The following is a 61,432-nucleotide window of genomic DNA, read 5'->3' on the forward strand; positions in this document are numbered from 1 at the left end:
GCCACCCCTGGGTCACAGTTTGCAAGTTCTCCCAGTTCTGCCAATCTGCAGTCTGGACCCCTTGCTCTACGTGTGTACTCCTCCAGGTCCCGAATCACGCAGGCTCCAGCAACTTGCTTCATTCCACTAAGAAAGACACAGGCAAGGTGACCAATCGGCAAGTCCACCATGACCCACGAATGGATTAATGGGTGCCACACTTTTCCACAAACATCTGGGCACCCATGTTCTCCATGAACAGAGCTGTAAACTGGGTGACTGAGAGGAGAATGAGAATCAGGCCCAATTCTATTGAAAGTAGAGGAAGCTCTGTGGGCACTAAGGGTGCTGTCAGAGCTGGGTGGCATCTGCAGAGGGCGGGAAGTGGAGGTAAGAGGCAGTCTAGCCATGCTCTCATGCAGGTCCGTACCCCAGAGACGTCTGGGGAAGGAATCTAAGAGCCGAGGCTTAGTAAACATTAGTGCGGTGCAGAGCCTCCGAGCAGCTGGATGTGGAGATGGACACGGCGCCTGGATACTTGGTCCTGCCAAAGTCAGCCTGCCCGCACGCTCCCGGCTCTAGGGCACATTCACAGGGAAGGGACAACACTGGCCTTGCCCTTCCGGCCTGGCCCAGCTGGTGACAGGGCTGCTGTCTACAATGGCAGGCCCCCAGTCCCACCTGGCTGCTGGGCGAGCCGGATGGAGTGCATTGTCTGGCCTGCAGAGAACCTGACACACTGCCCTCCACACCCCCAGCTACGTGTAACCAAAACCCTCAGAAGTTATTCAGAAAGACACTGGGCAGTGGCGTGCTTCCTGCACATGGGCGTGAAGACCTTGCCTACCAGACATTAGGTACACACAGGAGCCACAGTAAAAATGAAGGAGACACTGAGGAACCCTTCGTGCAAGGGTGGACAACCTCACTTCAGTGGAGAGGTCAGCTTCCAGATTCATGTCTCCTAACTGAGCACCTGCAACACTGAAACGCCTTCGGGGTAAAAGCACCCTCGCCCACTGTGTCTGCATCACAGCACATCCGGCGGGGTGGTAGTCAGCCGGCCACGTTGTCTTCTGGGGCCGGTCCAGTCTCAAGTCACGCGTGCTGTGTCACTGGGACGGCGGTACGCTGCCTTCAGGGTAAGCCTCGGGTGAGCATGTGTTTACCATAGCCTTGGAAATCATGTTTAAAATTCATAAAAGTGTTGGATTTGAGGGACCAAACTCACCACTCCACAGAGGAGGAAGCTGCAGGGCTGGGCACCCCAGCCCTGACCTGCGACACGCAGGGACCCGGCCCGCCTTCTGGCCCCATCTGCCTGTGCGCACGACACATAGCTGGGCCTGCAGAGTTTCTGTTTGGTGCAGAGACCCTGCCTCAGTCACCCATCAGCAAAACCACACCCTTTCCCGGCCTCACATCACCAAGTTCCAGACAAGCCCGCCTGCTTCCAGGATGCCCACCGGAAATTTCTGTACAGTAGAACCAGGAAAGCAAGCCGGCTGGCTGGCGCACACCTGCCCAGCTGCCTTTGGGTTCAGGATCTGTGCGCTGCCCGTGGCTGGAGTGGCCCTCATCCCCATGAGGACAGGGTGCACCCACACAGCCCCAAGCCGCCCTGTGGCATGGCACCCTTCTCCCTGCTTGACACCATTGCCCAGACCCACCCACATGGCCCCTCCTCTCTGCGTGACCAGGGGTCTCATCGGGAGACCGAGGTGGAGTGAGGGGGTCGCGTCCAGGCCAGAGGCAGCAAAGTCTAAAGGCAACATCTCAAAACCAGGTGGGGAGAGGGGAGTCATGAGGTTTCCAGGGGACAGCCAGGTCAGCAGCAGGTCTGCTCAGAGGGAGGAAGCCTTTGCCCCTCCTGCCCCCTGGCCTGACCCCTCCTGGGCTCAGCCTGGTGTTTGCTCCTGGGTCAGGGCCAAGGCTCACTTTGAAGCTCTGAGGATTGTGTGGAGAAGAAAAGGCAGGAATGTGCACCCCCCACCCCCCGCCCACCACTGATTCCTGCAAAGGGAGCCCAGCAGCCTCCCAACACTGAGCTTGAGCATCAGCACATAGTAGGGACTTTCCTGCATTTATATGAACAGCTAGCCAATTCCTAAAGTCCACACCATGGCTGGCAAGACCCCTGCATTCCAGGCCCAAGATACGAGGTGCCACGCCGGCCTCTGGGAGCCTCAGCCCCTCCAAGGCCTGCCACAAGCCCCTGCTGGGACATGGAATATTCAAACACCCACCCCACCCTCTGGAATCAGGGGCCACGCCACCTCTTATCACTACAGAGCCTCCTTCGCAGCCCCTGCTGCGTGGCACTGTTCCCCGGGGCAGCCCCGCATGGCCCCTCGTGGCAAGCAGGTCCCCCTCCGGCTGTCCTGCATGTGATGACCATCTGCCCTCCATCTTATCCGCCAGGCACTGGGTCCCTCATACCACTTAGGACAGGGTCAGAGCTCCCAGACCCCCCGGAGGGCCCCGGGACACGCATTCCTCTCGGGCATTGAGCACCCGGGACCCTTATCCCTTCCTTCCAGGAAAACGTCTGAACTGCTCAGGTTTCAAAGCCAAAAACAGAAAGAAAAATGAGTTCAGAACTGAATATAACAATCCCACAAAGCCTGCACTGGTGGCTGGTCCCTCCCAGAGCTGCTCCCGGCTCTGAGCCGCGGGGCCCTCTCACTGGCAGTAGCCGGGCGCCACTGCCCACAGCGTCGTGCACTTTAGGAAGCGAGCAAGGCGGCACAGAGTCTTGAAGTTGCCAAAGAAATTCATGCAACGAGGTTTCCTGTGGGTTCAGCCACTGAACCTGAATCGGGGCACCCTCTGCTCCTTCCCCCAACAGGATGACTGGATCGGGGAGCTCTGTGATGCTGTCACCTGTGCCCGGGGCTGGATCGGGACCCTTTCTGTTCAAAGCCTGCATGAATGAACAGAGGCTTCTTGTGGCTGAGGTTTCCAGGGCTGAGCTGGCCCCGTGCTGACTGACGTCGCCCTGCAGACTGGGGACGCCTGGCCAGCATCCAGCAGGACACAGAGGGATCTGTGTGTAGTGCTGGGTCAGCAGCAGGGCTCGGCCACAGCGGGAAAGTGGGGCCGCTCACAAAACTCCGACCTGCAGGAATGAGTTTCCAAAGCAGCCAGAATCTCCATGTGGAAAGCTCGCTGCCTGCTGGAGTCACCGCATTTAGATCTAAAATAAAAACTTTGCAGAACAAGAGGCTAGGGTAAATCCTCTTCCCTCTAACTCCCCTTCCGCAAAGCTGAATGGAATAACTGAGACCAAATCCTCCCCTTGAAAACGCATCTGGCTGAGAACGGTCTGTGCCAAGTGCTAGCCTGAATAATCCCTTTGCTGATGTTATAAGCCCATGAATGTCCATGAACCACGGCGGCGCAGCCGGGCCAGTGAGAAGCGAAGCCGCTGTGAGTTTATTCAGAAAGCCGTGGGTTTGTCCCCATCCCTGCTGGTCCAAATCCCCCACCTCCTAGGAGCCTGAGCCTGTGCACAGGACGCCCAGCACCCTCTGGCCCTCTGTGCCTCTGCTCTGCTCTTACATCACAATTATTTCAGTGCTGAGCAAGTCCCCATCCCGCCGTGGCTCTCAGGCTATGCCTGCATCCTGGAAGCATCAGTCCTGGGGTTAGTCTGACCCTGCTCAGCAGTCCAGGCCCAACACTGCAGGCTCCACTCATCACTTCCCTCTATGGTGGACATGTTCAGGTTCTCAGAACTCCAAAATAAAAATTATTTCCACATGTGAGATTTCTCAGGGAGATAGTCCTTCAGGTGTAGTTTCTGGATCACAGGTCGTGAACATCTTCACTTGCCAGATATTTGCTCTTATCCGGGGACCCAGGGCCACCTCCAGGCATCCACACTCAGCCTCGTCGGACGCCCTCTCCTGCAGGCCGAGAATAGGCACGTGTCCTGGGGCGCTGTCTTCCTTGCCTGCATTCCAGCCAGGTGAGTGCCTTGTCCTGTCCCCTGCATGTGGGGGTCCCCTCCTAGGACCTGCTGTCTCCGCTTTGCCCCTGTCTTCATCAGAGATGTTCTCTCTGTTGTATGGATGGTGGTCATTTTCCAGTGATCGTCTTTGTTCACTCCTCTCTGCTCAGTTTTTGGCTTGTATGTTTGGTTGGTTTACAGCGAGACATCACGATGCTGTGGTCCTTAAGTGTATCAGCAGTTCTCTCTATGGTGTGTGACTTTGCTGGGCTTATTAAGAAATCCTTCTCAATCCCAAAGTTATTAAGATAATCTACTTTTTAACTTTAAAGCTCCACTTTCCACATCCAATCTGTTTTTCATTTGTAGGTTTTTTAATTGTGGAAAAATACATAGAATATAAAATTTGCCATTGTAACCATCTTTACCTGTATATCCCAGGGGTAACAAGCACATTCTTAAGGCTGGGCAGCTGCCCGCAAATCTTCTCTAGCTTCCAGGACAGACTCACTACTTTGTCAATTCACTTATTCAACAGATCCTACCAGCACCTCCTAAGTGCAGTTTGAGGTATGGAGCATGTCAGTGACCAGACTAAATACGTGTCACTCTCCTCAGGGGCTGACCCTCAAGTCGGAAAGGCTGACAGGTACACAGTCACAAACCATGGCGGGAAAACACAGACCCGGGCAAGGAGACCCTTTCAGAGGGACCACGGCCTCTCCCGCCAGTCACAGCCCACCACCTGCCTTCCCGCTGGGTGTGTCAGCCCTCACCCTAACAGCATGCCACCTTGTCCCCAAGGAGTTTCCTTGAGAAAAAGTTGATTAGAGCCCTTGGTGTTAAAACAAACCTGGAGCTGCAGGCTGGGAGGCACTCTGTTTACAGACACTAAGGCTGACTTCTGTGGAGATTTCGTTTTCCTGGGTGCAGATGAGAATCACAGCTTGAGCAGGCGAGGAAGGGCCCCAGGCAGGTGCACAGGCAGCTGTGCAAGCTGTTAAAGAACTCACTGACCCCTGAAGTGACTGAATGCTGGGCTTGTCCCAGGGGTGGGGAGACACAGCTCAGTCCAAGCCCCTGGACAAACAAGCAGGACAGCCAGTGTCAGGGCCACAATCCACAGCACTTGGTGGGACAACACGGCCGACTCATGGTGCCAGAGAAGAGCCTGCTGGCCTGGCCAGCCATGGGCAGCATGGCCCCGCCCCAGCCCACTCTGGTGGGGGCGAGACAGGACAGCCCCCCCCTCCACCGGGTGGCTGCTCTCCTGCTGCCCGGTGGCTATGCCCGGCCTGTCCTCACTCGCGTCACTCCAGGCCACTTCCTGTCACCATTTTTAGTGTGTCCTCCCCCCAGTGGTGAGCTATTTGGAATCATGCTGATGAAGCCATCAGGCAGCTGGCCCCAGGGCAGGCGACTGAGGCAGGTAGGTTCCTGCAGGGCCTTGCACAGCCGGTCCCACAGGAGAAGCCATCCGGGGGCTCCCTGGTTCCCTGCACTCGCTCTGGTGTCTACTCGTTCAGAAGAAGGCACTCACTTAAAGCCAGAGACCCCAGGAGATGGTGGGTGTTCCACAACTCATGGGGCCTGGAGCTTGTAAATGGCAGGTGCTTTCTTTAAGAAAAATAATATAAAATCATAATAATAGATTAGGCGTGAAGTCGCAGAGGAATGGCAACGCACTCCAAGTGCTTCAGAGCTGCAGAAGGACGCACAGAATGCCAGGCACAGAGGCCCTGGGCCCCTGCTCACCCAGGACGGAAGACAGGGCTCCTGCATGGCTCAGCCCGGCTTCTGGGCATTGGGCAATGTTTACCGGCAGTTTAGGGAAGTTCCTGCTTTGCAGCTAGTTCACCTGGGGTGGGGTTCGGGAGGAGGCACCCTAGAAGTCCTGCCCTTTGACCTCACTAGGAAGGTTCCTCTTTCCCCGCCCCCGCCTCTGAGCCCCTCAGCCAGGTCCTGGGTGCCCCAGGTGGGCAGCAGACAGTACCATGCATGGCTCTTTCTGCTTGGGGTCCCAGAGGTCCATGTGGACAGTGAGCCCTGGGGTCTGGGGGGTACGGAGGCTTGGGCAACCCACAGCTCCTGCCTGCAGCCCAGGACCTCACCCAAGAAGGATCCCCCAAGGCCTCCTATACCAGGATAGGGCTGCCACCTTTGCCCCAAATCCCTGAGAACTTCCAGGAAGGGCCAGGGAAGTGGGGGGCCCCAGCACTCAAGGGTGACAGTGCCTTGGGACTCTGGGTGAGGATGGGGTGTCGCTGCTCCCTGGGTCCATCTATGGTGATGACAGGAGGGCTTCCAGAATGAGGCTGTCAGCAGCCCCGCCCTGTGGACACTGCAACTGCAGGCCGGGCCTGGGAAAGTGGTGGGCGCGGGTCACGGCCTCCCCAAGGATGGCCTGCAGGCTGAGACGGAGGACAGGATGCTGTTCTCTCTGCATAAATTTTAACACAGTTGGGTGGGCCTCAGGTGTCTGGCCTGGTGACAGCCCTCTGACCCTGAGACATCCCTGCTAAGATGGTGCCGGGGCCCCTGACCAGGTCCTCACCGTGATCTGGGCTCAGTCCCCTGTGCCCACCCGACCACGAGCAGAGGCTCGTCTTTCCTCTCCCCGCATCCCCCTTGAACTCAGCTCCCCAGGAGAATGACACCGTGGTCCTGCGTCTGCAGCCTGTTGTGGGCGACCCCGCTTGTCCCTGAGGGTCTGGTGCCTCTCCTGCTTTCTCTCGTGAGCTGCCCCCTGGATGGGCATTCCTGGGCAATGTCCCCACGTGCCTGGTGGATGGAGAATGAGTTAGCTGTTAGCTGTGAGGATCTGGAAGGAGCCTCCACAGAAGTGAATCCTAGTGTCCCCTCAGTACCAGCCCAGACGCGACCAAGACCCCAACACATGCGGACATCGTGGGTCCCAGAGATGCTCTGGGCAGTTCAGAGGTCGGTCAGGCAGGAACGTGCGATGCCAGCGATGGCACGCCCAGAGCCTGCCTCTTACTGGGTCTCCTGTGCGCAGAGACTTCCTTACAGCTGAACATAAACAAGTTGAAGGGATCAGATAAAAGTATTTAATTTGGAGCATAAAAAGCTTCTTACATACGGCTGGAGACTGACCACACTTACAGCCACACTCATGCAAGTCCCCGCTGCCCACAGACCCCACGGGGAGCTTCATATAATTCTGAGGCAGAATTCACTCTAAGGAAGACACTCGTTTGTGGGCGTGCCTCCGGGAGTGTTGGGCCACCCGCCTCTCTGGCACGGTGTATCCTTGTATTTGACTGTAGGTGATGCAGGTGATAGAGAAGATCCCGTGCAGCCCTAAGGATCCCACGAAGGCCACCTGATCGGGTGATCCACCTGCCACCAGGCCCTGCAGTGCCCCATCCTCTCCAAGACTTAACCCTGCAGGCAAACCCGTCCTCTCCAAGCCCCAGCAGCCAAACCCAACAGCAGGACAGGCGTGGAGCTGCTTTCCATCCCTGGCATGTAAACTCACTTGACACCCTTTTGGGAGTCCATCCAGTTTCCTTGCATGGTCCCTCCACCAGGAGCCCCATATTCACGTTTTGCGCCTGTTAAGTACAGCCTGGGCTGTCGGGGTAACGGGGCTGGTGCTGGAGGCACACGGTGCTCGTGGCGCAGCCACACCTGCTTTAGGGAATCTGGCATCTTGTCACCCCCTCCCCACCCGCTGGGAACTGGCATGGGTTTTTTGTGAAAGGTGATGCAAGGGGTGTCTGAGATGCCCCCCCAACCCCAAAGACCCCCCTGGATGCCTGCAATGAGGAAATGCTCCTAACACCATTTTATGGGATGAACTTCATTAGCCATAGTAACAGTATTGAACAAAAATGTTAAGTACTTTCTGTATTCCCCTCAAATTACATTGTTTTTTGCTATATCCAGCAGTTCCACAGGTTTCTCCTTAAAAAATGAGAAAACAGATTGCCTTAGATTCATCAGCTACTGAAGTCAGATTTGCTGTGGGCTGGCCTGGGCACTCTGGCCTTTTTTGGAGGCTCACAGCCCCCATGGCCAGGCTGCCTGCCCCTGCTACAGGCCAAGCCAGCGTTTGGACCATTTGCTCAGTGACTGTCCCCGCAGACCCCTTTTGACAATGACCACAGAAGACCGAGCTCTGCAGGCAGTGCCTCCCACAGGCCTCCAGTGGGAGGGACAGAACCAGAATTCAGAATGAGAACTGAGTCCCGTGTCAGCGCCTGATGGACCATCTTTCCAGGGAAGCATAGCATCAGGGTGGCAGCTGACATTTGCTAGTGAGGGTGAGCAAGCATCGCCTTTGGAGACATGGGGCCAGACACGGACATCTTCTCTAACTTAGAACCATAGTAACATGAAAAGAACCAGAACACCAGCCCAGTCAGTCCCAAGAGGCACACTGCGTGGGCCACACTGAGCAGACGCCCCGGGCAAGGAAAGGCCAGCATTTTGCCCTTCATGGGGAAGAAGCAGAAGAAGGACCATCGGGTGGCAGGCACCATGAGTGGGCCACACCAGCATTTTATGTTTAGGTGACAGGCAGTGGCTCAGGGTTTTCCTGCCAACACTAACAGCTGTGGTTTGTCAAGACCTTCCAGCAAGCCCAGCCTTGTGCTTGTCCTCAACATGAAGACAGTGTTTGCAGTAACCCGGAGAAGGGTCACCTCATCAGCCCCTTTCTCCAGGTGAGGAAACTGAGGCTCAGAGTGGGAGTGACTCGCCCCATGCTCCCCTGTGGCAGATGAGGGCCCCAAGTCCCAGCACCAGGCAGCCGCCCAGAGGGCCGAGGGCAAAGCCCGGGTCTAGTGCTTCTGTCCACACACTCACTCATTTACGCTGTGTGACTGTGCGCAAATCCTAGGGGTGTCTATTCAGAGAAATCGTGGTGTTTCAAGTAGAAACAGTGTCAAAATGAAGAACAGAGGACAAGTGATCGTGGTTGGCCCCACGTGGCCATCGGTGAGCATGGAAGGGATCATGGTGTGAGGAGGAGGTACTGGATACCTGGAACAGCAGCGTTCAAGCCAGGGGTTCTGCTGAAAGGTGCCAGGCTGGCAGTGCTTTTCCTCAGCAGCCTAGTTGGTGGCAGAAATCACATCCAGTTCTTCACAAAACCCCATTTGCAACTGGGGTCCCACTCAAAGCAGTGTGCCTGATTCCCCAGCCTTCATGAAGGAGTCCATGCATCATGTTTGTTCAGCCACCCCCCATCGAGCACCAGGAATTTGGAGATGTGCTCTTGCCCACCCCAAAGCCCTTGCTGTTGGTGAAACAGCTGCCGATTCAGGAAGATGCAGGCCCAGACCTTGGTGGGTGAGCCAGCGCCCCGTGAGCCCTGCTGGGGCCAGACTCTGCTCTGGGCACCTGGCTGCACCCACCCTCTGCGCTTTACAAGCCCCTCAAGATGAACTCAGCCTTATCCCTGTTTTACAGATGAGACAGCAAAGGAGGCAGAGAGAAACTGAGCCACCCCCTGGGTCACAGCGGGACAAACACTCGGAACGCCCACCCTATTGCCTTTTCCCATCGAGGAGGTAACTCTCATAATAAAAAACAGACTTTTGCTCACTTGTCCCATTGGCAGGGTTGCTGTTGGTTACAGATGGATTTCTAGAATATTCCTTAATTCTGAGCATGGAGGAAAGAGAATTGCCAAAAACACTGTCAGAAAACGAGGCTGCCTACACACAGTTTCGTGTGAAAGAAAAACTTGGCCATAGCGAAGTCAGACGTGTGTGCGTCAGAGCGGATCGGCATGCTGAACAGGACAATGAAAGACCCCCTTTTCAGCCTGAAGGGCACCCCTGAAGGAGCAATGCAGCCCATTTGGGGTCATCAATGCCTGTTCTGAACGGGTACCATTCTACAAACATACAGTGGAGTGAAGCGTATGCCGTTTCGGTTCTGATTACACAGACTTCCTAGAGCTGAGGACATACATCCAGCCGTGCTCACCAAGTCCTTCCTCAAACACAAATGCTGATTTCCCGAAACTTGTTTTAAGAGACACGAAACCCACTGCGTCTGTAAAATCAAGTGGCTTATAAAAGGCTCTGATCCAATAAGATGCCCTGGCCGCATCCACTCAAGGGCTGAAAATATGTACAAGGATCCTCTTAGGACCAATATCCCAAAGCTGAGGAGCCAGACGAGAGGGTTCTCAGTGCCTGCTCTCAGAGACCAAGTGGCCCCACTCAGGATGACGTCCCTGTTTGCAGGAACTGCTTGTCCAGAGCACACAACCCGGGCCACAGCAGCCTGGCCATCGGCGCACACAAGGGCCGAGTGAAGAGCGCTGGCATGGGCTCAGGTGTGCACACAGGTATGCAGGGGACACAGTGTCCCCAGGGGAGATGTGAGGGCGGGGAGCTCTGGGATTTTGCAAGACACACCCTATTGGCCCCTGCTGGGCCCCCCTGAGGCAAGGAGGGCATTGTTCCCCACTGAGGGCAGAACCCACCTGTCCACCCTGATGTGCCCCCTCCCAGCCAGAGCTTAGGACATGCTCAGGGTTAGGTAGACCACAAATATGAGGATATATGCCACATACATACGTGAGTATGTTTTGAGTCCCCAAATGAGTCTATTCTCTTTCCTTATTCAGACGTGAATACCATCACCCAAAATATCTCAGGGGCTTGGAGCCACAGGTGGTGAGAAAATGTCCCCACTGTGTCCTAGAGCTCTGCTGGGCTCCCGAACCACCGAGGAGATGACTATGAGCTTCTGGGGGTGTCAGACCGCTGAGGGAGCAGGGGGCCTCCCGGAGGGAGAGCAGGGTGTACTTCGGGGGGTGAGGTGGTGTGGGAAGGGCGGAGAGGCCAGGCCAAAGACCCTACAGGCACTGGGGCTGAGGGGGAGGCAGCACACAGGCCTGTCCACAGGGCTTTCCAATCCTATGTCACGTGCAAGGGTCAGCACTGAATCTGCACCTGTGCAAAGAGCTATCCCAGACCTGCACTTGTGTGTACAAGGTGTGCAAAGCCACACATTGCCACTGGTCCAGGGCTGGGGCTCAGGCTCCTTCTCCCTGATCCTCTGCTACCACAGCTTCCATCCCCAAAGCTGTTTCAGGGCCAGTGTGGATGCTCTGGCTCCAACCATTGTATTCATCTTCCAGCCAGCAGGAAGGCACCCACCCCCAAGAGCCCACAAACCTGTGTTTGTGCCCATTAGTTGCCAGAGCACAGGCACATGACCACAGCTGCCGGGCAGGCTGGGGAAGCCAGCCTTTACCCTACCTGACCCACTGAACGAGCAGCCCTGTCATGAAGGGCAGATGTGGGCAGAGCCAGCAGGCTCACCACGGCCCGGCCACTGCCCCTCCTTGTGGTGAGTCTCTTCGTTCATGAACTTGCCCTTCTCCCAACTAAACAAGATCTCTGTCTTCGCACATTTGTAAAAATAATTTGACACAGCATTTTTCACAGCCAGCTGGAAAGAATTACCATAATTGATATTTTCAGAAAAGATTGCTCCTTTGAGAACAATTGCTTACACATTTGTGCTTTATTTCTTTGACATTTTAGAAAGCAAAATACGTGCAAACATTTGTTCTGCAAACCCAAAGTGTGAAGAAAGATGTGCTCTAATACTAAAAAATGCTTCTGTGCCTCTGAATTTCAAAAACATTTTAGTTTGATAACGACTTATAGAGAAGACTATCAGCTCATATTTTATACTAAGCATCATTTTTTTAATGTCAGGGAAAAATGAAAGGTGGTACAGCTTAGGGGACACTGTGTTAGTCATGAGTTTTTAATCCCAAAGGGCCCTCTGAACCTGATTTCCGTGGAATTAGCTTCAGGTGGCTGGCTTTGCTGTCAACATTGCCACCCTGCCTGTTTTCAGTGCTTAAATAAATATTAAATGAGAGTCAAATTTTGCAAATAAAGTATAAAGTAATGTCAAGTGCCTAGAGCCTTGTTTGATGTCAAATGTCTATGTATTTGAAGAAAATGGTTTTATCTGGAATCCAAGTGTTGTAAAAACAGGACCTCTATCTGAAGGCCACCTGCAGAAGTGGATGACCCTGGGGCCATGTCCTTCAGGGAGTCCTGACACATGGGCAGAAAGGCCGACCCCTGGAGATGAGGCCACAGCCTTTGCGGGTCCTATGATCTCAGTCGCCGTCTCTCCTGCCTTAACTTTCCTACCTGTAAAACGGCCCCACTTCTCCCACACACGCTGTTTGGAAACTCTTTCATCGCAATCCACTCTAAGCTCACATGAAACGCATGTAGAATACATGGGTACAAGAGGGTCATGGGCACCAGAGCTGAGGGCTGCAGGGCCCAGGCCTCCCCAGCCTGACTTCTGGGTCAAGGCCTAAAGGAAGTGAGGAGGCAGAAATGCAGGTGGCCAGGCAGAGGGAAGGGCAGCACCCTGAGGCCACCTGCCCGGGGGCTAGGGGAGCTTTCGCAGGGCCTGGTCTCCCACTGAGGGGCGGACGTCACCCCTGAAGGAGAAGCCAGTCTGTCCCACCAGCGCTGCCGCATTTCCCCAGCTCCCTCTGCCCCGCCCAGCCCTGGTGCCCCCTGTGTCCCCCAACCCCTGCAGCATGCCATGGCCCCTGTTTCTAGGAAGCTGTGAATAAATCTTACAGCCATGCCATGTCGGCGTGTCTTGCCAAACTCGACTAAAACAATCCCTGGTACCCTTCACCACATTCTTACTGAAGTCACCTACACACTGAATGCGATTTGGAACAAAACTTCCAGCGGGAATTTTTACAACCAGACCAACTCATTCTCTAATTTGGACGGAAAAATAAAGTTCTATGAGTCACTGAGACTCCTGAAATGAAGTACCGACAGGAATTCCTTCTGGTACCCGAAACATTATTCCATATGTAAAGGGGTTAGGACAGTGCGGCACCCGCCCAGGAACAGGCCGATGGAGTAAAATGGAGCATCCCACACAACTTTATAGAACCTTCTGTTTCTGCTGATGTAGTGGGGAGGGAGATGGATAAATGGTACTAAGCATACTGGGTCACCACATAGAGAAGAAAATGTCTTCAGATTGAAAACAACTGTGAAGGCAGAACTAGAAACTAGTATCAGAAGAAACCGAGGGAGAATGTCTCCTCCTGCCTATAAACTACTCTAAAATTCAGCAAACAAACCAACAGAAATACCCAGCTGCACAGGAGCAGGCGGGCACCCTGCCTTATAAGCCCACTGGGAGCAGGAAACACTTCCTCTAACTCTGCCTTCCTAAACAGACGCAGAGTAAGAGCAGGTGGGCAGGGACCCACCGGGGCTCCCCAGGGCCTGGCCGCAGCTCTGTGCTCCAGCTGCCTTCCTGAACCTTCCTCAGAACCTGGGACTTGCATGGGTACTTAAAGGGCCCATCTGGCAGTTTCCCAAAACCAAGAACCTAAGTCCCAAAGATGAATTGAAATCTTTCCCTGCTACTAAAAAAACTGCTTAGAAACCCTTGCCCAAGGCCAGCTTCTCAGAGTCAAGCCTCCAGAACTCTCTGGAACTTCTAGAACATTCTAGCCCAATATTAAAATTGAAGCCTAAGTGTGAACGAGCAGCTTGAGCCAATGAACTCCCCAGCCTGTCTTCTGAGCCTGCACCACTCTCCCCACAACCCCCACCCACACACCCCAAGACTGACCCCTTGCACACAGAGGACCCCAGCGGGGCAGCCTGCTGACCAGCCCTCCTTCCCTGGGGAGGGGAAGGGTGCCCGTCTCAGGCCAGCCCATCCCCCCCTGAGCTCTGGTCCTTCCAGGGGTGATGGGGCTCCAGGGGCTCTCACCTAGCCTTCACCTAAGGACAGGCCCATCCCTGGACTAGAGTGGCCGTGCTGGACCCTAACTCCCCTCTGTTCCCTCCCATGTTCCTTCTCCCTTTCTGGAAAGAGCCTCTTGTATCTCTCACTGCCTGTCCACTCTAGGCCCACTGCAGGGTGGTCTCCACTGCTGGCTACTGCCACTGGACTGCCTTCCAGGTCTTTCCTCCCCAGGATTCATCTCTATGGACGCCCCCACTCTGGGCATCCCACTCTGCTGAGGAATGGGACACCCACCCTTCCCACTCCTTCTGGACCCCTTCACCCCACACAGACCTTCCAGCTGTCCCAGCCAGCTGTGTGTCCACCATCAGAGCAACTGGCAGTTGAATGCCCAGGAGATGTGGGGTAACCAGGGTTCCAAGTCATGGTCCAGGTCAGTGTGAGGCTGGAAGCATTTGGGGCCATCCCTACCCTTTCTATTTCTTGCAGCACCACAGACTGCAGCAGAGCCACTGGCCTCTCCATCAAACACCAGGAGGCCCTCAGCATGGATGCCTCCCTGCGTCGGTCAGCTGGTAGACAGAGGGCGGACCACTCCCTGACCCCAACCCAGGCAGGGATGAAGCAGAGAGCCTCACACAACACAGATGTCCCCAGGAGCCCAGGTCTTTGGAAGGTGGGCCAGCAGCCCCTGGCGGGGGCTGGCCCTCACCACGTCCCAGAGCAATGCAGGACACGCTCCGGCGCCTTCCTGGTGATTTCAGATGATCGTGTGTGAACCAGCGGTGGCAGTCAGTGTCCGCCGTCCTGCCTCTCCACTGGCTGCTGCCTGCTCCTGCCTGGGGAGGGCCACAGGGAGACAGTAACGAAGGGTTTGTGGTGAATTTCTGACGTTTATATACATTTTGATGTGGGAGTATTTTCCTTTTGCCTGAGTTAATACCGCGCCACAAATTAGGGACCCCTTCATCTAGAGCAATTAGGGGATGGGAGTCATTTAATCCACATCAGCCCTCCTCAAACTACGGGGTCCCAGTCAGCAGATGCCTCAGGGGGTGCCTCCCACCTGGACCCACCATGTGGGCGGCCCCGTGGCCTGAGTGGACCCCATGCTCGGGGAGGAGGCCGGCTCTCAGGGGCCCATGGGCAGCGCACAGCCAGGACTGGCGCGGACCGCCCGCCTCGCCAGCAGGGCAGGTCCGAGCAGGGCAGGTGGGGGAAGACGCGCAGCGAGCGCTGGGTCTGGGGCGGCTCCTGGCGGAACCCCGCGCGCGCGCTGCCTGGCCAAGCCCCGCTCCTCGAGTCCCCTGGGGCCCGGGCTCCCCACGCACAGCCCCTTCCCCTGTCCCCGCGTGGGGCGGCGCTGGCCACTCCCGAAGGAAGGCGGCGGCGAGGCGCGCCCCCCCACCCCTCGGGCGTTAACGCGAGCTCCCCTTAGGGCAACCGGCGCGGCCTGAGACGCTGAGGCCCGGCCACCGCGGGAGGCGCTGCGCCGAGACCCCGCGCCCGACAGCCGCCCCCGAGCTCAGCCGCGCGGGCAGAAGGGAGCTGCGCGGACTCCCGGCCCCGCCCACGGGCCCGCCCCTCCCTCTGCGTCACACGCACCGCCCGCGCCTGCGCGCCCGCCGCCCGCCCTCCGAGCCGCCGCGCATCCTCGGCCCGCGCCCAGCCCGGCGCCCCGCTCCGCGCCCGTTTGCGCCCCGCTCCCGCGGTGGGCGGCGCGGCCATGAGGCTGCGGGCGCGCGGCCCCCGGGACGCCCCCGCCTCCGGTTTCGCCTCCAGCGCGGCGGCAGGCGATGCGCGGCGGCTGGCGCCCCCGGGGAGGAACCCGTTCGTGCACGAGCTGCGCCTCGGCGTCCTGCGGAAGGCCCAGGTGGGTGCCTGGCGGCGGCCGCGGACCAAATCCCCGCGCCTCACCATCCCCGGCCCTTGCCCCGCTCCCCGCGCGCGGCGCTCCACCCCGGGCCCGCGCCGTCGGTCCCCCGGCCCTGCGTCCGCTCCGGCCGTGCGCAGGCCCCGCCTGGTTCCGGAGCGGCCCCCGGGATGTGACTTGGTCACTGATGGCCTCGCGTGTGGGGACCTCGTCGGTCACTGGAGTGCGTGCCGGGGACGGTGGGGTGCTGGCCGTGGGGTTCCCTGGAGAGGAGCGGCGGGAGGATTTCCGCATCTCGGTTTGCAAGCTGTTTTCTGGGAAGCTCGCGGGGGAAGCCCCTTGGGGCTGATCCGAAACCAGAATCAATCTTAGAGACAACCCGGTTCCAAATGGGGGTGGGGCGTGCAGTGTGCGGTCCCCTGACAGCGCGTTCAGTGTGTGCGGTCCTCCGGACTTGCCGAGGGGCCTTCACTCTTGCCGCCTTTCTTCCCGAGGCTTCTGGCCCAGGGGCTGAGTCCTGGGCTCCGGCACAGGTCCCCGGCTGTTCTGTCCGGCCGGTTGGCCCCCGACTCCCCCACTATGTGGTGTTTGCATTTCTGTGAGATTGCTCACAAGGATGGGCCTTTCTTTTGGCCCCAAAACTACACAGAAGCAGGCACAGTTTGGGGCTGAAGCGGTTACTCAGTTGCTGAGATAAATATTTCCAACTGTGAGAAAACTTTTTGGGGGGGAGGCTGAGTGTTTTTAATGTGTAAAGTAATTCATCCAAAATGACATTTTAGTGAAAAGTTCTTGAGGTCTAGCTAAAGGGTATCATGTTCCCAGCCACTTGCTTCTCAGAGCGCTTTTTGGGTGGGTTTGCTTATCAGCAATGGAAGGAGCTGTGGACAGATCATTGGGTGGAGAGTGGCGAGGGTGACACCCCTTCTGCTGACAGGAAGAGGCAGGGCTGCCCGCAGGTGGCTTCTGGGCCTTGTCCCCTGTCTCTGCAGGTCTGAACCAGACCCCAGCGTGTCCTCCTGTGTGGCCTGTGTGCCTCCCTCCTTCACACACACCCACCACCCGCCAAGTGCTAAGACCGGGTTGTGAGGGCGTTGGGATACACGGCCGTTTCTCCTGGGCTCCTAAGTGGGCCCCAGCGACCCGCCACCCCATCACCCCTGTGGCCCACATCTCTGCTGCTCAGAGCCCACCCAGGGTAACTCCTGCAGGTGGTTTCTGAGGCCCCTCCAGGCCCTACCCCTCTCCAGGCTTGTCACCTTGGCGCACAGCTGCTGCCTGGCTGTCTCTTCCTGCCCTGGCCCACTCTGCAGGCCTCTGTTCCTTCCTCAGGTCTTGGGTAAAATATCATTTCCAGGAAGAAGCCCCCTCCTCCCTGGAGGTCCCTGGAGGACCACTCTGCACCCGTGTCACATTTACAGCGCCCCCTCCCCCACCCCACTTCTGTTACTGTGGATGCAGGGGCCGGGGGCAGGTCTGTCCCACTTCAAACTGGATGGGATCACTGCAGGAGCTCTGCTAGTTGATCAAGTCAGAAACCCCAGTTCCCGCAGGCCCCAGTCACAAGACTGTAAATTGGGGGTTTGGAGCAGTTCCTGTGGGCTGCTGTTCAGGGAAGCCTCTGCTAGGTGAGGTGGAGATCCTGATTTCAGATGTCGGCCCCCAATATCTGGATGACATTAGAGCAGGTCGGTGGGGTGCTAAGCCTTCCAGAAAGGGAGGGATGCTTTGCACACTCCTTGTTGCCATGCTCCAGGGACCCAGGTCAGAACAGTCACGCGGGTTTGTGTATCGAACCCTGCCCGGATGTCTGCAGTGTGTGGCAGAGGCAGGTAGCTTGTAAATACTCACCAGGTTCCAAGTCCTGCTCTGCAAAACCATTTGGCTCTTTATCAAGTGATGCTCTGCAAAGCTTTTTACCTCCATGTACTGTATTGGGATAAAGTTTCCAGAGCGACTAGCCGGTCCAAGCAAGGAAAGTCTGCCTCCCCTGGTCAGTATATAAGCGGATCAAGCAGCGACTGAGATGCCCAAGGGCTTCCCAGAAACTCACCTGATTGCAGGTGAAGATAAACCCGTAAGGGAGCTCATGGTCAGTGTCAGCACACACTGCCAGGGAAGGGCTGCCATGTGGCTCAGATTAATGACCAGTCCATCTGCCATTTAACTGCAGACTTAGAAGGAGCTTAAGCATCTCTTCCAACAGAAAGTAACTGTAACACTGGATAGTCACATTTTAATTTGTTGCTTTTGAAGTATGCATGGCTCATACCCAGGGTTGGTGCTCCACTTGGAAGCCACAGCTGTGAGCACATGCCGCCTCAGATGTTTCCCGTTGCTGAACGCTCTGTAACCTGCACCAGAGAAAACGTACTTCCTGAAAGTGGACTGGCTTCCCATACACCCTGGGACTGTCCTTGGTCAGGCAGGCTGCTGAGCACCACCTCCCCGGTCACCCAGGAGGGGATTGCCATGAGGGCAGAGTCCAGGCACAGACTCGTCCACCCAACTTCTGTGGCAGTCTGTGCAGAGTTTAATTATCCCAAAGTGGCTGTCTTTTTCTCCAGGCTCTTACCCATATGCCTGAGCTTTGATTAAAAAGCAGCAGCAGGTGCCCCTAGTCTCAGCCTGGAACCCACAGAGGGTCTGGCCATTCTGGAGCAGGGAATCCATGCCCTGTGCACTGCCAGGCCACTCTTGGGGAAGCCGCTGTTTGCATCGAGGTGTGGGCACTGCCCACTGGCCCCAGTGCCACCTCCCCACCCCATGCACGCAGACCAGGCCCAGTAGTGTCCCTCCTGCTCCTCTGACCTGTCAGGCTCCAGCCCCTGCTCCAGCCCCAGCCACCCTGCCCACTCCAGTTGCCCCTTGTATCTGGTGCTCCATGCATGAGACTTCATGATGAGCACATCTCTGTAGCCCCTCCAGCAGCTCTGCCAGGGGTGTGGAGGGGTGGGTAAACGGGGAGGTGGCCTGGCCCAGAGCTGGAGTTCTTGCGAGGCTGGTGGTAATAGGAGCCCAGGGAACATAGGGATGGAAGAATTCCCGAGAGCGTGTTTACCAGGGAGGACAGAGAAGGTTGGCTGCGGCATAAGCACCCCCTGGATGCCTGGGAGGCTGAGACCCCAGAGCAGATGCCAGTCCCCTGGTCCCCGCCACCTGCTGATGACCTGGGAGCCTGACAGTGCCCCCTGTTGTGCGTTTGTAGCCTTGTGAGGTCCAGGGCTGGTTTCCAGTGCCCTTGCTGATGGTCACTCTCAGCGCAGGCCTTGGGGGCAGGTGGGCAGAGACGTAGGTGCTGTGTTCCCGGTCACAAGTGAAGAGACTGAGCCCTCGTCCTGTGCTGTCCCCGGACTGCGGGACATTGTGGGCTGGCTCAGTGGGGACGACTGACCCGGCCTCCCAGGAGCCCTGCCCTCAGGGAGCAGGCACTGTGTCCTAGGCTGTGACCCCTGGCCTTGTCTCTGGGAGGGCGCTCACATCCAACTTCCTGGGGCTAATGCTGAGATGATGAGCGGTGGGAAGGGTGCAAAGTCAAAGACTTGACTTTCTGTTTTCTGTGCTCTTGAAACATGAATTTTCCGTGTGTGTGTATACACACACATCAATACACACATGAATGTGCACACATAAACATGTACACACACAGGTGTATACACACACTCATGGGTTTGTTCCATAACCTCTTTAATTTCTCAGTACTGAGCAAAGCATTGTCAGTTTCCTCAAAATCAGGATTTGTCCCTGCAAGCAGCCACTCCAGAGCCCCACTGCCAGAGCTGGTGCCCCGCCCATCAGGACGCCCCGACAGCAACCTTCAGCGCAGATGACCAGGGCTTCTCTGCTCGGGCGGCTCTGAGCAAGGCCTCCACTGGGCCGTGTCCGCCACCTGCGTCCTGCCTGCTGCTGCACCGCTTCATCTTCCTGATCCTGGGGTTTGCCTGACACGACCAGGACAAAGTGGCACTGTGCCCACGGAGGCCAAAGGCCAAGCGGGTGCTCACTGAGTTCTTGGGTTTTGCTGCGGTGCGCTGGGGCGAATTTGCCTTTCCTGGGCTCGTGTTTCTGACATTTCTAGCGTCCTGTAAAGTGTGAGTCTAGTTGTGAATTATTTTCAAAATGAGCCAAGAGGGAAGTGTGTGTTTGGAAATAACACATTTAAACGTGACCCCCCCCCTTGCCCTCCCCCATGTAGCCCTCAGTGGCCCTAGACGGTTGCCATTTCCTTGGGGTTCACCCCTGTTCCTGCCTGGTGAGCTAAGGTGTCCTAAACGTGCAGCTGGCTTCCCTGGCCCCATCAGCCAGTTTCCTGGGCTCTGCTGCATCTGGCAGCCTCCCTGTGCTGGTGCAGGGCTGTGCCACGGGTGCCTGGAGACTGCAGCTTGCTTACTCTTACTTCTGTCTTAGGGCCAGAGGAGTGATTTATTTTCCCTGAAATGTTACTCACCACATAAAAGCTTTTTGAAAAGCATCTTTCACCACTGTAGTATTTCAGATCTCTGAGCTGGGGACAGTGGGGCTGGACCCCCTGCTCCGTGTCCCGCATGGCCCCTGAGGTCCAGGCAGTGAGGAACAGAGTTGGCCGCCCAGTGGAGCCCAGCTGCACGCCAGCCATGAGCTCGATGTGGCTGGAATGCCCATGGACTGAGGGCCCAGCTCAGAGCAGGTACTGCTCAGAGACCCCAGGGTGGGGGTCTTTTATATCCAGTGTCCCTTTACTTGCCCATGCCCAGCTCCCCCTGAGGCAGAGGTGACTGTCCATGTTCAGAGTAAACACTTAGAACCCCCTTTCTGTGGTGTATGTTTTCCCCAATAGGAACTGGCTGTGGCCACTTCTGTGCTGGGTGACTCATTACTCTACCTTACAGGGTCCCTCAACTCAGCCCATCCCAGGCCAGACTCCTAGGCCCCACCCCCTGCATCTGGCTCCCTTCATTCTGATGATCAGCGGCCCACGACCACCCTCACCCTAGAACAGTCAAGGCCACTTCTGCTGCCCGCCCCACCTCCCCGAGGTACAGTGGTTGCAAACTGACCTCCTGTCCCAGGGGCAGCTGGGGGGCAGAGCAGGATCAGGATATTCTGGGGAGCTCCCTGCGGTGGGGGGGACAGAGCAGGGTGTTCTGGGGTCCCTGCAGCAGTGGGGGAATACAGAATGGGATGTTCTGGGGAGGTCCCTTTAGGTGGGGGCACAGAATGTGTCTTTGGGTCTCCTTGCAGCTGGAGAGGGTCTCCCACAGCTGCTGTTAGAGTCAGGGTATGTTTTGGGGTCTCTTACCACTGGAGGCGGGGGCTAGGACATTCCCTTGGGGCTCCCAACAGATGTGGGGCTGAAACTAGAATTTCAGTGAGGGGCATTCAGAATTTGGGGGTGAAGTTTCAGCCAGGATGTTCTGGGGTGTTCTGTATATCTGAGGGTGGGATGGGATAGGAGGTGTTCAGGTCGGGGACTGCCTGCAGCTGAAGGGGTTCTCCCCACCACTGGGGAGCAGGACTGCTGTGGTGAGGGCTGCCACAGCAGGGAGCTCGGGATGTACTCCCCCTGGGCCCCTGCTGGCTCTCTGCAGATGTTTGCCAAACCAGTGGAAATAGCTGGAAATGCTACAGCTCCTGAATTTCAAGATTCTTCTGTTCAGACCATGTGGTCAGGCCCCTGGAGATAAGGGATCTCCTCTGCCACAAAGCCAGGGTGGGTATGTCTCCTGGGCACATGCTGAGCTGAACTGGGCTTGGGGTGGAAAGGGTCCCACTGCAGCCAGGAAGGCAGGGCCCTCGGCCTGTCTGTGCAGGTGGGCTTTTACTGTCAGGGTCTCGGTCTCCTTCATCCGCACCTCAGGCGTCCACACCCCGCCCACAGCTCCTGACCACCATCAGCAGAGGCTCACCAGGGGCGGCCCTCTCGGCTTGGCCCCTCAGCAGGCTGCTTGTGCTATGGGCTTTGCACCCCTCGGCTGCCCAGTCCACCGTGCTTGGAGCTGAGCCACTCCGCCGTGTGGGGGGCCTTGGCCACCGGCGTCCATTCCTGCAGGCAGGAGCTCGGGGCCGTAGAGCCTCCCTCCCACCACCCTGTAATTACAGTGCACCTGGCCCCACAGGTGACATGCCTGTGGAAGTAGGTCAGGTGTTGTTGAGCTCCCACAGCCTCCAAATGGGGATTGAGAGTCCACCCTGCTTCAGGAGGAGCCTCGTCCCCAGAGTGGAAGGTCCAGCCCTGACAGCTTACGCCCTCCAGTGTATCTCTGCTCCGCATGCCCTTCCTTCTCCTGAACACCTGCCATGCCAGGCTGTGCCGGGCAGAGCTCTCCAGGTGACTGGGCAGCCGTGGTGGAAGGGGCTTGGCCTGCAGTTTGGTTGATTGTGGAATTTCATGTACAGACACTGCAGGAGGAGCAGGTGGGGATCATGGGGAACAAAGCTCTGGTCTCCAGCCGAGGGTCAGAGGAGATCAGGTTATAGGAAGCTGAGCAAGTAGGAGGAGGTGTTGGGGGCGAGCAGCACAGGAGCAGAGGTGGGCGTCGGCTGCAGGTACCACTCGTGGCCTCCCTGCTTGCTCCTTGGCGTGGGCCTTTGCACGTGGAAGTGCTCCCTGCACCCCTTTGCTTCAATCACACCAGGTATTAGAGACTTTCCTTCCTGAAGGGAAGGTGTCCCCCCCTGGGCCTGCACCCCCAGGCAAGCTATCCTCAGCTGGACACCAGTTGTCTGCTCATTCGCATACCCGCCTCCCCCATCCTCAGGGTCTGATCTGCACCCTGCATCGGGCTGTCCATGGTCCCAGCACCGGGGGCCACCACATGCTGGCCTAGAGACCACCAGTGCCAAGTGGGATGGGCCACCGAGAAGGCTCCGACCCTCCCGGCAGAGCCCTCAGACGCAGCTAGAAGGCAGGCAGGTGTTGGGGTGTTGCTTGTGTGGTTCCCCTGGCTAAAGGGTGTGTGTTTCGGGTCCCCTTAGACTGGAGTGGTTCTGATCCTGTAAGGAACTAACCGTGTGGAGCCCACTCTGTCGGCTGAGGTGCGCTGAAAATGGCAGCCGTGGTTGTCTAGGAAAACCGCTCTACCGCTGGGCTGCGGGGTGGATTTGTAAATTCCGAGTAAATTATTGAAAGACACCCTCATCTTGCAGAAGCTCCCAATTGGGTGATACCCACTGCGGCTTGAGTTGAAAGCTCTTGAATAGAGATGACAGGGACTGGGGAGGTTTGGGCTGTCTGAGGGTTTGAGAGGAAAGAATAGCTGTTTTAGGAAAGCTGTATTTAATTTTAGATGTGAGTGGGAGAGCCAAGAGGAAATAGCTCACACATAGTGGTGAGCATGGCCGCAGAAGGTGAGTCTTCCTAACAGAGCACAGGACAGCCTCCAGATCACCCAGGTGGGCACAGAGCCTCAGGGGGGATACAGTGGGCAGGTGGAAGACAGTCACACGTTAGTAAGAAAGAGACACAAGTCCAGTGTGAATTCAGGCGCAGGACTTGCACGGGTGAGGAAATCACACCAAAGAAGCCCAGATGCCCGGGTGACGTGAAGCTGCCCCTTGGGTGTGACCCGCCCTCCCAGCAGCCACTGTACCCACCTCGTTGGCCACACCCTGGATTTCTAGCCACACTTTGCATCTTGTCTTTTCCTAAAACCAGCTGTGTGCATGACAAAAAGCTAATAGTGACAGTTTAGATGTCAGCTTTTTCTGTTTCACTTTTGTTTCCAAGTATTTTGACTGTTTGAATTAGTTGTGGAAAGGACTGTCCATATGTGAGTGCCGTGTGTGCTTGGGACCACGAGGTGGTTTACATTTAGTACAGGTGTTTGCTGCCTGGGGAAGCAGAGAGGTCAGTCTGCTGGGTTTCTGTGAAGCATGCGGTCCAGAGCTGAAGCGTTAGGAAGCCCTGTCCAGCTATCCACTCAGAGGTTTTGGGGCTGCATGGAGTTTTCTAGTGAAGGTCCTTGATTACACCAGCTGGTGGGACTCCTGCAAGAAATACTGTTTCTACGTCGTTCTTTCTTTAAAATGAAGAAAAAACAGCATCAGCTGTGTCTGGTTTCTCTTGCTGCACAAGGAGAAAGTGGCCCATTGACCAGAATCATTTCCTGGGGCCCCATGGAGCCCCTTCCAGCCTGTACCAGGCTAAGGTCTGGTCTGGCCAGAGTGTCCATGTGTGTCCATGGAGATGCGTACCCCTCCCCAGCCCAGAACCCTCTTGTCCTGGCTGCCCCTAAACCTCAGCTTTTCCTCTGAGCAGCCAGCTGACCTTGGGAAGGCACCTGCCTCCTCTCTGACTCTCCACTGCCCCCTTCCCAAGCCCGTCCACTATGGGTGTTCCCCTACGGCATGGACTGCACCCTGCATGCCCTGGCGGGATGTCTTTGCACTGGTGTCTGCGTGCTGGCTGGCAGCCGAGCCTTCTGTCTGCACATTGCTCAAGCCGGCTCCGGCACGCTGTGCACATGCCCTCTTGGGGGTTAATTGGGACAGTTGAGACATGAGCTGTGTTCTTCCTGGAACCGTGTCCCTGGGCTTTCCAGGGCTCTCACTCCAAGAGGTGTCCCTTGAGCTGGTGAGCAGTTCCTGTGGGCTCCCTCTGCCCACCCTGCCTTGAGTTTCTGGGCTGGGTGCTGTGTGGAGCCCCCTAGCCTCTGACACATCCCCTCCCTCCGGGCAGGTTGGCAGCGCCTCTGTGCCCTGGTTCCCTTCCTCATGGGTATTGGGAGGCCCACAGGTGAGAATAAGGTTTGTCCTTCACACTTGGTGTCAGAGCACCCTTGATAGGGCCCCCAGAGGCCCCTGTGCTGGCAGCACCCTTATTAGGCCAGGCTCCGCCGCACCCCAGCCCTACCCCCATTAGTGGTTTGTCCCCCTCATGGGCTCACCCAGGTCTGCCACCCTTGAACCCCCTCCACTCAGATGTCGTAGAGCAAAATGGCAAGGGTGTGAGTCCCTTACCCTTTATGCCCCTTGTCAGCTCAGGACCTGCCCCCAGTCCCCAGGGAACACGTGGCTCCTCCCTCTGGCTGGCCCCTGATGTCTGCCATGCAGGTGACCTTCAGCTCCCCTGTGCCCTCGTGGCACCCCTGGGTGGCATCCAGCTCTGCTGCCACCAGCAGGGCTGTGATGGGCAGTCTCCCCGAGCACCGCGCACTCTGGGTCCCCGGCTGCTGCCACCTCCTCCTGTGGCCCCCACCAGTCGTCACCTGGGAGCAAGGCCCGTGTTTTCTCGTGCTGATCTGGGTCTGCAGACCGCACTGCGCCTGCCCCATTGTTGCGCCCTCTCCAGGCCTGCCCTCCCCATCCGCACCCCATCTGGCTCTTTCAGGCCCACCTGCTGCCCACACAAGTATCCTCTGCCCGGTGTGCCCCGCTTCTTGGGGAGAATGGCTGCTCTGAGAGGGGCTGCAGTGGAACCAGGCCCCGAACACCCCTCCCCTGCCACGTCCCCGAGCTGGGCTGAGTCAGTGTCCACACAGAGCTGGGCCTTCTCTGGGGTGTGGGGGCTGGAGACCCGCCCTCTCCCAGGGCCCCTCTGCCTCCCGTCGTGCTCTCAAAAGAGGGTGAAATACTTGGACTCCATAAATCTGCAGGTTAACCCTCTGGGCCCGCACAGGAAAGCAGCAGCACGCAGAGGTGCCTGCAGCTGCTTATGGGAAGGAGCCGCCGTGTGCAGCCTGCTCACCCATGACAGTGCGTCCCTGTGTCCCGCCAGAACTGCCTGGAAGTGGCACGACGAGCTCCCTTCCTGTTAGATGCCCTTTGTTCTGTCTGTGCTCTGGTCTGGCCAGGATTTTCTAAGTAGGTGCTTTGCTGTGGCACCTGTCTCTTCCCAGCCCCACTGGAGTTGAGAATGTCCACCGTGGCTGGCATGCCTGGCATGGCTGGTGTGGCCACTCCAGCCATCTTGCCCATGCTGGGAAGCCCCGCATCGGCTCTGACAGGTTGAGGCACTTGGGTTTGCACCAGGATGTGGGTGGATGGTGAGGGTGCAAGAGGCTGGTGGCTGGGCCAGGGATAGACTGAGGTGGTAGAGCCTGTGGGGAGGACAGACTAGAAGGGGCAGGAAGTCAGGAGGGTCCCACCAGGGGCATGAGAGCTCAGGACAAGTGGCCAGAGCCCACAGAAGGTTCTGGAAGGAGCCACAGAGGCTTTCCAATTTCTACTCCTCCTGAGATGGTTTCTGCCTCCGCGGGGGCAGGGCTGAGCCCGGCAGACAGCACACAGGCCCAGTGGCTGAGCACGGTGATGACAGTGCTGTGGGGACTCCGGGAGCAGCCATGAAAGCACGTGGGCTCTTAGCCCTGGAGCCAGGCCCCTGCCACACGACCCCCGAAGGTGCCTGGCCGCCCAGGCAGGCTGCACAGCACCCCATGGACCATGCCAGCAGAACCGCTCTCTCCCCACCTGCAGGTGGAGCCGGGCAGCCCCGGGTGGGTGATGCTCACTCTCAGGCTGCATTTCTTCTGCACCCACCCCTCATCTCTTAGGAGGCTTGTCTGTGTGCTGAGGGGTGAAGCCTGTTGTGGTCACTCAACAGGGTGTGGAGGTGAGCGTACCTGCAGGTGGGAAGGACTTGGGGTGCAAAGGCTGGCATGCCTGCAGGTGGGAAGTTCTTGGGGTACAAAAGTGACCATACCTGTGGGCAGGAAGGACTTGGGGTGCAGAGGCTGGTGCACCTGCAGGCAGGAAGGGCTTGGGGTACAGAAGTGAGCACGCCTGCGGGTGGGAAGGACTTGGGGTGCAGAGTGGGTGCACCTGTGGGTAGCAAGGAGGCTTCCTCCACAAACTGCATCCTCTTTTCCCTCCCAAAAATATTATAACGTAACAAAGGCAGGAAAAGGACAGAATCTTTAACCTAAATTTAAAAAAACAAAGGATAAGGCTACATTTCAAACCTGTGGAGTTAAATCAGAGTGGTATTTAGAGAAAGCTGTGTGCTCACACGGATACTGGGAAGTAAGGCTTCCTGGAGGTGATGCCCCAGGCCTTTCCCTCTAGATGTTAAGGGGAACGTGGGAGTGACACCAGGAAAGAGACTCATGTAAGAGCCGAAAGCTCGGATCGAACAGCTCGAGGCTGCCGACAAGTACATCCAAAGCCGGGCCTGTAGCAGATGAATAGGTCAGAAGAGTGTCTGTTCGCACAGGCTGAGAAGCTTTAGAAGCCCAATATTAGCAGTGAATCATGACCCCAGGCCGGGCGAGTCAGGAGAATCTGCAGTGGGCAGCTTGGGTGGGGAGGAAGCTCTGCCGGGGACCCAGGGAGGGAACCTTCCTCACTGACAGGAGCACCGAGGCGGACTCAAGAGAAAGCGAAATTTAGGTAAATGATAAGGAAACATTGAAACAGCAGCCAGAAATCTCCTCATAAACACCTGCAGTGAGGCGGCTCGCAGGCGGGGTCTGCGGGAGGAAGCGAGTTGGGGGCTGTGGGGCAGGCTGCGTGAGCTGGCCGTGACCCAGCCCCAGACCCGTGAGCAGACGGACCCGAAGGACCGCAGCAAGGTGTCCACGTCGGAAAAGCCGTGAAGGCCTCCCATTAACAGGTGGATGTGTACAGACTCATCGTTTCCCCACTAGACACGGCAGGACCTTTGATAAAATTCACACTCACCCAAAGCACAGCTCAGAAAGCCGGGCAGGAAGGCTCGCTTATCCCATAAGGACACTGGCACCTGGGCGGGCACCTGTTGAATAGGAATTGTCACCAGTCCAACCACACACAGCCTCATCGCTGCTGTGCCTGGCCTCATGGAAGTGGGCAGTCCGGTGGGCAGTACCCACCCCAGAAAGAGGGAGGGAGGGAGGGGCCACTATGAGTTAACATCATTTGCAAACGTTATCCAGATCCGCGTCCACACTGCCCAACAGGCAACTGCAGGCTGCATGGACCACTGGCCACGTGGAGGGCACGTGAACTTCCAAGACCACCTGGGAAAGTGGGACATGGCTCACTCATAACTTTTGTATTGAGCACATGCCAAATGATAATGTTTCAGGTACATATGTATATAAACTATAATATTAAATCAACTTCATCACCTTTGTATTTTTTTAATGTGGCCATACATCATATTCCCATTCCCGGGGGTGCTGGTCTTGCTGGAGGGGCCAGCACAGTCTACAGAGGAGCTGTGGAAGTCAGCATGCACCCCGCTGCAGGCTACAGAGCGAGTGTGGTGGGGCCCTTCCTGCTCGGTCGGCAGGGAGCTCAAGATGTCCCCATGGGTCTGCTGTCTGCTGTCTCCTGTGCACCAGACTCTGTATTTGAAGCATGTCATGCAGACAGTCAAAATCTGCATCAGTTGATCATAAAGCTTTTGTAAGTTTGTTCTAGATCAGAAGGCACTGCTTCTGAGCACCTGCTCCCGGTGGAGAACAGAACATCACTGGTGCATGAAAGTGCTTGTATTTTAGTCCCAGTTGTCTGTCCACCCTGATGCAGCCTGGCTCAGCTGCTCTGGTGAAGCCCACATGTCTGTCCTCTCCCTCACCCTGTGTTTGCAGCTGGGCCCTCACCTGCAGGGCCTGCCCCTCCCCAGGAGCCCCAGCCTGCCTCCCACGGCGCTCTCCCAGCCAGACAGTGGTGGCATTCAACGCCCCACCCTGGTGCCATTCCTGTTAAGCTGGGCTGAGCTGCAGTCCCTGTTCCCTGCTGGGCTCCCACCCTGTGACTGCCTTGAGCTGGAAAGTCCCCTGAACTCCCTGGTCCTCCACAGTCCAAGCTTGCCAGCCCCGTACCTGCGGCCCCACCCCTGGCAGCTGTGCACCACAAAAGCGTCTTCCTGTGGCAGACGGATGGCAGGGGCTAATTGCTGCAAGTTGGGCCCGGAAAGGGCTTGGGCAAGGGGCTGCCTGGCAGGAGCCGGCTAGGTGTCGGGGAGAGCTCTAGAGCCCCATTCCACAGCCATGCCCTCAGGGGCCATGGACTTGGGGACAGAGCGGGAAGGTAGGAGCAGTGTGGCCAGTGGCCTGCGTGGGACGTCCCGACGGCTCACCTGCCCAGCTGTGGGGGGACTGCGATGGGGCACGCCGGAGCCAGCATTTGCAGGAGAGGCTCCCCTGCCAGGTGCTTCCAGAATGACCTTGCCTCTGCCCTCCCAGGTTGCAGTCCTGACAGTGACGCTGTTCCCCATCCGGCTGCTGTTTGCTGCCTTTATGATGCTGCTCGCCTGGCCCCTGGCATTCCTCGCTTCACTGGGATCCGATGAGCGGGAACCCGAGCAGCCCCTGGCCTTGTGGCGGAAGTAAGTTGCTCCTTGTCCGCAGGAGCTCTGACATGGGGGGTCACGGGGCTTCTCCTGTCCTCCCAGCGTTAACCTGGCCATCTCCCCCTTCCCAGCACAGACACTCCTGGCCTTCTGCTGCCTCCTTTGGGGATGTCTGGTTCCACCCCTGCCATGGTCGTGCTCGGAGGCTTCCTCCAAGGCTCTGTGAGCCACGTGACCACTGTTTCCATGTCCACAGCACGGAGATGCCCATGTTTCCATGTCCCCAGCCCTGACGCTGTGTGTCAGCCAACATCTGTCCCCCGGGCTGGTCTCCGCAGGGTTGGCCTCCCTCCTTGCTGACAGACCTAAATGCTCCCCTGCTGTACTCATTGAGCTATCTGTGGGAGGATGTGTTGCGAATGCATCCTAACTAAACACCCAACATGGACCACAGAAACTTAAAGCGCATTTTCTGGCTTATTCCAGTCCCTAAAGCTGTTCTTCGCCCCTAAGTGTATGCCTGTAGGGGGTGAAGATGTCCAGGTACCGGAAGGACTCGGACAAATGCCTGCAGAGTCTCGGAAGTCACATTCCTGCCATGAAGCCAAAGTGCGGCAGCCCTTCTGTGCTCCGGCGCCTCTGACCAGCCATAAGGGGCCCTCGAATGTTTATTAAGAAATAGAAACATTCGTGTAGTGCAGGCATTGGCAAAGGGCCCACAGGCCAAACGTGGCTTCCGCCTGCTTTTGTAAATAACGTTTTATTGGCACAGCCACACCCACTCCATGCCATCAGCACCACTTCCGGGCAGAGTGGGGTAGCTACAGAGGCTACAGGGCCACAAAGCCAAAGATATCTGCTCCCTGGCCCTTTACAGGTTTAGTGGATTGGCTCTGGAAAGTGTCTGAGCTGCAGGGCACTGATGCCCATGGGAGGCACGTGAGAACTGGGTCTGTCCCCGGCGGTGCCAGCAGGCGGTGGTCACGTACAACAATCACGTGCAGGGCAGAGATGGCCAGTTACAGTCAGGGTGCCGTGCTGCTGGCATGTGGGGTGCTGTGACTGGGGGTACCACTCATGTGGGGTCTGCATACACCCTTCTGCATGGCATCTTATGTGCTTAGACTGTGCTCATTTTCAAATGAAGTCTGCGCTCCTCCCTAGAAGACCCAGATAGCTGTCGCCGTCCTCCCACTGTCCCCACACAGCGCCTGGCCTAGGGGTGCTGGGAGGTGAGCGAGGGAGTGTGCGAGGGAGGGAGGGCGGGCGCCCTAGCAGCCATGCCTGCTCAGGCCTGCTGCCCTGAGCCTAGGTGCTGGGTCCACCATGTGGCCGTCCTGATTCCCTGTGAAGAGGTGCTCTAGCTTGAGGTGGGTTTTTGTAATGTTTTAACCGTAAAGTATGAATTTAGTATCCCAGGCATCATCGAACTAAGTCTAGACCAAATAGGAATTGGATTTTCAGTTTTGCTGGGGAGTCCATAGCTAAAAGGCCGAGATTTTGTAGTTTTTGACATATTAGAAGTGATTTGAGTCCACGTGTGGGATGTCAGTGATGACAGGCTGGTGACCCGCAGCCCCTCTGCCTTGATCCCCTTTCTTCCTGCTCCTGGCCCAGCTCCACTCCATCCTCGGTTCTCCCACCAGGGCAGATGTTGTCTTCAAAGCAGACAGGCTGCTTCTGCCCCACTCCGCGCGGGCTCCTTGGGCGTCTCCTCCTGTGAACAGCTGACCGGCCTCATGGTGATCAGTGGGCCCCAGCAAACTCCAGCTCCAGCCTCCCGTGCTCGTGTCGGGCCTGGAGTGCCACCCAGCAGGAGGACTCGCAGACATCCAAAGTTTCAGGGCGGCTCTGGGTGTCTTGGTCCCCGAGACTGCATGTCATCCATGCATGTGTGTGCACATGAGAGAGCGTGTGTGTTTACATGTGTGGCGTGTGTATACATGGGTGGGTGTGCATGGCATGGGGTGTGCATGTGTGAGCATATGTATATACATGTGCATGCCCATGTGTGTGCACATGTGTGCTGAGCTGGCTGCACTCGCACACAGCCCTTGGGCCCCATGCAGCAGTGTTTACAGAGAGCTCTGTGCAGGGCCTTGGCTGGGCCTGCTGCTCAGGGGGAGACAGAGCAGTCGTGCTGGAGGCTGGGGGCACGGAGGTGGGAGGGAGCAGGATCAGGAGCGGCAGGATCCAGCATGTGCACCTTTGCCGCAGAATTGTCGTGTAGTGGCAGGTGGGCTGTTCTGCACTCTGCTCAGCTAAGTGGTGTCTCAGCTAAGATCTAAGATTGGTGTTAGATCTGCAAGGATTTTTGACCAGTAGAAGTTGGTCATTTGAACCTTCCGAAAGTAAGAATTTCAGGTTTTCAATGAAGGGAAATGACACAACTTCACAAGACACTTAGTGTGAGTGACTTTCAAAACACAGTCTTGTAAAAGCCACAGCATCTTCTTGCGAAACCCAGCCAGCAGGCCGACACCTGAGCCAGACCGGGGCAGGCGGTAATGGTGGGATGGCCCATCACCCTTCAGCCATCTTACATGGTGCAGAAGAGGCTGTGTTAGCCTGTCCTGCTGCCATAACCAGGGCCGCAGGCTGGGAGCCAGAACCACAGAGAGTCATGCTTCATGGTTGGTCCCGGAGGCTCCAGGTCAGAGAAGGGGAGCCGCAGACCTGGTTCCCGTGAGGCCCTCCTCCCGGCTTGCCGAGGCACCTCGCTGTGCCCTCTGGTGACTGCTCCCCTTTGGGTAGGGACACCAGTCTACTCAGACCAGAGCCCCGCCCTCCTGACCTCGTTTGACCTCATGTCCAAATACAGGGGGACTCACACGCCTGCTGCTCAGGAGCCACCCCCCGGGTTCTGTGCCTGGACGCCCTCCGCTTAGCTTCCAGGCCGCCCCCATGCCAGTGGCCCCCGACCTCCTCCTCTGCCGCACTGTGTCTCCCCCAACCCCATGTGTCTTGTGCTTCTCCTGTGAGCTCTAGTTGTGGGAGGCAAGCTGACAGCTCCCAGACCTCTCCTCCAGCCAAACCCCAGAACTTAACCTGTCCGTAGGTGGTCTCAAACTCCCCCTGCCCAAATAGACAGCTGGCTCCCATCACCCCACCTGCTCTAGCCACAGCCCCGCCCCGGCCGATGGCGACTCCATCAGGTGTCACTAGGACCCTGTCTCTCGTGCCTCCCCTCCAGGCCAGCAGACGCGGTGGCTGCACCTGCAGCACGCAGAACCCCTCCGCCCAGCCCCCTTCCCTGTTCCCAGCTGCCACCACAGCCCTGGCTCCTGGAGTGGCCTGTCCCCAGTTCTGCTTCTCTCCCTCCTCACAGCGGTCAAGGGGTCCTGCACAAGTGGGGGTCAGAGCACAGCTCTCTGCTCTCAGCCCTGTGGGAGCCCCCAGGTCCGTGTCCCCAGAGTCAAAGCCTTGTCCCTTCAGCACCCACATGCCCTCACCATCTGCGCCCACACCTGGGCTCCTGCCTCAGGGCCTGGCACCTTCTCAGGGGCTGCCCCCCCCACCCCAGTTCTTGCTTTCCTCCTCCATTTTTATTATTTTCAGTCATAATACTTTTTCCTACTTACACCCGTAGTTGACTGTTTTTTTTTAATTCTTATTTGTACCACTAGAGGGCGACTCCAGGCAGGCAGGATTTCTGCCTGGGCTGCCAGATGCCCCCGGTGCTCATGGCCGGGCAGAGTGAGTGTTCAGTACGCCCTGGGTGCACATGTGCATTTCCCTTTAGTTTCTTGTTTTTGTCAGAGGAATATTATGTGCATCAAGATTAAGCACAAGTTTACTTGCTGCCCCACCTCCATGTCCTGCCCTGCTCCTCCCACCCTGCCTTTGGCTTTAGGTTCTCCGCAGTTGCCTCCATGGGCCTCCCTAATGAGGGGGCAGCTCTCTGGGTCCGCTATGGACCGACCCTGACCGGGTGGGTGATTGGCACACGTGCACCCGGCAGGGCCGCCCAGCGCAGGAGCGTGCGCTCATGTCATGGCATGGGTGTCTTTCCTCACGCCCAGGAGTGCTCCGAGTTCTGTGTCTGTCAGCCTGTTTTGTGTTTGAACATCACCTTGTATTTTTCTCTTTTCTACAGAATTCCAAGATTTCATTTTTCCTGTTACAGATAGAAGAGTAACTGAGTGTAGTCTCAAAATTCTCCACCCCGTGGTCTTACTGCCGCTGCCCCGGTTGCGCTCTCTTCCCAGAGGGTCCCGAGCCCCCACACTGGTGCCCCGCCTTCACATGGTGTGGGGCTCTGCTGCACGCAGCGCCTTTCTGCCGCTCCCTTGGGCACGTCTTATTTCCTGGGGCTGGTTTTGCTTGTTTTTGTCTTTCCTTTATTCTGTCCTAGACTTTGGAGTATCAGAAAGAGCACCTGCAAGAAGAACTCGGACACATTTCATATCCGTCCCTCGGTGTGGGTGGATAGTTTGGCAGGGTATAGAACTGCAGGTTCCAAGTCACTGTCCTCAGAGCTTTGAAGATGTGACTCCCTGTAACATCTATGGAGTTGGTTCTGGAGGGGCCTGTCTATTCTTCTCTGCGAGGTTTTGGAATCTTCTCTTTGTCCTTGGAAATTTGAAAAAGCACAGAGGAAATTGTGTAGGTCTCTTGTTTTTCAATCATTTTGCTCTGCACCTTGACATGGTGCAAAGATCTATCTTTCTTCAATTCTAAATAACCGTTTTCTTTGTACCTTGTAGTTCTGTCTTCCTCTCATTCTTCCTGTGTGTTCTGGGAAATTTCCTTCCCACCACTTTCCAGCCTTTCCTATAAATTGGTTATTTCTGCAGAGGGAATTTTATTTCCAAGAGTGTGTTGTTTTTCTTGTGCTCTATACCTTTCAGAACCCCATTCTTCCGAGCAAACGGGGGGGTGTAGACTTTAGCCACCTCTCTGATGTTAAGGACACCTATACCTGGTGTCTCCTCGGGTCATAGTTTGTTCTCTGTCATATGGCAGGTCCTGCTTGCGTGTCTCAGGTGCTAAGGTGTCTACCTGCATGGCAGTCACAGGGTGGGGTGATGAATGGGTCCCTGCCCTGTGTCTGTACAGCTGGCCCCTAAGTCAGTTTCCCTGGGGAAGCCATAGCACCTGGCTTGGCGCTGGCCTCCTTTGCCGTGGCGAGTGGTGTTGGCCCAACATTGCACAGTGAGCAGGCCTTTGCTGGAGGCCAGCGTCCACACTGCAGGCCGGCCCTTCCCACTAGGTAGCTGGACCAGGGAGAGAATTCCTCCCAGGGCTGGAGAGAATTGTCAGGTATGGCGTTTCCTTCCAGTACACTTGCCTTCTGACCTCGGGGTGGGGGACATGTCTCCAAAAGAAAGATGGGGATTCATCCCCTCTTTCCCCCAGCCCTCCTCTCCCTCCTGCCTCTGAACCTGCCTTCCCCAAACTGGTTCCTTTTCCATGGCAGCCTCCACTGCAGCCTCATTTCTCCCACCCCACCAGAGCCTTATTTCTTCCTCCTTATTCATTAGTGGCATTATTGGCCTTAATTTTTGTACATGTTTTTATTGTGAAAAATAACATGTATGCAGAAAAGTGCATATAAAAATGTGCCGTTGAACAAGTAACAGAAGTGCAGGCCTGCATGGTCACACCCAGCACTAGAAAGAGCAGCAGACTTAGTCCCAGGTCTCAACATGGTGCCTCTCAGTGGTTCTCCTCCCAACAAACAAAGGTCTTTTCAAGGTGGCTCCTCAGGGGCTTTGTGCTCTGTGCTCTCCTCCCAACTGGCTGCTGCTCGGATCTGCCGGGACTCATCTTCTGGAATTCCCTTGAGAGGGTTTTTAAGCCCTTTGGGAAATCAGTCCAGTAAGTCCAGTAAGGTTTAACCTCTCGGGTTCATGCGGCAGCTTCACCCAATTTGATCTCTGACGTCACCCGGTAGCTGAGGGAGATGTGGCCCCTTGTAAAGGTCTCTTCTCCCTGTGGACTAAGGTGTGTGCAGCCCATGGTTCACCTGCTGGGCCGTTCACCGCACCCTCCACCCCCTCCGTGGGTTTCAGTGATGTGTTGAGTAATGGTCCATTTTGTAGCTTGTCATAGATTACTATGAATGAGAGTGTGTAGATTTAAATACCTAAATTGTCATATATATATTTTTTAAATAGGAAGCAAATGCAGTTGACCTAGGCTGATGTTTACTTCATCTCCCCAGTTTTTGTCCATCTCTTCTCTCCTCCTCGTCTCATTAACACTCTTGCAGCAGGGATTGGCCTGTACTGTGCCCAGCGTCCTGGCAGAGGTCAGCACTGGCTCTCTAGTGTCCGTCCCCATGACCCTGGCGCTGCACTAAGGAGGTACAGGCGGACACGGGGTCTCGGTCTGACCGCAGCACCTTCTTCTGCAGGGTGGTGGACTTCCTGCTCAAGGCCATCATGCGCATCATGTGGTTCGCCGGTGGCTTCCACTGGGTGGCTGTGAAGGGCCGGCAGGCCCTGCCCACCGAGGCCACCATCCTCACCCTGGCACCACACTCCTCCTACTTTGATGCCATCCCCGTCACCATGACGATGTCGTCCATCGTGATGAAGGCAGAGAGCAGAGACATCCCGATATGGGGAAGTGAGTGAGCCCCTGCTCTCCCCCGCACTGGAGTGGGCTGCCCGGCGAGCCCCTGCCCACTGCTTGGTGCAGCTATACCCACATGAAATAGGCACCTGGTGTCCCTGATTTTTTCCTTTGATGTTCCGTCCATACATTAATTGTGAATTTTGTTTTTATTAGCACACAAGTGCCCTCAACTATCACCACATGTCAAGGTCCTTCTTCAAGCTCTGTCCGAAAAGAATGCATTTCCTTTGTCACACAGGAGTTCTAGAAGTCTGGGAATAGCTCACTGACTCCATTCTCACCCACTGTTAACTGAACCACAACCCAGATGCATAAGTGTCCCGAGGCCACAGAACAAATTAGCCAACCAGAGGCTTAAACCACAGAAATTTATGTTGTCTCAGTCTGGAGCCAGCAGTGTGATACTGGGGGCCCAAGTCCATGCGCCCGGGGACCCCAGGGGCAGGTGGGAGCCCTTCCTGCCACATCCGGCTCCTAGGGGCACAGGCGGTCCTGGGGGCATGCTCCAGCCTCCTCCTCCATCCTCATATGGCCTCCTCACGTGTCTAATAAGGACACCGGTCATCAGACACGCTAGCAAGACCTCCTCCCCAGATCCTTTACCAGTTAAGTCTGCACAGACCCTTTGTTCAAATAAGGCCACATTCGTAGGTTCCAGGGTCAAGATGTGGGCACTCTTTCTTGGGCGGCCCTGAGCTCATTGTGCCATTACTGGAGCCCGTGAGGAATCTGGGCCGTATACATGACCCCCTCGCATGTGGCAGTTCTTGCCCATGCCCTGCCAGCCCACATGGGGCCCATCAGGAGCACCCCTCGGGCCGCTGCCTGCTCCCATTCATACCCCGTGGCTCCAGGGACCGCCCACCTGTCCCCAGTCCTTGCCCCGCTGCTCCGCGCTGGCCTGCCAGCCTCTCCATCTTTTAGTCTGAGCCTTCCTGGCCATCCATGTGTCATGCTGAGCACATGTCTCTGCACATCCACAGGGCTTCTGGAGCCATGTGAGCTGCAGGGGCTGAGGGGGTCCACCGGCCCAGGGTCCCCACTCTGTCCACATTCTCTATGAGTTCTCGTGAGTTCAAGCATTCATCTGACAGTTATGTAAAGAATATTGCTTGGGTTTTGTTTTGTCTTTCTAATAAGTGGCACATTTGAGAGGCTCTCATACATTGTGCCTCTGCCCCCCCCCACTCCACCCCCCACCCCATCCCCTGTCAACACAGGGACTGGAGGCGCTCGGCGGACTTCTGACACTCGGTGGCTTTGCTGGCCCCTGGGCTGTAGGGCTGCACGCTCTCTCTGTTCACTGGCAGCGCTCTGGTGGCTTGGCCGGTGCCCTCGTGGTCAGGCACTGACTTGCCACCCACTCCATGGTGCGCCCATGGGGCCCCTCTAGGGACAGCCCAGAGTCCCTGCCTGCCTCCCGTGGCAGGAGCAGCGCACTCCACACGAGGGTCACACCTTCTCTTCCAGCTCTGATAAAGTACATACGGCCAGTGTTTGTGTCCCGATCAGACCAAGCCTCCCGCAGGAAGACGGTGGAGGAGATCAGAAGACGGGCCCAGTCAAATGGAAAGTGGCCACAGGTGACAGCCCTGTTCCCGTGTGGGGACGTTACTTTGAAATGTGAACTTGGAGGTTGGGGATTGGGGGACTAAAGGGCCAGGACTTGCCTTCCTTGGGGCTGAATTTATTTTGTTCATTTTGTTTCTGATGAGTGTGTGAATCCAGGAGTGCTAAATATCAGGTACTTTGGGTCCCAAAATTTTAAAAGTAAAGCACTTCTCACACGCCTCTCAGGTTCCCGAATCTTTACTGAAAATGAACCTTTCAGAGAGTTCTAACTCAGAAAGAGCTGGGTCCCCTGCCCCAGGCAGCACAGCCTCGTGTCTGGCTAGCCCATCGGTCTGCAGTGTGCACACACCTGCTCCTAGAACGCCTGGACTGAGCTTGGCCCACCTGCGTCTGGAGCCCGTGCAGCATGGACAAGGCATGCCCAGGCTGTGGGGTGGTGGCCCCCTGACGTCAGCAGGCATCTGGCTTCTCCTGCATTCTGGTCCTCTTTGTTGAGAAGCTGGAAACCCCAGCGGGCTCCCTGGGCGGGTGGCATCCAGGCACCAGTGCCCATGGGCAGCCCGTGGGGGCTATGACTCCCAGAGTACCCTGGCTGCCGCCCCCACAGGCACAAGTCGCCCCCTCTGTTCAGGGCCACGTTTTCCAGCACGTGGGGACGCTCAGTTTGCATCTCCTTGCCAGGCGTCAGTGGGAGTGATTGCAGGCCTGGCGGGTGCTGCTGTCCTGCGGATTCTGGGGTGTCTTGGGTTGCTGGCCCTCCCCATGGGCCTCGCCACCCTGCCCGAGGCCGTGTTCCCTCAGCCAAGGGCGCCCCCCCAAGTGCCTTTGTCCCCGAGGGCTTGTGGGACGCCTGTGCTGGGCCCACATTACGTCCTCACAGCCATGGCGAGATGCTTATCCGTGTACAGGGCCCGCAGTCTAAGGGGGCATGCACTGCACCGCTGCTCGCATTCTGGTTGCTTTTTTTTTCAGATTTTAATATAATCCATAGTTAGGAATTCGATGTGCACTTCTATAATGTATCTTACCATTTTCAACTGAACGTAGTTAAAGCACCAAAATAAAGTCAGCAGTAAAGAAACCAGACCAAGAATTGGCACCAGTAAACCCTGGACTTCTCCCCTTAAGGCTGACCTTTTCTTTTCCATTCCCAGATAATGATCTTTCCAGAAGGAACGTGCACCAATAGGACGTGCCTGATCACCTTCAAGCCTGGTGTGTAGTTTTCTTAATTGTTTCCTTGTCTCTTTGGGAGCACAGGGGAGCCCCTCACAGCCACCAGGGCCCCCGAATTTTGCCACCAAAGGCCTCTCGGCTGGAAGACACCCTGTCATCGGTCCCTGCTGGGCGGTGCGCCCTGGGTTTTCTCAGGGTCGGGCTGGGACCAGCACCAAGGTTGGGGAGAGCCGCCTGGCCCCGAACACCCATTGGCTGGGAAGGCTCGGTGGGAAGGCTTGTCCTGCTCCAGGGCCAGCCAAGGGCAGGCCGAGCACCTGCGCCGTGTCCCTCTCTCCGCAGGGGCGTTCATCCCGGGAGTCCCTGTCCAGCCTGTGGTGCTACGGTACCCAAACAAGCTGGTGAGTTTCCGCCCCGCCCCGTGCTGGCGCACAAGGCCCCATGTTCATGGGCGCTAAGGTGCTGACCACTGTCGTGGTCTGTCCTGGCATTTTGGTGTGAAGCCCGCACCCCCATGTCCTCAGGAGCTCGTCCTGGGAAGTTTACAATTAAGATGTAAGTTCCAGAAGGCCGGAGGCAGCAGGATAGGAGTCTAGTGATGACTAGTTAAGTTCTAAATGCAAAATTAAAAGAGGGGCATTTGGGGTTGGAGCACCAGGTGACCTTGACAAACAAACCCCCCCTCAGTTCAGGGGACAGGAGTAGAGAGGCTTCAGAGCGGGTGTCTGGTGGGGACACTTGGGGACATTGTTCCATACATGGACCTCCCTCTGTCACTGCGTGTCAGCGTAATGGCAAAGAGGAGACTTGCAGGTCCTGACACAGGCTGGACCTGTTGGTGTCAGGGTTACCGTGACCTCTGGGAGCAGGAGGCCCCTGGCCCACCGGCTGCCGGGCCAGGCCTGTAGGGTCCAGGTTTGCCACCGGCCCCTGTGCCTGCAGCTGTGCACTGGTGTCCTGGACGGAGGCTGTCAGCGGCCAGCGAACAGGAGCCACCTGGGTGTGGCCGCAGCACAAGCCGACAGACGCTGTCCTTAGAATACACACCCGAAACCGGAGAGGGTGCACCTCAGCAGTTTCTGAAAATAAGGATCTGCTGGTGTAAATCCTAGGCTTTCCATTCTTTCAGTTCTGTAGACTTACTGGAAGCAAGGTGCCTTTACTGGGCTCCCCGGGCATCTGGCACCCCTGGCAGGGAGGCAGGAGGTCTCTGCTGTGTGCCCGTCAGCTGCGTGGTCGCAGGAGAACTCCGTTGCTCCCGGGTTGCAGTGCAGATGTGCAAAGAAGGGGCAGCGAGGTGGGGGTGCCCTGGCAGGTAGCTTTACAGAACTCCCAGGAAGAGTGCGTTGGGGGGAAGGACTGCAGGAGGAGGAAGCCCACATGGGGGCCGGTGTCAGGATGGAGACAGGGTATGTGTCAGCTGAGTCCCCCGCTTGGTGGTGTGACGGAGTGAGGATGGAGAGTCGGCAGCGCTCCGGGGCCCTGGGCACACAGCAGAGGCGAGGCGAGGCCCCTGCACTGTTTGCTCAGCTCTCCCTGGGCCCGGGGCTGACCCATGAGCGTCTCTGGGGGTGCGGCCAGGACTCGTGGGGTAGAGGTGGGTGTGTGGAGTGAGGCTGGCACAGCGTCGTGTGGCCAGTGACAGGCCCTGCTCACAAGGCCCCCTCGAGCATGTCTGAGAGCAGAGGCAGAACAGGTCCCCATGTCACAGACTGAAGTCCCCAGGGACACTTGGGGAAGGGGAGCAGGAAGGGGAGGGGCCAGGGGCTGCATCTCGTGGACATCGGAACTGATGGCCTCGGAGCTGTGGGCGGAGAGGTGAGCGTGTCTGGGGGTCCTACAGGCCGTGAGCACCGGCCTCTGCCCCCAAGGGGACCTGGGAGGAAGGTCCGCGTCCCTGGGTCAGGGTGGGCCCAGCAGCCAGGCTGGCGGTGGGGGGGGGAAGGGTCTGAAGGGTGCCTGTGGGGATTCCTGGCCCCCAGCCTGCAGTCCTGACTCATTCTGCACCTCTCCTGCCCCCAGGACACCATCACGTGGACGTGGCAGGGACCTGGAGCGTAAGTCAGACCGTCCGCTTCGCCCTGTCCTCCCAGAAAGCCCAGGGCCACTCTCGGGACTGCCCTGCACGCCCGTTACTTCTGCACATTAGGGACTGGCCCACAGCCCACGTGAGGGGCCTGTGCCCTTGGGCTCAGCCCGCTGTGACGACGAGATGTGCACAGCTGGCCTGCTGTGGCCCCCCGGGCTCTGGGGCTGTGCTAACAATCTCCAGCCCCAGCAGGAAGGTGGCAGAGAACTTCAGAACCTGCCTTGAGCCTGTCCGCTCCGGGGTTCCCGTCAGGTCATCTGCCTGGTGGCCCCTGGAAAAGAAAGGGGAATTCTGGGGCCGCCCTCCTTGGACACGGCGGTGAGGGGGAGGCATGGGGGCTCCTGGACACAGTCCTGCAGGGTGCCAATGTTTGAGCTGGTGTTTGGAGGCCAGTGGGTGGTGAGGCCAGGCAGAGCCCTCCCAGGACCTCCAGGCCTCTCCAGGCCTGGCCACAGTGTTGAGAGGTGCCATGAGGGGCTGCAAGTCCATGTGGTGGCGCTGGCATTGCTGAGGCCGGACTGGGAAGTGCCAGTGGCAAGGGGCAAGGTGGAAGCTGGGGGCAGGGCAAGGGAGTGGTTCCTCCGGGGTCCTGGAGGCCTGGACTTGCGGCTGGCCATGACACAGAAGTAGGGCACATCCAGAGAGAGAAGAGGGCAATTCATGGTGGGCGAGCAAGGGCCCATGGGCAGGGGATTCCACGAGGCTCCCTGTTTCCAGCTCCGGCAACACAAGAGTGGCTGTTTGGTTCTGGCACCAGGGACCTGGGGGGCCAGGTGTGGCGACAGTGTCACTCTGGGCCTAGGGGGTGTCCAGGCGGAGTTGGGGTCAGGCTGACCAAGGTTTCCTAAGCTAGAGGACAAACTTGGGAAATGGTGGCTTGCAGGGCAGATCCAAGCAGCAGGCATAGGTGTGCTTAATAGGAGCAGTGCCGACCGCTGCCTGATGGAGGTAGCCTTCTCACGCGTCGCTGTGTTCTGATCTGAGTCAGGCTGAGGAAGGCTTAGCTCCCCTCCTGAAAGAGAATTAACTTCCCAGTAGTGCCCTCTTCAGGGAAAGGGGATCCAGAGATTGTGTCCCAGAACTGGAAGTCATTTAACCGAAATGAACTGAGAATCTGTTAACCAGTGCTATCGATGTGTTTGTTTTTAAGACTGGAGATCCTGTGGCTCACGCTGTGTCAGTTTCACAATCAAGTGGAAATTGAGGTTTGTATAGATAGTGTTATACAATGTCATCTGGGGTCTAAGTAAATTCGGTGTCGATCGGGGTCTATGTAGATGCCATGTCGTACAGCGTCCATTGAAGTCTGGACAGATAGAGTGTGTACAGCACTGGATTGTCTGTTTAGATGTAGTGTTATAAAATGTTCTGTTGTTTGCACGGATACAATGTTGTATAACAGTACATTGTTGTCTATATGATACAAAGTTGTGGGCTTTCTACAGTGTTACATTGCCTACACAGTGTTGTGTTTTCACAGGCACCACATACAATGTTATTTTGGGATCTGTACAGATACCCTGTTGTACAGTTGACCTTTGAACAACTCAACTTTGTGTGGTCCACTTACATGCAGACTTTTTTCAGTAAATATATTGGAAATTTTTTGGAGATTTACGACATCTGAAAAGCCTTTTTTTTTTCTCTAGCTTATTTTATTGTAAGAGTATGATTTATAACACATGTTCAAAATATGTGTTATCAAGTATTTATGTTATTAGTGGGCTATTAGTAAAGTTTTAGGGGGAGTCAGAAGTTACTTGTGGATTTTTACTATAGGGCATGTCAGTGCCCCTAACCCCCAAGTTGTTCAGAGATCAACTGTAATTCTTTTGTATGTAAAAACTCCCACTGTGGAAAGTTAGAAATACAGAAATGCCCCAGTGAGCAGGAGCTTCTGTTTCAGGTGGGGGCGCGGACACTCTAGGTGAGGAATGGGTAGCTGGAGTTTTTGCACATGTGTGTGTGTGTGCCCACGTGAAAGTTGTGTGATGGTCCTAGTGGGAGATGCATTGACAGATCACACTTGTGACCATCACTTAAGATGGTGCAGGCAGGGTGAGTGTCTCGTGGTACTGTATAAGTAACACCGCCTCTCTGTGTGCTCAGTTCCTGCCCGTGTACAGCCCTTCCGAAGAGGAGAGGAAGGACCCTGCGCTGTACGCCAGCAATGTGCGGCGTGTGATGGCTGAGTGAGTGGCCACCCCTCCTCCCGGGACTGTCTGGGGGCATCCGCTGGGGCGCTGGTCCCCTTCAGTTCCCCGAGTGTCACCGCTGTTGTCCACCTGCTGGCTTCCACCTTAGCACTGCTCAGAGAAAACAGCCTGTAGCATTAGAAAAATGGGTTTTTACAAAGCCAGTGAGGATGAGGTGACGGTGTGCAGGCTGCTCGCTTCATGTCTCCTGTTCTTGTTTGGTGATACTCCCACTTATTCAACATTTAGAAAATGGTTAACCATCACATAATTTTACAAATTTCGAGTGTGCCCGTAGCCCTCAGTTGCTGGGTGCTGCATCCGGGTGCCCCAATGGAGACGGGCAATGAGGCCTGGCAGACCTCAGGACCCACATGGGGCATCCTTGAAGCCTCACTTGTCAGTTAACACATGTATGTTTATTACTGCGTTTATTCCTCTCACCGAGCTAAGCATGGCTTTGCACGTGTCCTCCTCTAAGGTGACTTGTGCTGCTTACAGGACGAGCATGCATGCTGTTAGGGACAGTCTACCGTCCTACTTTTATACAATTCCACAGGGGTTTCTTACAGGGGCAGTCCAGCGCACACCTGCCCCCCTGCCTGCCTCCCTCCCTCCATGTCCCATTCCCTCTCTCCTCTCTCATCTGCCTCCAACCCAGGCTGCCTCTGAGTTTGGCCCCTGAGGTGCCAGGAGGGGCTCTAACAGAGCGTGTCACCTGTGGGGAGGCCTGCAGGGCTGGGAGGGCTTTGAGGGCTGTGCTGGCTGGTGTGACGGGCTTCTGAGGTCAAGTGGGTCTCCTCCCTGTGTACACCCAGGCCCTGCTTTGCACATTCTGCTCACCATGTGAACTCCAGGCCCCGCCTTGTGCCGTCTGTGACTGTGCGCAGCAGTCACACACCTGACCTCCATGAATGTAAATTAAGACTCAGGGGTGTGCTCTGGTTTTGCCCACATGCTCCTGCAGGGGCCAGGTGCAGGGCACAGGGTCCAGTGCACACTCCCTGTCTCCTCTCTGGCACCCACCTCAGATTCCTTCTCCCTCTCTGAATCACATGCCAGGACACATATGGGGCAGTCAGCCATCAGGATGTACTGGACTCTCAACTTCTGGGAAATCAGTACCCTTGGTGACCCATCTAACCACTTGATAAATAATAGCCACAGAATTGCAGCCTCAGTGAGTTAGTGTATTTTTTTAGTACATCGTCAAATAAATTCGCTACTAAAAATTTTTAAATGTACGTCCTAAAGAAACTCTCTGTATTAATGGAGAAGCCTCACATGTTCCTGTACCTGCTGGGCCAAGACGGCACCCTGGGGGTTAACCAGAAAAGGGCAGGTAACCCCCAGGGCACCACCGTGGCCCAGCAGGTACAGGAGAAGTGGGGAAACGCGGAAGGGGGTCGTCACCTCCCTGGTCCTCAGCCCCACCTGAGAATGTCCAGGAACCCCATGCGCGTGTTGGGCAGCCCCGAGCTGGCCCCGTCCCCACTGTGGAACAGTCAGAGATGCTCCTCCTCAGTTTCGGCTTCTGTCCCCAAGGACTGTCACTCAGTTTGCCAAGGGGATTCACCAGCCTGGAGGAAAGTCTGGAAAGTCACTGTTTCCCTCCTGGGGGATTGACATAATATCATCATGGCAATGGGGAACTACTGTCAAAATGAGAAGCCCAACCAGTGTGTGTGGGGTTGGGGGAGGAGGGGAGTGTCTGTACTTGCACAGTGGCTGCCCCACGTTCTCTTTAGGAAGAGGTGATCCGTCCTGAAACCTGGCTCAGCTCTGAGTCCTGGCTTGCCCACTGACTTGAGGGAGGTGCCAACTTTAAAAGCGACTCCTGGCCATCTGTAAGGACAGGTGGAGCTTCTGAACTAAGTCCCCACGGGGCCGTGCCCTCTTGTTTCAGGCACCACACGCATGCTCACTTCCTGGCAGGGTAGAGACCATGATAATGCTGAGCTAACTGCAAAGCCTGGGGGAGCTTGCATCCGGTTGCCCTGATGGAGATGGGGAATGAGGCCAATAATTGAAATTTGTGGTCCGCTGTTCAGCGTGTATATTTCATGCTCAATATGGACTTTAAACATCACCCTTCTGTGCACCTTGCATTCCGAGTACTCGCCCCCCCAGTAGCTCCACTTAAGGCTGCTGCACGCTGGGGCCGCGTTCTGTAGGCACGCATGAGAACTATGCCCCCCCAACCCGCAGGGCTCGGGAGGGCGCCCTGGGTTAGGGGTAGGGCGAGGAGCCCACACCTCTGCTGCTGGAAGCCTGTCTCCTCTCCCTCCTTCCTCCATGTCGTTCACCCTGCTCAGGCCCAACAGCCCTCTGGGGAGGGTCAGGCAGGAGACCCCCAGCTCTGGCAGGGGCAGGGGCAGGCCTCTCGGCCTCTGCCAAGGGGGAATGGCTTTCCTGGTTTGGCAGCATGGCCAGCCAGCCTCCCTCCGCCGGTGCTCTTGGCCCAGCGGGAGTATGGAGGGGTTTAGCCAGGGTCTCCAGCGTGACCCTGCACCCAGCCCTCCCCAGGTCTACCCCCGGAAGGCGGGCTTCAGGGCACTGCTTCCACGACCCAGCCTCCTGCCCTTGCAATCACCGGAGACTGCCTCTGCTGTGCCAACAGGAGCCAAAGGGATGGAGGGGCGACTCACAGCTGGACACGAGTCCTGAAAAATGGGGGTGGGAGGGATTTGCCCGCCCATCAGGCATCCTCACACACCGTGTCCTTAGTCCAGCTCTTGGGTGTTAGACGTCGGCTCTCCTGATCCGACAGCTCGTGTAGCTGCTTCAAGTTCTTTCTCAGGCTGAGTGCCAGCAGGCACACTGGGGGCTTTTCCAGGCAGAGCTGCTTGGTCCCCACTGCCCCTCCTGTGGTGCCCCATGAGCGATTCCAATCAAGGAAAATGTGCTCTTCATGACTTTCTCTTCCAGTTTCTCCTTTCAATGTTTAAAGTAAGTTTTATGGGGGTGCAGAATTTGAACAGGAAATGTCAGCAAATGTATCATTTACCAGGCAGGTAGAGGTCTTACATCCCACAATGGGAGGGGTCGCCCTTTCAAATGTACACATTCTCATGGACAAATCACTGTGCAGTGTGGATGCCACCGCGGTCTGAGCTAGACAGGCGTGTGAGTCGGCAAGTGGCTCTGCCATGTGTATTTCTGCCATCAAAGCTGGTTCTGTAGAGTCCACGAGACAGGGGCCCTGCAGAGCCTCTTATTATTAAGGCCACGTGCCGACACCTGCCGTCACCCCGAGTGTCCCTCCAGCACTGCGGCTCCGCCAGCAGGGCAGCCACACCGGGCAGGCTGACGAGGGGTGCCCGCCTCTCTCCTGCAGCGCCCTGGGTGTCTCTATAACCGACTACACATTTGAGGACTGCCAGCTGGCCCTGGCAGAAGGACAGCTTCGTCTCCCCGCGGACACCTGCCTTCTAGAATTTGCCAGGCTGGTGAGGGGCCTGGGGTGAGTTGCTGTATTTTCTTGTTTGGGCGGGTGGCCAGAAGTGATGCTCCCCGAAGCCATCACGGATGGGCATCAGTGCCCTGGCGCATGTGGCGGGGCAAGTGTGGCCCTCGCGGATGCAGGGAGGGTCGGCGGAGCCTGCATAGCTGCCGTCCGCGGGCCCAGGGTCCCCATGAGCACTGTTGTGACCCACCTGGAGGACGCAGCCAGCTCCAAGGCCAGCCGGAGACCAAGGAGAAAACCGTGCTGGTTCTCAGGTTTTTGTGGGGCTTCTTTTTTTTTTTTTCAAATGTCAACTTCACTCTTCATGGAAGTGTCTTCCAACCCTTGAAAGTCAGAAGCAGCCATCTACGGGTGCCTCCCCAGCTGACAGACTGGCCCACCCAAGGGTGCAGGTCCACACATCCACGGGGGTACAAATGCCCATGTAGACGCTTCAGCAGAGTACTTTGTGTGCCTTCAGATTATTAGAACACCTTTTCTTGAAAACTAATTTACTGCCTGCTATATAAGTAACTTTAATATTTTCTTGAGTCCTTAAATACAACAGTAAATATCAGTGGTATTTTTAGCATTCTGGAATTCTACTGAAAAAATTCCTTCCCTCTTTTTTTAGTCTAAAACCAGAAAAACTTGAAAAAGATCTGGACAAATACTCAGAAAGTGCTAGAAGGAAGAATGGGGACGCCATCGACCTCCCAGAGTTCGCGGCCTACCTGGAAGTCCCCCTTTCGGACACACTGGGAGACATGTTCTCCCTGTTCGATGAGGTGAGCACCACCCTGGGTGGGAGGCTTGGTGGCGCCGCCTCTGACCTCGGAGTAACTGTCTTCACTGCGATGTAAACATTCCCGAGACAGCTTTAGGGGAGAGAAGGAACCCCCTCGCTGCCTGTGCTGCAGTCCACCCCCCACCACGGGGTGTACTGTCTCTCGTGCTTTCAGATACACACAGAAACCTGACATTAAAGTTAACAGTGGCTGATAATCACACAATTGAAGTGCGACTGCTCACAGGCCTGCTGGTATCAGTGTCCCCTTCCCCAGAGACCCCGCTTGGCTGGTCTTTCTCCACAGGGGCTCTATCTCCATGGCTGTTGGCCCCCTGTGTGGTGTGTGAGGACTGCACCCTGGGACAGCATCCCGCCCCTCCACCCACACGCATGGCCTGGCCGTGTGGGGATCAGCCCTCACACCGCTGCAGCCCTGCGTGTGGGGGACTTGGGGTGGGAGAGTGCGCGCAGGGGCAGGCTGCCACACCTGGCCTTCCTCGGTGTCTGCATCCCAACACAGACCCGGTGCATAGGAGCCGGGCCGGCGGTAGCTGTGTGAGAAAGGCTGCTCCAGCCATGCATGTTCTGTGCAGACAGATAGCATGTTCCATGTGAACACATGGCATGCTCTGTGTAAACCACAGTGTGAATGTGTGGACAGCACAGCGCATTCCATGGACACCGCAGTGTGCTCTGTGTGCAGCGAGGGGCGCCACGGTCTGCCTGTTGTAGAACCAGGAGTCGGGTCAGGCGAGTGGCAGGGAAGCGACAGGCGCTTGAGGGCCTCCGCATGGGTCATGTGATCTTTGCTCCGCGGCGCCGGTGCTTGTGCTGGCCCCTACACTCTCGCACCCAGTTGGGAAGCCAGACCCCTGGCCCGGTGGCGTCGACCTGCACCTTCTGCCAGCGCAGCCCCCACTGTGCTGCAGCTGCTTGGGTGCTTGGGCAGCAGGGGTTTGAACAGGAGCCAGGGAACGTGGATGGCGGGGCACCCTGTGGCCACATGTGACTGGCAGGTGTTGGCTGAGCACCGCATGTCTCACCCAGCGAGCGGGTGTCTGGTTTCCATGTCCCGCTGATTCACGTACACACCGGGTGGGAGGTGGGGGGAGGGGCCTGCGGCTCACAGGGAGGGCCTCTCACCCCGGGCCAGGCGCATTCCCAGACCGGGAACTCGTAGGCACCACCTGCGTGAACCCAGCCGCCTGGGCCCGAGCACCCTCCTGGACCCCCAGTCAACCCTGCGCCTCACCCTGGGGTACCCTCTGCCCCTTAACGCACCCTGGGGATCCCCCTGCCTCACCCTGCACCCTGGGATCTCCCCCCATGCCTCACCCTGGGTTTCCCCCGTACCTCACCCTGGGGACCCCCCCTGCCCCCACCTCACCCTGGGGACCCCCCGTGCCTCACCCTAGGGACCCCCCCTGCCCCCGCCTCACCCTGGGGACCCCCCAGTCCCGCCCCTGGGGCCAGGGGCTATTGCAGGGAAGGCTGCCATTTCCCCTCAAAGGACACCCAGGTGGGGCAGACAGTGCACCAGAAATCCCTCCCCTGAGTCACCCCCTCCCCCCCGTGACCTGGAGTCCTCCCTCCGCCCACCCCCTCGCCTCCCCTTGGGCAGGAGTCCTGCCTGCACCCAGCTCCTCCCTATCTGCCTGCTGGCCCCTCCCTCTCACTCAGTGGCCTGCTTGCACCCTGTCCCGTGCACCCCCAGCCTGCCTGAGGCGCCCAGCAGAGTCCACACTGCCTGGTGCTGGGTGGCCAGCACCACGTCTCAGCTGAGTCCACTGCCCTGCTGAGCAGACCGGGTTCTCAGCCGCGTCGGAGCCCTGCCATTGGTCGATTTGCTTTCCTGAAAGGAAAGCAGGTGACAGTTGTCAGGTCATGTGCCTTCTTGATACGCATCACATGACATCTTACAGACTGAAAGTCCTTGTAAAGGCCAGGATTAAACCCAGCCTGCGCCCACTCAGGAAGTCGCTGAGCCTCGTCCTGAGAGCGTCTCTTCCACAGAGCGGAGGTGGCAGGATAGACCTGAGGGAGTATGTCGTGGCCCTGTCTGTTGTCTGCCGGCCGGCCCGGACTCTGGACACCGTCCAGCTGGCGTTCAAGGCAAGTCATGGAGTCACATGAGTTGTTTGTAGGGACAGGGAGATGAGTCGCGTCAGATCTGTGGTGGGTTTTCCGGTTTCATTATACTGTAAGTTATCATTTGCCTGCTATTTGCACATTATCTTATACTTGCCGTTGTTTGTAAAAATGCCCCCAAACCTCCCTGAATGAATTTCCTCCTACAGTCAGAAGTCCACATCCATAGGAAGGCCATGGAGTAGGGTCTCCGGGAGTCCCAGGGCACTTGGACGGTGCTGGTGGGCGCCACATGCCAGGTCCTGCGGCATGTCTGCCTGCCCCATGCTTCATCAGCTCTCCTAACCCTGCCTCTGCGCCAGCCTGTTGACCACAGGAAGAGCCAGAGCTGGGCTGGGCTGCACCAATGCAGGGATTCTGGGAGTGAAGGAAGGCCCACAGTGGGGTCCCAGCTCACCTGCAGGGTCACCTGGCTGCCCTCAATCCCAGCTTCGCCAGGGCACTGTCACCTGGGAGGAGCTGGGCCACTTTGCCCACCTGGAGACATAGCTGTGTCAGGGTCTCCAAGGGGGCGCTTCCCACAGCTCACGTTAGCCAGACTCACTGGAGCCTGATGTATAAGTCAGGAAGCTGCTTTCCTCTCATTTCTTGGAGAACCTCCTTTTCTCACAACCCCAGCAGGCCCTCTCCTCAGCAATGCTGGGAAACCCCTCAGGTCAAGATGGCTTACATGGGTCACTCCCCAGGAATTAGCTGGGTAATGTCGACACTTGGTAGCCCCAGTCTAGGGAGGCCTCCTCCCACCCGCATCTGGCCAGGCCCTGAGGGCTCACGGCCCCCTGGCAGGCTCTGCCTTCGGCACCCTGTTCTCATCGGCCCCCAGCAGCTCCTCTGACGGCACCTGGCAGGGTCTGTGATGGCAGGAGGCCCGTGGCTTGTATGTCAGAGCACGGATTGTGCTGCTGGGCAGCCTGCCGATGCCCCAGCCCAAGGGGCAGGTGAACCAGGCCAAGAAGGAGGGGCACCAGGGGTAGGGTGGGGCCCCCATGAATACTGCTGGTCTCACCTCAAGGGGCGGGGTATGCATCACCAGTGTCTCCCGGACAGCCCCCTCCAGGGCTCACGCTCTCACTAGCGGCACCCGCTGCCCCTGCAGTGACCGCTCGGCTGCCTGAGAGAAACCAGCAGAGGCCGTGGACAGTGGCATGGCCAGTAGGTCACCCCAAAGGCCAAGCAAGGTGGCGGCTCATTCCTGTCGCTGAGCATTTGCTGTGAATGCCCCCTGTGTGCCAGGCAACGCCCCAGGCACCATCCCCGCCCAGGCGGATGAATGTCCTGCCTCCGGTGGGAGGGCGGGTGCCCACTCAGGAGGCTCCATGCTCCGCACGCGTGGCTGGCGGCTGAGTTCCAGCACTGGGGCTCTGGAGCCACGGGTCGGGGCTTGCCGGAGACCCGGGAATGCCGTGAGCCGCCCAGGCTGGCGGGGGTGGGAAGCACGTGGGTGACGCCACCCCTGCCCTGCAGATGTATGGGTCTCAAGAGGACGGGAGCATCAACGAGGGTGCCCTGTCCAGCATCCTCAAGACCGCCCTAGGGGTGGCAGAACTTCCCGTGACCGACCTTTTCCAGGCAATCGACCAGGAGGAGAAGGGGAGGATCACATTTGGTGAGTGGCCCCAGGAGCAGGGGGTGGCCGAGTTGTGCAAGAGTGTGTGCACAGTGTGGGGGGTGGAGGAACACAGACGGAGCCTTGCCCACCTGGGCTCCGCAGGCTCCCATCGTCCTGTGCCACACAGAATTCTCCAGAGAAAGGCTCTTTCTGAAACCTGGCAAACATGGACTGGGAGCTTTCAAATCTGATTTCTGCAGACAATTAATGACCCCACATTTCAAGCCCGGCTGTAAAGCTCAGAGCCCTGTGATAGATGCTGACCCAGGGATGCAGGCGGCATGCGCTGAGGCTGGGCTGTGGCAGCCTGGGGTCTGTGACTGGGGACCCCAGGGGAGTCATGTATCCGGGCCCCCCATCAGGACTGACCATGGGGGAGTCTCCTCTCCTGGGAGCTTTGGCTCTGTCACTTGTAGCCACACTGTGTGGGCTGGCCAAGCCCCTTAGGCAGACCTGATGCCTGTGCACAGGCTGAGGAGGGCCAGGGCCAGCAGGACCCCCAGGCAACACCCCTCTGCTCACTGAAAAGCGTAGGCGTTTGCTCAGGAAGGTTACTGGCTAAGTCTCACTGGGATGTTTTTTTTAACTGCATCCAAATGTCAGACATGAGCAGGTGTGTGGTGGGGGGGTGTTAAGGTGTGTGTGTTGGTTGGGGGTGTATTGGTTTGGGTGTTTCGGTGTTTAGGGGGTGTGTGTCAGTTGAGGGGTGTTGGTTTGGAGGCATCCCCGCATTAACAGAGGCAGTGCATCCCAGAGGGGGTCCGGTGTTCAAGGTGTGGTGAGCACTGGCAGGTGCAGCTTGCCCAGGAAAGCCACCGCCACCTCCCCTGGGGACACTGGCCATCTTCCCACAGCCGCCAGAGTGTGCACTCTGCACCAGGGCCTCGGAGCACCACCAGGCCCTCGGGCACCCTGAGCGGGAGCCCGAGGATGCACTCCAGTCTGGCACCATGTCCGAGGGCCACCCGGGGATGCACGGGCACAAAGCCACTCCGGCCCTGTGAACCACGCAGAGAGTGACCCTCCATGCATGCCTGGTGTCCGCAGCACAGATGTGTCTGTCGGTAGCACCTGGTGGAGCACCCAGCCATCGTGTAGACCCTCCATCCCGCCCCTAAACCAGCTCCTTTTATGAGCAGCACATCCCTCACACATGCTGGACATCAAACATGTCGTCCAGTTTGCGTTCAAACACACGTCCACGGGTCTCCCCAAAGTGAAGTGGGCTGAGAGTGCTCGGTCGCCTGCCCTTCGCCTTCACGGCGGTCACGTGCGACAGAGGGAACCTGGGGCGCCCCCGACCCCCGGGCAGGAGCGAAGTCGCCACCCACGCAGGCCTCAGGTAGGGGCCCCGTGACCGAGATGCCTTTGTCTTTCCAGCCGACTTCAACAGGTTTGTGGAAATGTGCCCCAACTTCGCGGAGGAGTATCTGTACCCCCACCAGACACGCTCTGAGAGCTGCGCACAGGCCCCCCCAGCTCCGAGCCCCAACGGCTTCTGTGCTGACTTCAGCCCTGAGAATCCAGACACCATGAGGAAGCCTTTTTGCAAGAAACTGAACTAGAACGGAAGGTCCCAGGGAGTGGAGGCCCCTACCAGCTCTGGGGCCTCCCCGCGCCGAGTCCGTTGCTGGGACCGTGTCTGGCCGTGCGCCCCCATGGGCTGTCGTTTGCCATCCCAGGCTGCGGGCTAGGACACCTGAACGGCTCCTCACCACCCCTGTGTGCGAAGCCCAGCGTGGGGGGGTGGGGGAGCACCCTGTGCGGAGCACCTGGAGCGGCACCCGCAGGCCCACCCCATGCCTGGCCTCCCCGTGGCCGGGTGTGAGGGGCGGCCTGCTGCCCGGGGCCTGGGTGGGCACCAGGCGCTGCTTTGTTTTCACCCAGAGAATCTTGATTTTGAGTTTCCATTACAGTTTTTCCTGACATCCCCCTTGTGGTCAGTTCTCGGCACCTCGCGGTGGGGGGTGTCCGCGTGACAAATGGGTGTGTGTTGTCTGCCTTGATCACAGCACAGAGCCACTGCCGACCTCAGGTCACAGCCTGGCAGAGCCGTGACTTTTAAATGTTTCTATATTTGTGGGAATTCATGAGTATTTTATAAACTTCATTTAGATACTTCAGGAAACATTCAGCATTTTTTTAAGAAAAAGAAAATTGTTTTCTACTTTAGTTTTCCTTTGACGGTCAGAGGATATTTATTTATAGGCCCTTTTTTTGATAGACTGAGGCTGTTTGGGGCTTTGACTTAAATTTCTCCCCAGCCTCTCCCTACCAGGCCTTCTCCTATTCGGGCCCATCACGAGCACATGGCCCAGAACTTTTTCTGCTTCCTTAATGCTTTTCAAATCCCGCTATCTTTTTTATAAGCATTACCAGCTTCGTATTTCTGTTCAATGTGACACGGTCTACTTCACCGTAGCAAAAACGCCAACTGAAGCGCCGAAGGCCAGTGGGGTGGGCTGGGTGGCAGCAGCCTGCAAGCCCCTGGCCTCTTGCTGAGCATTTGCTCCTGTGCCTCGAGCAGGCTGCAGAGCTCTGGGCAGGCAGGTCCTGATGGAGGCCGCTGCCCGCTCCGTGCACCAAGGTGTGGGGACCTGCCCCTGGGCCAGAGGAGCTGCTGTGAGGGAAGCCTGTGGAGGGGAGCAGACGGCAAGGTGTCTACTGACAGCTCTGTGCAGACGGCCCCCGCCTGGTGTGGCCTCCCGCTTCGCTGCATCCATTCCGCCGTGGGAAGGAGAATGGGCAGCGGAGCCCCTGTCAGAGTCGGGTGGGGGGCACTGCCCCCGGCACGGGAAGCATTTTGGTGTCACCTGTATGTATGATTGTGCTGCCTCACCATTTCCATGGGACATGATGAGGCTGTCCTTAAAGCACAGTAACCACAGGCTCAGCCTCTGGATTTGTTTGGGAAAATTTTTCTTTTTAATTTCTAAGGTGAATTGGGTTTTCTATCTGGGGCATCTCCATAGAACATGACCACCAGGGCCAGAAGTCCAAGGGAAAAAGTTCACTGACTTCCTGAGGTATCCATGATGTGTGTTTCTACCCACAGACGTTTTAGCAAAAGAAACCCCTTAACGTCAGCTCTGAACATTCCGACCTGTCCCAGCAGTGCACAGTGCGGCCACACCACCCAGGGGGGCCGCTGCAGGTGGTTCCCAGGCTCCCGGCTCGCGGACACCCAGCACGGGCAGAGGCAGCTCGGGAGCTAAGGGTGACCAATCTCATGATTGTAAAATACGTGCAAGCATTTTGAAGAGAAAAACCGACAAATGGCCAATGAAGGAGGTGAACAGACTAAGATATTTGGGGGGCAGGGCCTGGGTGGGGGCTCCCGGCCTCCATGTCTGTGGATGAAGGGGCTTTTGAATGAGATGCCTCTATGCATTCTCAGGAGAAAATCCCTGATGAGCAGACTTTGATGACGTTTGTTTCTCCTGATTCTCTTTCTGACAGTACCTTAGAGTGAGCGAGCATTCAGAACTGTGAATGTATATAGTTCCGGAGTTAAACCCCTCTTGTGTGAGGTGCAGGACGCGGCACCCTGCAGGGAAGGGAGGGCCGAGCAGTGGTGTCAGCTCCCCAGACAACTCTGGCTTTGCAGTGGAATGAATAAATGTAAAGTCTCAGCACTCCAGGGTGTGGCTGCTGTGTGTTTTTTATTAGACAGTTATTTCTTGGGCTGATACAGGGAGCCAATCAAGAGATTTCCCTTTGTGCTTTTCTAGTGCACCTGGAAAATTAACTGGAATTCTGTAGGAAAAGCTTTCTGGATTGCAGAGGAGGCCTGAGGTGTTCAGGGTCACACGGACAGTGCCTGGCATTGTGCGGAACGCAAACTCTTGTGGCCATTTGCCTGCCTGGTGACCTGATATCTGTTTTCCTTTCAGACACATACACTGCACACAAGCCTTGTCAAGCAGAGAGAGACGGATCTTGCGTTCAGTCCTGTTAAGTCAGTGAAAGATTTAGAAATAGAAATAAAAGAAACAGCTGGTGTATTACCATACCAAAAACTGCAATGAAAAAGTCAAGGTTATGTAGCCATTGGCTCCAAGGGTCAAATGGTAGGTGACAATTGTCCGCCACACCAGGCAGGGACCCATGGGGTGAGGGTGGTCTGACGCCCCCGGTTGGAGGGAAGGGTGGGAACCAAAATGACATTTTCATGAAACAGGTTTTCAATTTCTTCTTTGTGCTTCTGTGATGGTTGCCCTTTTAACATAATAAATGGGTATTGCCTTTGAAGTTGGCTAAATTTAAGTATTTCACGTAAAGGGCTAAAGCAGAGAGGATCTGGGTGTTTCATGCTCAGAGCTGGACCCAGCTTCCCAGACAGAAGGACCCGCGGCTCTGGGCAGCGGGAGGAGTGGCTTTGCAGGGACACCCGCTGCGTTCTGGATCGGAAGCAGGCTGTGCCAAGCAAGCCGGGGAAGCGAAGGTGCCCCAGGGATGCCCCAGAAGCCACCAGCCCTCCTCTGCCGGGCTCCCCCCACACCCCACCAGCCCAACCAGACACTGCACCTTAGTGTCATTCTCTAACCTGAAAGACCTACGTCACAAACTTCATGAATGTCCCCTAGATAAAATAATGGGGGAGGCTGAGAAGTGGGAGACAGTAAGCAGTTTATGTGTGTGCCCTCTGCACACACACTCCAGGCAGGGGGCAGGTCCCCCGCCCCGCCGCAGCAGGTGAGAGGCCGCGGCCCATGCTCAGCTTCTACCCCCTTCCTCGTTTCATTAGCGTGGGCAGCCCGCCTCATCCTGGGGGTAGGGGAGCCCCAGAGAGCCTGACCACCTGCGCGTGTGGCACTGGGCCAACTGTGTCTCAGGGCGGGGCGCTCTGTCCTGGGACCCCAAAACCTTGAAGGCAGCAGAGTGCGAAGTTGCAGATGTGCGGACAGGCTCAGTAGTCAGCACAGGCTGGGTGACAAGGGCAAGACACAGGCTCAGGGTCAGCAAAGGCATGTGCTCGTCACCTGTCCCAGGCAAGTCACCTGCTGCTCTGCCCGGCATCGCCTCGCCATCCACCCGACTGCACAGCCTCTCCGGGCACGCAGCCTGACGAATGGCCCGGGAAGACGGAGCGGATGGACCCACACTAAGTGTGAATCATTTGTAAACACCCATCAGCCCCACCCCCATCTCATTGGCCAGAGTGACCCTGGGGCAGCTGAACTCCATAAGCAGGGACACCTGCCCTGCAGAAGAGGGGTCCCACTGCCAGGGACAGCCCAGAACCCGGCCACCGACAGCAATGCCCCAGGGGTGAGGGTGACAGGAGCCACCCCCAGGCCCAGTCACAGACGTGTCCTGCTGCGTGGGGCAGCACCAGGTACTGGTCCATGGCTCAAAGACCTCCTTCCTGGAATGGTACCCCCCCACGGGGACAGCACCCACACAGGGGCCATGCAGTGGCACCAGTGAGGCCACGGAGTTCCTCCTCTGTCACTGGCCGGTGGTGTCACTGCCGAGAGCTTGGTAAGCAGGATGAGGGTATGCCTGCAGCCCTGAGTCCCTGGCTAAGGCAAATCCCTCCACAGTGGAGCAGGCGGTGGGGAATAGTGCCAGTGACTCCGCAGATGGCGCTGGAAGGTAAATCCAGTCTCAGCAAGGGCAGTAAATGAGGACAAATCCCCTGCCCCATGAAGGGAGGGTGCCTGGGACCAAGCTGCATCAAAGGGGCTGAGCACTGGACCTGCTCCCTCCCCGCTAGTGGGACCCAGGGACACCCCACAGCCCACGCTGTCCCTCCTCCCAGGGCCCCTTCATGTGAGTTTGTGAAGTATGCACTCTGCTGACCACCAGCATCCAGCATGTGTGCCATACCCTGCATGGGGCAACGGGGACAGACACGGGGAAGCAAACACCAGCGAGCCTATGCACGTGGCAGGGTATAGTCCCCAGGAGGCCCAGGTCAAAGAGCAAAGCTGGCCAAAAGGAATACTAACATGCAAACAAAACTGTAAGAAAGTTGACTGGCGAGATTAGCATCACACTGAATGACCTTTAAGACGAGGAGAATTACCTGTGTCAGACGCTGCAAGCCAACCAAGGCTCAGTGGTGCGACTGGAGACACAGGAATCCAAAAGGTGTTTTACACAATGACGGCATGAAAGATATTAAGCAAACATTGACAGAATTAAAGGGAAAAATAAATCAGCAAACAGCTGGAGATGGTAACACAATTCTCTCAGTAATCAATGCACCACTAGGGAAAGAAGTGTAATTACGTAGAAAATTTGAACAACCACATTCACCAAATCGATTTAATTGCTGTTTCAAGTGCACATGGAGCGACTGACTAAATAGACTATATGTTGGGCTGGAGAGTAAATGTCAATAAATGTCAAAATGTTTAAATTTACAGAGTATGTTTCCCTCATCCCAGTGAGGCTCAAGCATGTGAATTCTGCCCCTATTCCCGGGGCAGGACTGAGCTTGAGCCCACCTCCCTGCCTGAGAGCCGAGAGGTCTGCTGAGGACACAGCAAAGGCACCACAAGATGGGAAGGGCCAGTCGCTGCCATAAATTGTCAAGAGCTGCTTAGGTCCCGACTAATTCTTTTAAACTTAATAAAAGTTAATGAGCCCACAATTTTGCTGCTGGTCAAAATGCCGGTACAGAGACCGGCTTTACCTTCCCCCCGACATAGGTGGCCAGGTGAAAACTCCAGTGGGTTTTGCCTCAGCCTTGAGGAAACATTAACCCCAGGTGAAGTACTGCTCTGGTCCAGCCAAACAAAGCTTAAAAAGCAAGACCTGGAAGAATGACTAAGCTGTTCATAAGTAGCTCACCCACCCCACAGAACAACATTCCAGAATATTTGCAGGAATACCATATTATCCAGCAATCAGCAGGGTAAAATTCACAGTGTCTGGCATCCACTCACAGATTACCAGGATGCAGAGCAGCAGGAAAAGCTGGTCTATAGTCAACAAAAGCAGACCCAGCAATGACTCAGGTGTTGGAATTAGACGGGAGCTATGCAGTGACAATCACTATGACATATCACCACATCAGCTCACTCAAAAAGCTACCTGGACATAAGGTGGACTGTGCTTGGTAGAGACATGAAAGGAACCTTTCTAAGACACAAATCTAAATTCTAGAAGTGAAAACCACAATGTTTGAGATGCAGAAGACAGTGTTTGGGAGCAAGGGGGGATCTGACATCACAGAAGAGACAGCAACTGAACTTGAGGTAACAGTGTGAGCTATTCAAAACAGAGAAAAAAGACAAATGAGAAAAAAAAACAAATTTGAACTGAGCACCCCCTATTGTGCATGCCATTGGTATCCCCAAGGGAAAGAGCAAACAACAAAAAAATTGAAGATAAAATTTTCCAATTTTGTTATAAACAATAAAGCACAGATCCAAGGAGCTCCATGAACAAGAAGCAAGATGGAAACCACACTGGGAGGATTAGAACCAAATGCTTAAAACAAACGACAATGAGAAAATCAGCAGCTAGAGGGGAAAAAAGACACACTTCATACCAAGGACCAAAGATATGCAGGAGGGCAGGTTTCTCGTTAAAAACAATACAAACCAGAGTGCAGAGGTGCAACATCTACCAAGTTGGGAACAAAAAGAAAACAGCCAGTCTACAATTCTTTACTCAGGAGAAATATCTTTCAAAGCAGAAATCAGGCTGTTTCAAAACAAGCTGAAAGAATTCATCAGTGGCAGATCCTCACTGCGAGAAATGCCGTCCTTAGAGCAGAAGGAAAATGATACATCTTGACATCTGGGTCTGCACAAGGAGTGAGGACCAGATATGGTAATGTTGTGGGTAAATATGAACATGTTTTTCCTCACTATTTAAATCTCTTTAAAGATGAATGACTAAACAAAACTGATCACATGTCCTTGGGCTCAGGGCATGAACAGGCACGCTGCTTGACAGAAGGGGCACCAATGTCCTCACACTGTGTGTGCAGCAAGTGGTGTCATCGAAAGGCAGATGGACGCTGGGAGGAGCAGCCTCCAGAATGACCTCAGAGGGGTGTAGCTCATGACCCAATGAAGGAGGGGAACGGAATGTTTCTTGAAAACCTACTGAACCCAAAGGAAGGCAGAAAAGAAGCAAAAAGGGAGGAGAGAACACATTGGAAAAATAGAAATAGCAGATGGTACCTCTAAATCCAACCATCTTGAAATTACATTAAATATAAATGATCTGAACACCCTGCAAGAAACAACAGAAACTGTCACATTGGACAAGAGAGCAAGAAATAACATGATGCCATGAGAAACACACTTTCAATGCCAAAACACAAATGGGTCAGAAGGAAGAGCATGGGTGCTGACTCCAACCAAAAGAAAGGTGGAGTGTTGTCCTCATACCGAAGTTGATTCCAGAGCAGAGATATTAGCAGGTCCAAACAGGTCATTTCAGGCCCAGGGCCCAGTTCCCCAGGAGGCCATGACAACTTTGTGTGCACCTGACGACTTAGCTTCAACATAAATGAGGCCTGGTGAAGCAGCCGGTCCACACGCTACATGGGGCGTTCCAGTGCCTCTCTCCCAACAACTGATGGGACGAGAGTACAAAGACTTTGTGAGGATACAGAAGACTGGAAAACAGTGTGAATCACTTGACCTAGTTGATGTTCGTGCACTACCTCACCTCGTGATAGCAGAGTGCACATTCTTTTCAAATACACTTGAAAAACCTAACCAGGCCCAACCATGTTCTGCACTATACAGTGAGCATGCCAAGTGGCGTGAAATGGTTTTTATCCCTTCTAATAAGAAGGGAAACAAATTAGATGGCAATGTAAGAAATATATCCAAAAAGGAATAAAGAACTATATCCGGAAAATCCTCAAGTATATGGGAACTAATTACACACATAAATAACAATGGGTCAAAGAAGAAATAAAAAGGGAAATTGGAAAATATTTTGAACAGAATTAAAACAAAAACAACATATCAAACATGAAATTCAATGATGGTAGGCTATAGAAAGGAATTTATAGCACTGAATGCCTACATTAGAAAACAATGAAGGTCAGAAATCAAAGACAGTGCCGTGTCCATCAAAAGAAATCCAAGAAAGCTTTTCTATAGAAATTGGAAAGCTTGTTCTAAAATTCATATAAAAATGCAAAGAACCAATATGAACATGAACAGACACTTCTCCAAAGAAGAAATTCAGATGGCCAACAGGCACATGAAAAGATGCTCCACATCACTAATCATCAAGGAATTGCAAATTAAAACCACAATGAGTTATTACCTCACACCAGTTAGGGCGGCCAGAATAGAAAAGACTAGGAACAACAAATGCTGGCGAGGATGCGGAGAAAGAGGAGCCCTCCTACACTGCTGGTGGGAATGTAAACTAGTTCAACCATTGTGGAAAGCAATATGGAGGTTCCTCAAAAAACTAAAAATAGAAATACCATTTAACCCAGGAATTCCACTTCTAGGAATTTACCCAGTGAAAACAACTTCTCAGATTCAAAAAGACATATGCACCCCTGTGTTTATCGCAGCACTATTTACAATAGCCAAGATATGGAAGCAACCTAAGTGTCCATCAGTAGATGAATGGATAAAGAAGACGTGGTACATATACACAATGGAATATTATTTAGCCATAAGAAAGAAACAAATCCTACCATTTGCAACAACATGGATGGAGCTAGAGGGTGTTATGCTCAGTGAAATAAGTCAGGTGGAGAAAGACAAATACCAAATAGTTTCCCTCATTTGTGGAGTATAACAATGAAGCAAAACTGAAGTAACAAATAGCAGCAGACTCACAGACTCCAAGAAGGGACTAGTGGTTACCAAAGGGGAGGGGTGGGGGAGGACAGGTAGGGAGGGAGGGAGAAGGGGATTGTGGGGTATCATGACTGGTGCACATGGTGTGTGTGGGGTCAGGGGGGTCAGTGTGGCTCAGAGGGGACAAATAGGGACTCTGTGGCATCTTACTATGCTGATGGACAGTGACTGCAATGGGGTAATGGGGGGGGACTTGATAGTGCAGGTGAATGTAATAACCACATTGTTTTTCTTGTGAAACCTTCATAAGAGTGTATATCAATGATACCTTAATAATAAATAAATAATTAATTAATTAAATTAAATTAAATAAATAAATAAAATGCAAAGAACCTACAACAGTCAAAACAACTCTGAAAAAGAACAAGTTGTATGACATACATTAATTTGACTTAAAAATGCATTAAAAACTACGATAATCAAGGTTGTGTTGTATTAGTCAGCTCAGGCTGTTATAACAAAAATACCAGAGACCAAGTGGCTTAAACAACAAAAATTTGTTTTCTGGAGGTTAAGAGGTTCAAGACCAAGAGGCTGACCAATTCAGTGTTCTGGTTAGAGTCCCACTCCCTGGTTTGCAGGTGGCCCCCACTGGCTGTACCCTCACATGGCAAGAACAGAGAGACTTTCCTCTTCTCATAGGGCCACAGTCCTGTCAAATCATGGCCCCTCCTGACAACCTCATTAACCATAATTACCACCTAAAGGCCCCATCTCCAATGCAGTCACATGGGAGGTGATGGCATTTGGCAGGAGACACGGTTCATTCATAGCAAGTATGGTACTGGCATCTATACAAATGAATAGATCAAGGGACTGAGTCCAGAAATAAACCCACACATATAGGCCAATTGGTTTTTTCATAAAGGTGCAAAGGCAGTTCAGTGGAGAAAGGATGTCTGGGCAACAAACGGCACAGGAACAGCTCAGCATCACCTGTAATGATGGACTTTGGTCCGTGCCTCATACCTGCTCAGTTAAAACATTACATGCATAAATGCACGACCTGAATTTTTAAAAAATTTAGAGGAAAACTTAGGAGAAAATTTTTGTGATCTTGGTCTAGGTAAAGATTTCTCAAATAGAGCACTAAAATGCAAGATCCACAAAAGAATAAAAATTATAAATAAGGCTTCAACAAAATTAACAACTTCTGTTCTTCAAAAGACTCTGTTAAGAGAATGAAAAGACAATCCAAGATTGGGGGAAATACTTGCAAAGCACCTGATAAAAGACTTGTACCCAGAATATGTAAAGAACTCTCAAAACCAAGACTAATG

At 55.8% G+C, this 61,432-nt stretch overlaps 1 protein-coding gene across 2 annotated transcripts; it reads left to right on the forward strand.

The window, feature by feature from the left end:
* Positions 1-15,300: 15,300 nt before the first annotated feature.
* LPCAT1 (lysophosphatidylcholine acyltransferase 1) lies at positions 15,301-53,990 on the forward strand. 2 transcript variants are annotated; one of them, XM_057496726.1, is made up of 14 exons: positions 15,301-15,554; positions 28,640-28,782; positions 35,105-35,319; positions 36,799-36,911; positions 38,055-38,115; positions 38,419-38,477; positions 40,099-40,133; positions 41,316-41,370; positions 42,275-42,357; positions 45,698-45,823; positions 46,440-46,593; positions 48,569-48,707; positions 50,208-50,349; positions 51,733-53,990. In XM_057496726.1, exons 1-14 carry the CDS (start codon positions 15,408-15,410, stop codon positions 51,806-51,808), a joined length of 1,548 nt encoding a protein of 515 aa, XP_057352709.1. In that variant the 5' UTR covers positions 15,301-15,407; the 3' UTR covers positions 51,809-53,990. The 2 variants fall into 2 exon arrangements, with proteins under 2 accessions (XP_057352709.1, XP_036775840.2); XM_036919945.2 differs by having other exon boundaries at positions 15,302-15,554; positions 48,609-48,707.
* The last annotated feature ends 7,442 nt before the right edge of the window (positions 53,991-61,432 follow it).

Source organism: Manis pentadactyla, chromosome 2, assembly GCF_030020395.1.
Source record: "Manis pentadactyla isolate mManPen7 chromosome 2, mManPen7.hap1, whole genome shotgun sequence".
In the NCBI taxonomy this organism is placed as follows: Eukaryota; Metazoa; Chordata; class Mammalia; order Pholidota; family Manidae; genus Manis; species Manis pentadactyla.

Excerpts from the sequence above, each read along its gene's own strand:
- LPCAT1 (XM_036919945.2), top strand. The coding sequence starts at position 15,408 with ATGAGGCTGCGGGCGCGCGGCCCCCGGGACGCCCCCGCCTCCGGTTTC. Across the intron at positions 15,555-28,639 it reads GCGTCCTGCGGAAGGCCCAG|GTTGCAGTCCTGACAGTGAC; the intron begins GTGGGTGCCTGG and ends CTGCCCTCCCAG. Across the intron at positions 46,594-48,608 it reads TGTTCTCCCTGTTCGATGAG|AGCGGAGGTGGCAGGATAGA; the intron begins GTGAGCACCACC and ends TCTCTTCCACAG.